Source organism: Gopherus evgoodei, chromosome 8 (genome assembly GCF_007399415.2).
Source record: "Gopherus evgoodei ecotype Sinaloan lineage chromosome 8, rGopEvg1_v1.p, whole genome shotgun sequence".
Classification (NCBI taxonomy): Eukaryota; Metazoa; Chordata; order Testudines; family Testudinidae; genus Gopherus; species Gopherus evgoodei.
In genome coordinates this window covers 5,889,584-5,961,672 of record NC_044329.1, presented here as the reverse complement: position 1 = coordinate 5,961,672, position 72,089 = coordinate 5,889,584, and positions in this window count along the sequence as shown.

Here is a 72,089-nt window from a genome sequence, read left to right as displayed (position 1 = left end):
TACTGAACTCTTTGTTCTTTTTGCCTGTTTTCCTACTGTTGTTCTCTCAAACCTGGTTTAATTGCAGATTTTCTTGCTTTTGTGGGTACAACCTTTCACCAGCATCACATGCTGCAAACAATAGACAAATACAGACCTCCGTGCTGTAAATACTTAAACTTTTATCAAGAAGGTTTAAAAAAAATCATGAAAATTGCAATGATATTCTCCTCTGTCCCCTGACTTCCCCTCACCCCTAAATTTAGAAATGTTAAAATCCAAAACATTCTGGCCAGCTTTCAAATTTGTCCACAAACAGGGAAAATACTGTGCAAATATTTCTTTTAAAACTATCCTGGTCTCCTCTCAAATTTCCATTTTCTGTTGGCCTAGCCGTCCACCCTTGTGCTTTAAGTTGCAGAGTCAGAATTAGTCCTCTCTTACTGAGCAGGCCATTGTACTTTACCAGATGCCCTCCCCACCTTAAATATTTTGCCAGTTCTTTCACTATTTGCTTCTGGATCCAGGGCTAGTAGGTTATCACATGAATATCCTGTCTCCTCTGAGTGAACTTCACCTCTGCATGGAGAACCAGCATAAATCTCATGTGTGAATCTGCATCCTGAAATTCCAGTTAAAGTCCTTTCAATGTCTGGTCCTTTTTCCACATAGTCACATCTTTTTTGCTTCTTCATCTTTCTACTCGCACAGAAAGCCTTGGAGTAACTTAATTCCCTTCCACATTTTCTTTACCTCCGCACATTTCCTTCTCATTCTCTGTTATTCTAAAAAAACACAGACATATCCCCTCTATCTTATGTGAGTAAAATTAGTTTCCCAAGTTCCTGGAATTCATAAATTCATTTTTTTTATAGTTGATTCCCAAATTCTCCTCACAATCTGGGAAGCCTCAAGACCCCCAGTGACACTCACTGGCTAAATGCAAGATCACCCCATGTAATTTTCAATCACAACTGTAGCTTAATTCCATTTTTAATGTATTTTTCATCTAGATTTTATACTCGATAGGGTCACTTCTAGATTCCACCCCCACAAATTAAAATCCTAAAATTAAATTAATGTAAAAAAGGAAACAATCCTCTGAGTTTAAAAAAAAACTGCACACACAGAGAACACCCCTCTCCCCAAAAAAATGATTGATAGGATTTTAAAAGGACAAGTGGTTGGTGGTAGCAGCAAAGCATATTCAATGTCCTGGGAATACTAAATCCATTATTGTTGTTTTGTTGTTTAGAGAACAGCTAATGAGGAAGTGGTGCTTGAAGAACTCTGATTTTGCTTCCCAAGGTAGAGATTCAAATTGCTAGCACAGCAATTCTCTCTTAGATAATATATAGACTAAATAAAGCTTTTATGTGAAGTTAACTTGGGAACCTTCCAATGGATTCTGTAAAGTAAATTTCTATCTAATTAATCTCTTTCTGTAATAAACTATTGCCATGTGAAGCAGTCATGAATTTCACGTAGTTGAATTCATTGAAACTCAGTTGCTTAATACCAGGATTTCCCCATATATGCTGATAAAGTAACTCCAGTAAATGTCTCCGTAATGCTGTCTTCAGTAAACCCTTGATAAAGAAATTTGTAGTTAAAGCCATGCAAATGAAAAACAATCCACTGCCACCAATATAAAAGTTGTGACTGCCCATATTCAAAAAAGGTGCTGAAAAATGGAGCCCTTAGTGAAATCTTTGAAATGTGCTGCTTCTGTAGCCAGTCCAGAGTTAAACAGAACCAGCCAGTAGATACATTACCTTAAGTAGGATTCAGAGGTCACCAACAAGAATGGAATTTTGACGTAGACAGTGGCTAAGGGGTATAGCATAGCAGATAACGGCACTGTCATATGGAAACCTGAGAGCTTATCAACACTTAAAAATTTACCATAATAGCTATTCTGGAATAATTCAACATGTGGCTAATAGCAGGGGCATATGGCAAAATTACTGGAATAGCTATTCTGGTGGCTTTTCAAATGTCGACAAGCCCTACCTCTTAGGAGCATCATTTCAGAAAAAAAAATCAGCTTTTGGGTGGGGGCAGGGCGAAAGTTGTGTCAACATAAAGAACATTATGTGTGATTATATCCTGCGAAGTTGGGGGAGGGGAAGTGGAGCTTATAGGCCTATGAAAAGTTGAGGAGGGGTAACATAGGGGCAACTGCCCCCATTGCTCCGTAGCAAATGACACCTCTGTGTAAGACCATGCCTTCATCTTACAGTCCTAGGCTTCTGTTCTCTGGCCCAATCACACACAAGATTTCTTTTCTGGCCAAGCTGTGATCCCTTCACTCACACCGATCAGTACCTCATGCCACAGAAAGTCCCATTGAGGCTGGTGGGATCACTTTTGTGGAGAAAGGTGGCACTCAGTGTGAATCTAGGCATTACAGTCTGGCCTCAGTGTGATTAAGGGTTAGCGTAGGTGGGCTCTGATTCCCAGATGCTTTCCCTACCACCAGATAGAAAGATGCGGCTTCAAAATGGGGTCTGGAGGACCTGGGTGTGAAGTGGGGAATACTATGTGCTCCAGAGGGGACATGGGAATTTGGAAGAGTATCTTCACCCTGAAGCAAAACAACTTGAGACTTTCTTCTAATAGCTTTTGCCATAAAAAGGTATAGCCTTTAAAAAAATACATTTCTCATAGTTTTTTTCTCATTTACTGATTGTAGCTTTATTAATTATAAAATGTTACATCTGCAATGCATATCTCTCTCTCCAAGTTTTGCAAGAAACTATATATAATTTTATATCCTTTATATTTGAACATATTAATATCTAAATATCCTTTGGATTTTGTTTTTCTCTCCTATATTTCTGTATGATAATGAAGCAGTTTTATAGGTCCCATATACATCTCATACCTGGGCATTATATTTCTTGACAAATAGAATAGGGGGCTATATAGATTTCTGTTAGACAGGTACACAGCCCCATTGACTGCAGTGGCAATAATCCCTTAGTAGTTAACCCTTTCAGACACGATGTGAAACCTGGTGTGCTGGTGAAGTTCAGGACTGAGTATCTGTTTTGCTGAAGGCAAGGTGAATGGTTCAATGCAGATTTCTGTTTGGGTTCTTGCTGCACTGAATACATAGAATCAGGTCAGTGCACTAATCCCCAAAGAAACAAGGGGATGGATGCTAATTCTTTCCCTGCAGTGTTGATTTATTAATATTTTTTCCATAAATTGTATTTCATGTCATGCCTCTTGGCTTATGCTGTTAATAGTCCCATTGATTATGTACTTGTCATTGTTATAATGTATGTAGTGATGGAAGGGTAACTAGCAAAAAACCCACGCCACAGACCATGTAACTACAGAGAAAGTACAACATTATTTCTGTTAGAAACCAGAGGTGCAGGTCACAAGTTAATTACTTTCAAACCTGCAAGTGTAATTACTCAACAATCTGCAGGATCCTAGAATTACTGTCTATTTCCATGGTCTTGGCCAAATAAAACTTCTTTACATCCAATACCACATGTATAGTTATCTATCTGTATCTATCTATCTTACCCAGTTAGTTTAGTTCGTAGCACTCTTGCATCTGGACCAGGATGGTAGGTTCAAACACCGTCATTAGTCTAGGACTTACACAAAATACTAGAGCTGGGCAGGAACTGGATTTTCTGTGTCACGGGGAATGCTGTGATTTCAAACATTTTTCTGCTCTGAAATGGAACAAAAGCAAAACATTTTGGCTGTGAAACAAAGCGCCTGTGAAACGAAATTCTGAAAAAAAAATCCACCTTGGGACAATCAAAACTTTCCATTTTGATAAAACATTTCCGTCAGATTTTGACCTTTTAAGCTTTTCAGAAATGGTATTTATATATTTTAAAAAGAAAAACCAAAACATTCCATTCTGAGAACATCAAAGTGAGATGTTTTGACATTATAAAAATGCCTCATTTGATTTTCATCTAGACTAAAATTTGTCAAAACCAACACATTATAAAATATGTTGATTTTGACAAAAATGGCATTTTTTAACAAAAAGTCATTTAAGACCAAAATGATGATGATGATAAAAAGCCTGACTTGCTCTACCAACTGCTGCTAGAGCAACACTAAAGGGGCATAGGAACATAGGCCCACATTAGATTTGGGAGAACTATGGTATTAAATTGAGTTGGGACATTAGCATGAGCAATAGGCCCAACACACGTGACCAAAAAGGATAAGATCATGAGAAAGAAGGGTTGTGTTAAACTTGTGGCAAGCCTTTGAAATTCCAGCAGTATCTTATTTAAGGAGTGAGCAAAAGTAATAGAAACAAAACATGGTTAATTGGATAACAGGTGCAGTTAATAATTAGCTAGATCAAAACCTGCTTTTTCTGGCCTTAGTTTAGGGCTGGTAATTGGCAATGACCTCAATTGATTGGTAAAAGGGTATGAAAAAGTAAAGTCTTAAGGGTTATTGCAACAGTTGCCTGACCACTTGGAAGCCAACCAATATGGGTGTAACCCATTTGTAATTATCTTGATCAAATGCTTATTAAAGTTTTGTTACTTTTTGGCTGTAGTAAATTGCTTATTATTTAGGCTTTTTAGGCATTGTCAGAGCAATTGTGTAAGTATCCTTTGGCCTTTGATTTAATAAATGACGCTATGGTTAAATTAGTGTCATGGTAATAGCCTGCATCAATAACAATAATCCCAGCAAGGGGGAATGGAGTGCTACACTGGTGGAAGTGCCAAGCCCAGTTCACTTCTTGTTTATACCAAGGTATTGGCACTTATGGCTACACTGAGATACTTTGCACACTGATTTCAAATGAAGGCATGCCGCACTAGCCCAGTGCATCTACGCTAAGGATTTGTAGTCACGCAGCACCAGGAGTAGAGAAGTAGACTTCAGAAGAGACAAGATCCATAGATAGCAGACTGACAAGTGCTTTAGAATGACCTAAAATTGACCAAGGCTTAAATTCAGCCAGTATGTAGCAGCAGGGTGAATTGACATGGCCTTCAAATTGCTGTCTTGTTCTCCAGAATTTCAGCTTTTGTTGAGATATCTAGATATTAAGTCTTTAGCCGTTAAGATTATGAAAAATCTCTGGAAAATGTCGCTGATGCAGAGAGGTTTAAGTCTACAGATAACCTGAAATGATTGCTCAGAGAGCAATGAACAGCCCTATCTCAGCAAGGCGTTAATACAGGAGGCTCACATATCTGCACAAGTTATAGTGAGTGAGGTCTCACTTTGGTGCCACAAATAGATGACATTTTGGAGGTACCACCAGTTAGTCCCCCTAACTAACAAGGAACTGAGCCCAATGAGCCTGGCAGAGCCTGAGGGTATATCCAAGTCCCGCTGAGAGGTCGGGAAGCTCAAGGATCCCAGGGGAGCTGCATCATCATTTCTTGAAAATCTACACAATTCATAGCGAGTGGCCTCTCATTTTGGTGACTCACGCGGCCAGAAATGATTTTGTGGGTGGAGCTTGGAGGACTAACATCTGTTTTTTTTCCTCCCCCCCAATTTAAACCCTAGACAGATAGTATCCAGTGGGCTTAATCCAGATCTTTTCTGGTGTATTGATATCAGAATTTGGCCTGCTATCATGGCTAGTGAACCAAAACATGAGTTATTCCCACAGCTCTCTGAGAGGTTATAGAAAATCTAGCTCTTTTGTGGTGTCTGTGACTGGTGAAGGAAAGACCTTGCCTATTTATTTAAACATCACTGGAGTGACTAGGTCTTCTGCAGGGGCAGAGGGAAAGGAATGGCTGGAGCCATCCAAATAAGGACCATTCTTCCCCATGTGCCTTACCACGGTCCCTCCGCAGCAGCCTGTATTGTAAAAATATAGCACAGAGCTTATTAAATGAGAGAAGAAAGCACACACCAGTCACTTCAGGCTTAAGGCTAATTTGCATGCAGAACACCTAACAGGAAACTCTTTGTTGAGGAAATTTGACTGCAAAAAGCAGACTATTAAGGTGAGTTGGGAGACCTCAGCATTGCAGTGACCTCCCTTGCATTGAATGTTCTCTTATGGAGCAATATCTGATCTCACAGGCCCCAATTCTCTCACAGGATAAACTAGCATCAATTTATCATCAGGCGTGAAAGGAGCAAAGTGAAGCTTGTAGTGGCTTTTGGCAATGGAAATATCTTCTTCTCGGACACTTGAAGAAAAGCCTGCCCTTTAGGAACACCCTCATTTTAGCAAACAAAATTGGCCTGCACCACTGTCCACTCAAAGATCCTTCCTGAATCTTAAGAGCTATTTGGTTCTGCCCTCCCTAACAGGCCATGCATGGCTTTGAAATCACATTCATGCCCATTTCCTCCTGGTACAACAAGAACACTACTCGTGTTATAAACTGACACATTACTTTAGTGAAAGGGGCTGCGTTTTTCCAGATGAGCTACCTCAGGGTTGTGCTGGTGCAGTTAAGACTGAACTTATGTTTGTGGTGACCTCTGTAGTAGAAGGATTTAGTGAATGTGTTCTGTGTTATATCACTAGTACCGAGTGGGTGTTGTGGGAGCAGTGCTGCAATCTGTAGGTGACTGTTATCTGTGTAAAGTACTTGTATTACCTCTCTCATTACCCTAATGCCCCCGTGAAGTAGGGCAGTGTTATCTCCATTTTACAGATGGGGAAACTGAGGCATGGAGACCTACTGATGCAGGAAAGAGCCTAGTGGGGCTTTCTGAAGTTTCTAGGAGACTAATTCTATTAGAGATATTGTAGATAGCTTAAATTCTTCAAAACATCTGGCTCTAGGTGTCTTGTTCAAAGACATACAGGAAGCTGGTGGCACAGTAGGGACTGTACCTGGGTCTTCCAAATTCCAGACTAGCCTCCACAGCATCCCTTCTCTCAATTATAGCTACACTTTAATGGGTTAAATTCTATAAAAGAAATAAGCCTTCTTCTTTCTTGCTATAAACCAACTACTGTGTGCCTGGGGATGGGACAAACTTACTCTCTTGGAGATGTTGTAAAATTGTTCATTATTATTTTTTAACACCTTCCTGTGACTATCTGATGCGTCCGCTGGACACAGGATGTCAGGCTCTGTGCACACTATGAATGCTACAATGGCACAGCTACGCCGCTGTGGTGCCATAACATAGATGTTTCCTACATCAACAGAACGGTTTTTTCCATTGATGTAGGTAAGCCGCTTCGCTGAGTGGTGGTAGGTAGGTCGACAGAAGAATTCTTCCATTGACCTACGGTAGGTCAGCATAACTGCACTACTCAGGGGTGTGAATTTCTGATTCAGTATGGGCAGTTCCTGGGTGGGGATGTCTTTGCCCACTTGCTCCTATTACAGCCTGAAATGACAGGACGTGCTTCTTAAACCAAAAGCATACCCACTCCTGTGTGGCCAAAATATTGGAAAGCCTCATCATCACTGTAGTGAGTGCCTCACTTGTATTAAGGAGTGGAATCTCATGCCACCCCAATGATGAACCCTCCTAATCCTCCCTGCTAGATGAGGAAATGTGGACAAAGGAAAAGGAAGCCAGATCTTCCGAGTCTCAGACTTTGTCCTGCATCTTAGCCACAAGGTCACTCTTCCTCCCAGAAGCAATAATACCTCCTTACTCAACGACGACTGGTTCTAATGAATCCAGACTCAGGCAGGCTTCCACATCTACAGTTTTTGTAAGGCCAAGACCGCAATAAGGGTAGTTGGATACAAGTTTGCAGGACTGTTTTGTAGCGGTCTGTTCCTGCTCTACTCCTCATGAAGCACTGAGGTTGCAAAGCCCGTGAGAATTCCTAATAAGCATCAGTGGCCCACTTTTAGTGGAAAGGAAGGGTAGAAAATGGGATGAAAAAAGAGTATTTGTGCTGTGTATTCACAATACAATGAGCTGGTGGAAATAGACAAGCTATGAATTTCCAAGCACAAACATAACTTCTCTGGGTAAAAAGTGGAGCATTGTAGGGCATTTCCCTTAGGCAGAAAAGACAATGCAGCCTATTCTTGTCTGCGTGGTGCTAATTTTTTCTTCTACATAGTTTTCCCCAACCAAGGAAACAACGAATTACTGAACAGACTGAGTTAGGCAAAGGGATTTATTTCAGCTGTGTGTGGGCCAAAGGCTTTTGTTAGGTTCCGGGGAAGATTTGGGATCCTGGGGACTGGAACACAGCTTGGCTAAGATATGGAGAAATCACATTCAATCCTTTCATTAAATGTCCACGCTGTGACCAAGCATGGCCCCTCTTTGCATTTGCTGCTTGATTACTTAAGCCAGGAAGCTGCTGGGAGGGAGTAAAAGCCAGTGGGGTCTGTTTAGAATGGGATCCAAAGGAAGCTCCCCTTGGCCTTTGGATATTTGCCTGTATGTAATAGATGCTAAAGCTCTTATCTCGATGCCTGCAGATTATCCATACACATTGCTGCCTACACAATGAAGTGAGAATACAGCCCTAAGCCTCTTAACTTTTAATGCAACATGAAATGGGTTAAGGCTTATTTTCACTTAGAGAAACACAAAATAAACAAACCAACAAAAAAGCCCCCACCTCCCTATCTTTGAAAACAAATCCCCAAGGAAAATCATGACCAAGCTGGGGGGAGTTCTGGCTGGACAGTACTTAGAGCACCAATGCCTTTGTCTGAAGTCTAAGGGAGGCAGGGCTTGTCCACATGGGAAAGTTTTACCTGTTATGCAGTATAATTAGATAACTCCCCAGGTGGGGACAGATTAAGAGTGGCTGGTTTTGTTTGTTTGTTTAGCTTAAACCTCTTCCAAAATGACACAAACTAAAATGGAAAAAGGCTCTCTTGTTCCAGAATAAAAGGCTCCACATGGGGAGTTATACTGGTAAAATTATAGCAGTTTAAATACACCCCTTATCTTATACTGATATAACTTCCCCATGTAGACAAGGTATTGAATCCCAGTAGACTCCCCTTCACAGCTGTGCAAATACCCTTTAGTTTTATCAGTACGCCATCCTAAAGTCATAATTTGTCTTTCTCCTACTAGTTACGAAATTGTCCAAGTGGTGTCTTGATTCCCTGCTGCCCTGCATCATGAGTTGTCACGTGCACCTGTGCAGAGTGAGAAGAAAATGCTCCCAAATCAGGATTTGCTGCTCTTGTGCACTGGTGGCAGCATTTTATACTCACATGGTGTGAATTATGACACAAGGTGCTATGCAAAGGGATCCCCAGGTGAATATGTTGGGGCAGGAGCACTATTTACCTGCAAAGGCGCCTGGGCATTATATAAGCAGCAAAGAGTCCTGTGGTATCTTATAGACTAACAGACGTTTTGGAGCTTGAGCTTTCGTGGATGAATACCCACTTCATCAGATGCATCTGATGAAGTGGGTATTCACCCACGAAAGCTCATGCTCCAAAACGTCTGTTAGTCTATAAGGTACCACAGGACTCTTTGCTGCTTTTACAGATCCAGGCTAACACGGCTACCCCTCTGATACTGGGCATTATATGACTACCTAGAAACTGGACTAAAGCATTCTGTAGGAGAAAAGCCATTACTCTGCTATGGGTGAATTTACCAGGGATAATGCTTGTACCCCATCTAACTCCTATGACTTCAGTGAAGTTACTTCTAATATACAAGGGTATAAGTGAGAACAGAGTCAGACTCTCAAAATCTCCTCTTTCCCATTGCTGAGGAATAATCCATTTCATAGTGTTAGGGTGAAAGTAGGGTATTGAACTGGCAGTTTACTGAAGAGGGATTGCAGATGAACTCCAGAGGGGAAAAATTAATGAACATCCAGGAATGCATGGAGGTGATCTAGATAAGGAGATTGTAGCGCTGAGATAACATTCAGAAGAAGTATCAAAACCAGCCTACGCTTCATGGATTGGCAGCATCAGGCAAAACCCAGAGTTCACTCATCTTTCCAAGAGCCACTGACGAAGCTCTCAAACTTGCAGGTGTGTGTGATAAACTGCCCTTAAAAGAGTGCCTAAACTGGTGCATTTCTCCCAAGACAGAGCAAGTTCCCCTGGCTTCTTCTTTTATGCACCAAAGCCATGTAGACAGCCCTTTCCTTTCACAAACAAGACCGGTCTGTATTTTGGACCTGCCTCTGGTGCTCATTGCTATTGGAGGTGGTCGTTACGTTACTTGGCTAGATGTCTGGGTTGGAGTCTCTGACTGGGGAACTGCTTTCCGCTCTGTGCTAAGTGTCCCACCTCAAGGATGGGAGACAGCTGTATGCTGCTCCAGGGGCATTCAGGGAGCAGCTTCTGAGGAGGATTCCCCCAGCACGGGGGCAGCATAAGGGCCCACATTGTAACTGCTAGTGTAGGGGTGTGCTGGGGCAGAAGGGGCCACTTGGCTGGAGGGGTCTGCGCACAGAGCAGTCCCTAGACATTGGGTTTAAACTGCTGGACCTGTGGGCTCAGGAGAGATTCTCCCAAAGTGAGCTCCCCAGCACGGAACCCATCCCCAGGCAGCTGTGGGGGGTTCTGCCCTGGATGGCAAGAGTCCTGAAGCAGAGGTCTGCCCGGTCAGGGTACCCGCTCCCCATCTGGCTGTTCCGGCCATGATATGGAAGCCGCCCGTGTCATAAACAGATAGCTAAGGGTTAATGTTCTTTTACCTGTAAAGGGGTAACACCAGTAACCTGAAACACCTGACCAGAGGACCAATCAGGAAACAAGACTTTTTCAAATCTGGGTGGAGGGAAGTTTTGGGTGTGAGTTCTTTGTCTTGGTTCGGTGACCCTCTCGGCTCTGAGAGTGATTTTTTTATCTCCAGGCTTTCTAATCTTCTGTTTTCAAGTTGTAAGTACAAAGATAGTAAGACAATAGGTTTATATTTTTTTTTGTATTTACATGTGTGTAGTTGCTGGAATGTGTTAAATTGTATTCTTTTTGGATAAGGCTGTTTGTTCATTTTTTTTTCCTTTAAGCAATTGACCCTGTATATTGTCACCTTAAAACAGAGACTATATTTTATGTCCTTTTTCATTCTTTTTATATAAAGCTTTCTTTTTAAGACCTATTGGAGTTTTTCTTTAGTGGGGACTCCAGGGAATTGAGTCTGCAGCTCACCAGGGAATTGGTGGGAGGAAGAAGTCAGGGGGAAAATCTCTTTGTGTTAGATTTACTAAGCCTGACTTTGCATACCCTCTGGGTAAGGGGGAAGAGAGATTAGCTCTCTCGGCACTTGTGTTTCCAGGACTGGAAACAGGGAGGGTAGAATCCCTTTGTTTAGATTCACGGAGCTTGCTTCTGTATATCTCTCCAGGAACCCAGGGAGGGAACACCTGGAGGGGAGGAGGGGGAAGGGAAATGGTTTATTCCCCTTTGTTGTGAGACTCAAGGAATCTGAGTCTTGGGGTCCCCCAGGGAAGGTTTTGGGGAGACCACAGTGAGCTAGGCACTGTATAATTCCTGGCTGGTGGCAGCAAGTACCAGGTCCAAGCTGGTAACTAAGCTTGGAGGTTTTCATGCTAACACCCATATTTTGGACGCTAAGGTCCAGATCTGGGAAGAAATGTTATGACAGCCCGTCCCGTTCTCAGTTGCCAATGGTGCAGGAGAGAAGAACTGGCAAAGGATTGCACCAGTATACAGATCTCCCAGGAGTCCCTGCCCCCCTCTGGCAAAGGGTTCTGGGCGGGGTTGGTGCAAGGATGTTTCACGCCCTAGGTGAAACTTCCACCTTGTGCCCTCCCGCCCTGAGGCACCCTCTGCCCTGAGGCGCCCCCCTTGCGGCAGCTCCCCACCCCCCACCCTCCTCCCTGAGGCACCCCCCACCCAGCTCACCCCTGCCCCACCTCCTCCCTGAGCACGCCGTGGCTGCTTCACTTCTCCCGCCTCCCAGGCTTGCAGCACCAATCAGCCTAGGCCCAGAAAGCCTGGGAGGCAGGAGAAGTGAAGCAGCCACGACGTGCTGGGGGAGGAGGTTGGGCAGGGGTGAGCTGGGGTGGGGAGTTCCCCTGAGTGCCGCCCCCACCCCTCACTTGCTGCAGGCAGCCCTCCCCACGCTTCCCTGCCCCACCTCCCTCCGCCTAAATGCCGGTGGCTACTGAGGCGGCTGAAGATCCGGCCGCCGCAGTTGCTGCTGAAGAAAATGATGCCCCCCAAATCCTGGTGCCCTAGGTGACTGCCTGGGTCACCTAAATGGTTGCACTAGCCTTGGTTCTGGGTACTAAATGGTGATCACTTTCAATGAGCTAAAAATAGAACTGGGTCCAAAGCAAACTCATCTCTCCCCTCCCCCATCAACTTTCAGGGAAGTGCACTTCCCGAGGGCTTTTCTGGTTTGAAACAGCCTCAGTTCGAAAGGCCGTGGTCACTGCCAGCTAATGACGGAGCTGCTTGTTGATTTGCACTGATCATTGACACGAACGGGGCTAAGTGACTTACTGGGGGCACTGGCCAGTTCACAGTGCTTCACTTTTCTTCCATGTAGGGAGTTTCCAGATCTTGGGGGCAAGTAGCATCCCAGATAATTCAGCTGGGCAGGCCTGGAAGTGTCAGAGATAATTTCCCTTACTGGAATAACAACAGTTGCAGAGCAGCGTAGGTCTCTCCGAAAGGGCTCAGTAGAACAAGTCTTTAAGCTCATTTAGACTGTTCTAACCTAATTTACTGCTTTAAGCTGTTCTAACCTAATTTACTGATCCTGACGCTCAGCCAATCATAGGAGCTGCCAGGCTGGATCAGACCTGGGGCTCACCTAGGCAGGTTTCCTGTCTTTGACAATGGCCGGTATCAGATGCTACAGTGGAAGATGCAAGAAACCTCATCGTGGGCAAATGTAATCTGCCCCCCAAGAAGGTCTCATTCTAACCTAAAAGAGATTGCATGTCACTCAGCAACCAAAGTCCTATTCTTGATTAACCAATGACAGAGCAGAGAAAGCCAGTTTCTTTTCAGCCCTTCCTTTTTGGGCTAGGCAGGACCGTAGCAGAGGGAAATGCCATTCCCCAGGTCTGTGGGCTCTAGCAGGGATACAATTCATGTCAACAGCTCTGAATCCAAGTACACAGGTGGCAGCTGTTCTGGATCCTGCCCTTGCCGGCTCTAGAGCTGGGCTCCGAGAGGCAGATTAGAACCAGTGCAGGGACTGAGGCGGACAGTTGGCACCTGATTCCGGGGGTGCGTTCCCCACAGCCATAGATCCAATGAGGAATTCCAGGGCACAAGATCCCCCTCCTTTCTTCTGCCTCAGTCCACCACTTTCCTCTTCTGACGGGCATTGTCCTTGAATGCCCCCCACAGACAGCCTTAGCTGGGGCTATTGGAGAAAGGGCACTGCAGCCTCTGGGCCAGGGGAGGTTCTTGAGGAGACAGGGCAGCTTAGGTCTGTCCTGGGACTCTGTTGACTCAGACTAGCTGGCACAATGGGTCATAGGGTAGCTATGAGTCTGGCTCAAAGGGCCTAATCCTGAGAGGAAGCTTAACACCCATTGAATTCAGTGGTGCTTCCTCCATTTACACCAGCTCAGGATCTGGTCCATAGACTTCTCTGGGAGTCATGGATGCTCAGCAGCTCCCTCCAAGAGCCTGAAGCTCCCCATGTCTTGCCCCTTTTGCCAGTCCGGCAGAAATACCCCTGCTTTGCCAGGAGGTACTCATGAGGGGCTGTGATGGGGGGGACTCCATTCTGCTCCTGTCGCTGTGGTTCTTATGACTGCCTGGGACTCAGGGCTGGGAAAGCACAAACTGAGATTAGATTTAAGAAAAACAACATCCACCCCTCCCCACGCACGCACACACACACAAATCTGAAATGTCATTTCCCCCCCAGCCCTTCCCACTTGATTAATTACTTCACCTTCTGCAAAACTCTCCGTGGAAAATCCTTCTTTCCACTAATTACAAGTAATGCCTTTTACCTTTGTTAGCAATGGCATTCTTCAAATAGGCACTTTCAAAGGGGGAGGAGGTGTGTTAATTCTGACTGGCTGACTCTTCTTTGTTAATTATTCCCCGAGTCCCAAGGCAGCAGTGAGAGAAAACTCCATTGCTGGTGAGAAGATGTGTTTGGAGTTAGAACGCTGACTGGAATTTGTTTAGTTTATTTTAGAAGTGGCAAATTTGGGAATAGCAAGGCTCAATGCTTGTACAGTGCTTTCCATCTTCCAAGCACTGGATGGAGTACTAACTGACTAGTCATCACAAATCCCCTGGCAGGCTGATAAATAAATACCATTATCCCCATTTTGCAGGTGGGGAAACTGAGGCATGCAGGGCTGGGTTCCCTTTTCTGGCTCAGCTATGCAAGCTGTAAGCACTGGGGAGGGAAGAAGGTATTTTAAGCCATTATTGCATTTCCCTATTCTCCGAATGGCCTCTCACATAATTTAAAGCAGCCACAGAGCTATTCTAACTTAGGCTCAGCTGGAACAGTCCCTGAGAGGCATTTTGACAACTGAGAATGGAGACTATACAGCAATGCTTTGGCTATTACCCCTTCTCTTGCATACTCACTGAATGGACAGGCATATAGTTCTTATATTGGCTTTAGGCCACTGGGGCATCCCCTTACACCACTTGCAGTTCCTTCCCCTTTACGGAACGGTGCAAAGGGGCTGCTGTGTAACTGAAGTCAGGCCTGCATATTTAAATGTTCTCATCCTGAAAAGCTTTACTCATGCCAGCAGTCTTCTTTCACACAAACAATCCCATGAGACTTGGTGTGTGGGCTGGGTCGGTTCACAATAGTAAGGTTGTACACGATTGGGCCCTTCAAAGATTTGTCCAAGGCTAGTTTTATCAGACTGACATTTCCCCATTTGTGGGTCATCAGCAGGGTTGGGATCTTTAAGATGCACATTGCAGACCTCTACCACTTGAGCTAATGGAAAAAACGGTAGTGGTAGAAAGCTTTTATCTTCTATGTGGACCTGCCACTGGAGGGGAAAGGAGGGACACTTTGCTGATGGATTTCACAGCTGTTTGCTAGATAGCAGAGGAATGTTGGCACTCAGGACCCCCAAGTTCATTTCCAGGTTCTGCAGGGATGTGTTCCCTAGTGGTTACAGCCTCTCACTGTTTTCCTCCAAGTCTTTCCCATCCCTTTCTCTTTCTAGCCCATTCCCTCCAGCTCTATCCTCTGCGAGTGTCCCCCGTCTACCTCCCACTCCTGCTGCTCGTGACTTCCCTCCCTCCTGGCTCCTATCCAATCCTTCCTCCTGTCCTGTATTTCTTTACCCTCCTACCCCCCTGTCCCTCATCTCTCTGCATTTGAGTCAGGCAGCTTCCTCTTCCCTTCCTCACTGTCTAGGCACTGGGGGAGGAGGGGCACTGAGAACCCAGAAGAGGCAGGCTTCCTGCTCTCCTCTCCAGTACCCTGTGTCACAGCAGCCCCCTGGAAGGAACAATTGCAGAGAAAGTCCCTCTCAGCCCCTGCACTCGAAGGATGGAGCATATTCCTGTAGAGATAATGCATGCGCAGTCCAGTTGCATGTGGGAGCTGTGGGGGATGAAGCATGCTCAGTGTAGACAGAATCTTTGGAGAATTTAGCTGCCAAACTCTCACAGGTCTTTACTGAACCTGTGCAAACTCAGACGTTTCAGTCTTTTAAGATGGCTAACTTTGGTCATTTCCCCCTAAGGCCAGCAAAAGGCACCTCTCTGATACCAGGGTGTCCCCTCTGCCAAATTTCAAGCCCTTGCTCTGAAGCACAGAGAGACTCAAGCTTCAGTGATATAGTTGCAGTAATTTGTTTATTAACATGGGCAAAACAACAGATTTTTTTTCTTAAAAATCTGAATTACTATGGTTGAAATTAAAAACAAACCAAAACAAAAAACCCGCCACACACATACAGCAAATCAACCAACCAAGACCCCAGCGTGAGGCAGACATCAACATGGAAAATTTCAGGCCAAATGGCTGGCAAAATTACAAGCAATTGAAAACAGGGTCTTATATGGGAAATGTCAGGCACCCTTAACTATAGGTGTTGCTAGCTGTGCCAACTAATATGATATATTGTTTTTTAAATCCCAGTTAACAGCACGTGAGCTTTCTGTGCAGGGTATTGCTATGTTTCATGTAAAATTTGAGCTCTGCTAGATTTTGTCTGCTAAACCCTCTGGTGGGCCAGTAAAAATGATCACGTGGCCCAGCTGTATATTAGAAATCAATGCCCCCTCACTTTCTTTGTACTTGCGGAGGAAAATAAAGCCACTGGGGCTGATTTGTTTCACTTTGCTGAGGGATGCCACTGCATCAAGTGCTGGCTATCCCAAACCCTTTATAATAATTGCTAAGATATTAAGTGTTTTAACTTCAGAGAACTCTGCATTTAATAGGGTGTTTATTGTACACTAAATACATCTTGATTATGAAGATCCTATTCATTGTAGAGTAAGCACACTTCTTCCATAGATGATAAACCTCAACAAAATCAATTGGTATTTAATTAGCATGATGAGCTGTCATAGTACATTTTGATTGGCTGGCTGGGTCTTCTTGCTGTCATGCCAGTGTCTATAGCATAGGTATTAAAGCATAGGTATTATTTCATCATATTCTCATAACTTATATAAAGAGTATTGTAACAAACTGGCTAATGTAGGTGTCCCTCTGCTAGACAGAATCAGAGCTGCTCAACTTTGTTTCCTAAGCCCTATATTGCTGTAGCTAATGAGATTCTCCTTTAGGGAGAACTGGAATGCCTCTATGCTTTTGGAGAAGGATGATCTGAGTTCCATCCCAATTGTCTCTGTGAGGCTCTAAGTGGCCTCGGTATGCAGTATAGTCGACAACCATGAAGTTCCTGGATGGCCAAAAAATTCAGTGGCATTTGTGGCATGCTGTGGGGCCCAGGACTCCTAGGTTCTATTCTTGACTATCACTGACTCACTTTGAAGCACTTAGCTCCTTCTGAAGTGCTGATGAGCACAGCTTCTGGGCAGATGGATGCCAAAGGAGAAACACTGTGTTAGGGACAGACTTCCAGGGGACCTGTGTGGCTGTCACACTCACCAGTACACTACCTATCTTCTGAGGTTCTTAATATGGCCCCCATTATGACAGTGTCTGAGCACCTCACAACCTTTACTGTATTTATCCTCGCAACATCCTTGTAATGTAGTCAAGTGCTGTTATCCCCACTGAACAAAGGGGAAATGGAGGCGCAGAGAGACTTAGATTGGGATCCACAAAGTTATTTAGGCACCTACATCCCATTTTGAGGCATCACTGCACTCCACAAACCTCCTGCTTTCTTGTGGCTGGGGCTGAAGGCAGGGAAGAGAGAGAAAGAAGATACGTGAATGTGGTAACGTGGCTAGCTGGACAACTTGCTGTGGCTGACCACATAGGAAGCTGTGCATGATTCAGCGACAATACCTCTCACTTCCCTCCTCTGGACAGAAGGTGTTAACTCATTGACATGGACACCCTGGGCCCATCTCTTAGCAGCTGTAGGGCCCTGCATCACAAAGGGGCCATAAAAGAGTGGATCTCCTCTTCTCCCTACCCCAGGCTGTGTCCCTGGGGGAAGAAGCCTTGCCAGGAGGGGTGCTGGGTAGATATAGGGGTCGGTCTTCAGCATCACTGGAGAGTGGAGACCCAGGGAGAGCCTGAAAGTGAGTCATGGCAGCCTTAGGAATAATAGGTCTCTCTGTTCTCCCCTGCTTCCTTGGAAGCTTGAGAGTAGTTCTGATGTGGAAAAGGTAGTGCAGGCATGAGTGCACGGCAGGGGCAGCTCTAGGCATTTTTCCCTCCAAGCACGGCAGGCAGGCTGCCTTCGGCAGCTTGCCTGCAGCGGGTCCGCTTGGCCCACGGCTTCGGCAGACCCTCCGCAGGCATGCCACCAAAGGCAGCCTGCCTGCCGCCCTCGCAGTGCTGGCGGATCGCCTTCCGCAGCTTGCCACCCCAAGCACACGCTTGGCGCTCTGGGGCCTGGAGCCGCCCCTGGCGCACAGCAAACACACACACACACACTTCAGTGCCTAATTGCCACTTTACATGCCTTTATTTCTCATTCAGGATAAATAAATAAAGAAAAAATTAAGAGAAAGGGAGTCTGTGGGTTAAAGATGCTCCATAAATTACTTAGGTGGAACCTCATGCACAAGACTTGGGTAAGTGATTCCCATTTCCCATGGAAGGGGGAGGGGGAGGAAAAGGGGAATCACCAGTTTAATTCACAATCTCCTGGTCTTCAAAGAAGTTGCCAATAAGTGTTTGTCTTTTCTTTTCCTCCCACACCTTTCCTGGAGGAGCTAGAGAGAGACACACACAGCACTGAACACAGGAGCAAAATTGTAAAGGAAAGGAGTCCCCAGTGGGAACCCTTTAATCTGCCTCTGGAAAGGCCAATTTGTGTTAATAGGACAAAACTACAGTATTTAATGCTAATTGTAGGGATTATAGGAGGAGGCGGGGAAAGGGTAGAGGCAAAAAGAAGAGGATAGAAGGAGCCTGGGGATTTGACTGCAACACTCTCTTTTATTGCAATAGGAAATAAAGCAGCCCAGATGAGCTCTGGCTTTTGAGTCAGAGGAGGATCAGCTTTGGTTGTAATTTGCAGCTGAACACTGTGAGTAGGGAAGCTGAGGTTGCTCTGGATAACTCTGGATCATCTTGGCTCTGTTCCTGATGGGGGTGTTAAGAATTGCCAAGTTTTGGTAGCAGGAAAATACTGGGGGAGGAGAGTGGAGCATGGTGAAGCGAAAATTACAGGAGCACCATAGTAGAATCTAAGCCATGTAAGTGCCTGAGCATGTTTCAGGGAGCGAGAGAGGTGGATGGTTATAATAAATGAAAGCTGCATAGGTAAGAGCCCTGCTCCTACTCCCAGAGCCTTGAGCCTGTATGTTGCCCAGGAAGTATCATTGGGCTTTTACAGAATGTAAAGGGCTGGCCATGTGGATCCACATTGCAGAACTGGGACCTAGTTTAGGAAAGCTCAGTACCATCCTAACTGGAAGCCATCTGGGAAGGATGAGTAACTGGCCAAAAGACTGGAGGTCACAGGCAGCCATGCCATCATCTCCAGCAGTAATCACACGAGCACATTTTTAACCTTTCAGCAAAGGGACTCAAAGTGCTCCCCAAGCACTGCATCCTAGAGAGACCAGGACTATCTACCATCTCTGTTTTCCAAACTGAGGTGCAGACTTTCTGGAAGTGACCTACAACAGCATGGATAGCTGTGGGTCCCTGCGTGTCACTAGAGGGTATTTGAAGGGGCATGGTCTTCCCAGAGGAAACCTGTCAGGACAGTTAATTCTGTTTGTTGTATTTGGAACGAATTGGGGTAAGCAGCCATTGGCAAATGTCATTGATGCTATCCAAAGTGAGGATAGCGATGGCTTCTTCCTCACGCTCATGTAGTGGTCGCCATTTTGTCAGATGGGAAAGATTCGCCCAGGGCCCTTCAGAGCAGAAAGCTGGAGTGTCTACAGCTTAAGAGCTATAACAGACTCTCAGTCTCTGTGGAACAGGCAAAGAAAGGGAATGTGTAACACACACTGACCACTGGACTACACATTCTCCTGCAAGATCAATCTATCCAGTATTATTTTGGGTCCCAAACATCCATGATACCTGCAAAGTGGTTATACTGTAATGTTTCTAATGACATTGTAGTGATCCATACTTGGTTTGGATACACAGAGTATATATGTAGGAATCTGACAGAAAGAACTGATGTTTTGTTAGTATTTGTCATTTCAGTCAAAAAACCTCTATTAATGCCTTGTTGTTTACAAGTTATTTATTTTTCAAGGAGCTGGTTTAAGGAGAATTTGGAGTTTGCTTGAGTTTCTTCTTAGTATATACGCAACGTGCCTTAAGTGGCATGTGACCAGGATTCGTCACTGAATTTGATCCACTGGTTGGATCATGAGCTTTCTGTCCCAGGCTGGGGACTGATGGGAAGGCAACATGAATGCTGATCCATGCCCCCGTTGGTTGAGCTGAGAGTTTGGAGTTCAGCTTTGTGAAAATGCAGCTGTTTGTCAATGCCTGGGGTTAACTAGTCCCAGCACATCCCAATATCTCTTCAATCCCAGACTAGAACCTCCCGTCAGAGGTTTGAACAGCAGTCCTGGGTCATGGCCAGCACATGAGAATGTAGAGCTGTGCTGATACCAGTTTATAAGCAGTGAAGCATATGTGCATGTTTGGAGATTGAGGATGAGAGACAAGGTTTAGAAAAGAAATATTTACAGGGTCAGATTCTAGGCTGGTGTAAACCGGAGCAGCTCCACTGAAGTCAATGGGTCAGATCCAGAATTGGTGTTAATTGGAGTAGCTCCATTCAAGTGAGTTGGATTATGTGAGCTTACACCAGCTACACATCTAGTTTTAGGGGGATATTATGAAAAGGCTGCCTTAAATCAATGGTTTCTTAAGGCTATAAAAGATCACGAAAACTACTCTGGGTATCACTCAACTTCCAAACTGCTATTTGATAAGGGATTTACAATTATTCCCCACATACAAACCTTAAGTTCTGTTAAAACTTAGTCTAGCCGCAATATCCAGGGTTATTGTCTTAAAAAAAAAGAGACATCCCTGACGGCGAAGGCCAGATATTGCCCTGCTTGGTGATACATGAACTGTTGTGACTTCCCTGGGAGACATCCAGCTGTTGAACTCTGCTTTTTCTTTTCACCGGAGTGTTCTGAACTTAGAGGCGTTACACTGCTGCTGCTCCTTCTCTTCTTGGCCATGTTTATTCTCTACCCCAGGTGTGGCTGGCTGCAAGCATGAAAAGATCCTAATTACATGTAGGCGACATTCCCGCCCACGCAAACAGAGTGGATTTAATTATCATCAGCCACGCAGGCCTTAGCATGACAGCTAAGAATTTTCTCCGCTTATGCGCAACAGATGACATTCAATTACTGCACGCTGGGGTGGGGATGAGGGTAAGGGAACCTGACTGGGTTTCAGATGAGGATGGCAGAGGGACTGGCTTTCTGAAGGAAGGCAGGAGAAACACTGGCTTTAAGGCTCAAAGCATAAAGTCCGAGATCCTCCAAGGTGTTTAGGAACCCATCTCCATTGTTTGCAGTGGAAGTTAGGAGATTAAATACCTTTGAGGTACTGGCCAAAATGCCTTATATTTCTGTGTGCTTCCAAGTGAGCTATACGTTCTTCTTCAGCACTTCTTGTCCCAAAGTGCTGGCAACGAGCTGTTGCATAACATCAGCATTCTACCCCACAGGTGGCTGCCTTGAAATGAGAGATGAAGCAGACTCTCTTTCAGATGGGTCTGAACCAGGGGAAACAAACTCTCAGTGGCAGAATAGACACGCTGCTCTTGCATTTCCAACTTGGGTGACAGAGTTCAAATCCCTTCTTAGCTCACAAACGTCAGAGCTGGAAGTGGTGATTTCCATGTGCATCCACCAAGTCACCACTCAGGGCTAGTGTGTGCTGTGGATTTATGCACCAGTGCAAATCCCTGGTGTGGATTTGCTGCACTGATGTAAAAAGTGCCTTGCAGTGGTGTGGCTTATCATGGCATCAAACCAATGCAAGCCACCGATGCACTGCGTCTACACTAGAGCTTTGCACTGATCCAGCTGCATCAGTGCAAAAATCCCCAATGCAGAGAAGTCTTAAATTTGTCACAAAGGCTAAGACTCAAACAGTAGGGGGTGCTGTAGGTGAGGATGGGATCTGATGCGTGGAGGCCTAGCTCAGGATTGGAATACCAATGGGGTGGTGCAGGTGTAGACTTGAGGTGGATTACCATTGCGTTAGAGAAAGGGAAGCCCGTCTGTTTTGTCCCCTGATTGGCTTTGTCTCAAGAGCCCTGAATTTAATTCAAATTTATTTTTCCCTCCCAAGTGTGATCAAAAAGATGACAGGAGATTTCGTTTCTAAAACGGGACATGCTGGCCGCTAGCAAGATGCCAGCTGCTCGCTAGATGAATGCAGGAAGTTTCATATCAGACATTCGGTATCTCCTCTGCCGATAAGAAATTTCTCTTAAAAATATAATATATATATAAACTCCCCTTTGCAGACGAAGCATCTTGGCGACGTTACATTGTAAAATAAGACGGAGATGCACCGGGTTTCATTTGACCTTTAAATTACCTTGGTCTTATCGGCCTTGGTTTATCAGCAGCTCTTTAGAGAATGAGCCCTTCCTTGGAATTAATAGATCCCCTCCTTGCAGGCATGTGACACGGGCTTTTTGAATACCCTGACCAGAGTTTATGCCTCAAGCAGAGATAGCCTCTACCAAGAAGAACCATACAGATACACAGGAGGGTTAGTTGGGGTTTCTCTGGCCTCCTGCTCCTTCTCCTTCCTCGCTCACTGGATCAGAGGGCTCATTACCAGCAGACAAGTCGCAGAGATGCCAGAACCAAAATCTCACCTCCCCACTGGCTTGCCCCCAGTCTGGCAATGCTGAAAGGAAGTGAGTGAGCAGGACCCGTGGGGGAGGAGAGGGCAGGGCAGGGGATTCTCTGCTGAGCATCAAAGAGCAGAGAGAGCTTCTGAAGCGCCAGTGATGGAAATCAAGCAAAGAACAGGGAATGTGAAGAAGTGGTCGGGCTACAGGCATTGGTGGGAATGATACTGGAGTTTTCGTTTATTGTCGTGGCCCAGCACTGGCCTGTTTTTCCAGTGCCTGGGAAGAAATGCCAGATTGCAGTAGATTGCCTGGCCAAGAGAACTCACACACACCCCTGCTCAGCCCAACACAGTGACTTAGGGTTGCAGAAAGCAGTGACCCTCCCAAACTTTAGGGAAAGCTGTGCTCCATCAGGCCCCGACTCATCTCTCATTTACACCAGTTCTACAGCCATACAAATTGACCAACTGCAGTAGTTACTCCTGATTTACACCAGCATCAGTAAGAGAAGAAACAGGCCCCTAGTCTCTGTACCAGGTACAAGTTCCCTCTCCTAATCCCTCCACTGCGGTCTGACTCTGCCACCTGATGTCCCCTCTGTGGTTGTGAAAGGCAGGAAGCATAGTCCAGCAATTAGAGTGCTAGCCTGGGATCCAGGAGTCATAGGTTTAATTCTGGGCTCTGCCCCAACTTCCTCTGTGACCTTAGACAAGTCACTTAGTCTCTGTGTGCCTCAGTTTCCCCTCTCTATAATGGGGATAATTGCCCTGCCTCACCGGGGGTGTCATGAGAATAAATAAACTGTAGATTGTGAGGTGCTCAGATACCCCAATAAAATGGGCTGAGGCAGACAGAGTTCCAAAATGAAGCTTTTTCCTTAGATAGGCAGATTTCTTCCTTCCCCCAGCCCAGAAAGGTCCTCAAAGCCTCACTGAAGTGCTAGTGACTTTCTAGCAGGATTGGTTCAATAGAAGGAGGATAAGAGACTTGATCTGTTTAAAGAAGACATTACTAAAATGATTAGGGGTTTGGAGAGGGTCCCACATGAGGAAAGATTAAAGAGGCTAGGACTCTTCAGCTTGGAAAAGAGGAGACTAAGGGGGGATATGATAGAGGTATATAAAATCATGAGTGATGTGGAGAAAGTGGGTAAGGAAAAGTTATTTACTTATTCTCAAAAACAAGAACTAGGGGTCATCAAATAAAATTAATAGGCAGCAGGTTTAAAACAAATAAAAGGAAGTTCTTCTTCACACAGCGCACAGTCAACTTGTGGAACTCCTTGTCTGAGGAAGTTGTGAAGGCTAGGGCTATAACGGCATTTAAAAGGGAACTGGATAAATTCATGGTGGTTAAGTCCATAAATGGCTATTAGCCAGGATGGGTAAGGAATGGTGTCCCTAGACTCTGTTTGTCAGAGGGTGGAGATGGATGGCAGGAGAGTGATCACTTGATCATTTCCTGTTAGGTTCACTCCCTCTGGGGCACCTGGCATCAGCCACTGTTGGTAGACAGATACTGGGCTAGATGGACCTTTGGGTCTGACCCGGTACGGCTGTTCTTATGTTCTTATCTCAACCTCCAGATTTTGGATCTGGATATGCCTGGTGCATGGGGACAAGGAGCGGCATCGTGGTCTGGCTGCTGATGGTCCAGTCCAACGTCAGCAAAGGGCAGACACTTGGGGAAAAACCACGACTGTAGCAAAGAAGATACAGGACAAAACAGAAGCTGCTATATGGCTAAATATCATCCCCTTTTTACTGGTGGAGAAACTCTGGCACGGAGAAGAAGCAATGCAAACGCTGCTGGCATGGATGGGGATAGAGCTCAGGACTCCTGACTCAGCCTCATGTCTCGACCACAAGGCCATCTTTCCAACCCATAGTCATGCTGGCTTTTGCTTTGTGTGGCCTGGATTGGGAGACAACAATCATGTACCACATGGCAATGAAAGGATAATGCTCATTGCTGGCAAGAGATCTATGGGATTCCAGAAGAAATAGCTTTGTATCAGGTATCTGGATGCTGGTGCTGACTGACCCTTTGTTGTGTAGGTAGCACCTAGCCACCACAGAATTCATGCTAACGTGTGTGTGTGTGTGTGTGTGTGTGTGTGTGTGTGTGTGTCTATAAATCTAGAATCCATTGTTATTTTGTTGTATTTCTGAAGTAATAAATCACATTGCAGAACCTCTGTATAATTACAGGTTTATAGTGTTTTCTTCCACATTCATTTTAATATTTTTGGCCGATTTACATATTTATGTAGCAGAAGTTTGTTAATCCAACTCTCTCTCCTGCCCCAGTTCATCCCAGAGCCACGGTAAACAACAATACTCCTGCAAGGAGCTGGAAGATAGAGTTTTATAATGGAGAAATATTCCTTTCGATGGAAGTTAATCACCTTTCTATATTTTTTAAGACCCACTTCATCCCCTAATTTAATGACAAATTACAGTCATTCGTCTGGGAAGGAAGGTTTAATAACAGAGGGAGTAATAGATGGGCTGCAGGGAGGTATGAGAAAATAGGTCCATCAAATGGTAAAACTAGAGAGCGTGAAGGCAGAACCTGAGTCTGCAGAAGCCTTGTCATCTCCTCCTCCCCCCCACATCATCCTATTGATCTTCTTTCCTTGGTTAGTACTTATTGCTTGTGTTTTAAAATATACAAGAAATGATTGAAGGGAGAGATAGTTAAAGTCTCCAGGTATATTTGTACAGCACCTTGTACAATTGGCTCTGATCCTGAGTGGGGTCTCTAAACAAAGACCTTCTCACAAACCTTCATTCAAACTACTTTGAAATCCTGATCACAACCCCACTGCAGCTGAATGGATGGGGTCCTGCTCTAGTTAAGGGTCCTGGGACCAGTAGAGAATAGGGCAAGATTTTGTGCTTTTCCAGCCAGAAGCAAGAAAAAAATCTGAAACAGATGATACATCTCAACCCCAGTATGGATCTCAGTTACTCTGGTGTAAATCTAGATTAGCGCCATCAAAATCACTTGAGGTCACTAGAGTTACTCCAGATCTACACTGGTGTAACTGCCATCAGAGTCTGGTCCAAGAAGTTCAGCTAGATCAGATGAACATCCAAACATTTCACGTTTATCTGATCCAGATTTCTAATTCTTTTGTGGCTCACCCATCCCTTGGAATAACCCAGAACCCCTGCATGAAATCTGAGAAACTTTTCTCTTGATTAAACAGTCTTTTCACATTGTATCACTCTCTATTCCTTCCAAATGAAAACCAACCTGTGCCTGTCTCCACAGTGGATCTGCATGGTTCTGACATGAGATTTGTGGATTGTAACCTGTTGACACTGAGTGATGGATTGGCTTGTTTATTTCCTTGTGAAATCAGGATTCTGATGTGATTATTGCTGACCTCCAGGGATCCGATTTTCTTTCCTTTCTTCTCATTATGTACAGTAATGGCTGGTTAAGTCCTCTTTAAGCTTGCATGATGTTTTTTGTGTAAACTCCCTTCCCTCCACCGCCTTTCCTTTATTTCAAATTAAAGTTACAAAGTCCTAAAGCAGGCAGGACTGTTGTCCAAAATGTAAGCCTTAGCCCCCAAGCTCCCTTCTCAGAGAGCTGTTTAAGGTTTCTACCTGAAGGCCCTCCTGTCTCTAGCCTAGCTCCCTTGCCTCTCTCTTTATGTTTCTGAGTGGAGCTAATGAGCCCCACATGATCTGGCTGATAGGGTGAGTCAGCAGAATAGTTCCTTGCCACACTACAAGGTCTTACAGCAGACACCTAGTTACACAGCCCTACAGGGAGCATGTGGAAAATCCATATAGGAGATTTGGAAAGACAAGCGAATGGGTGGGATGCTGAGTTGGAGGACAATTTCAAGGAGAGGTGAGAATGGCAGTGCAGAGGTAGAGAGATGATACCAGAGAAGGACTAATGAAGGAAGAGATGTTTCCTGGACCTTTTCTAATGGTGCCTTTCAGGTCACCATGTTTCCTTCTTTCTTGTTCTCTGTATCATGAAGGTTTCCCCCACTTTATTTTCATTGCTCAGTTTTGTCAGATTTAAATATTAGTTTGAAAGGCTAAATGTTCACTCTCAAGGGCTGTAAATGCTCATCAGCACTGTCATCACTATTCCAATTTAGCATTTCTTCTATTTGATCCTGCAAGAGTTTTACATTTCAAAAGAACCTAAATAACTTTTTTTAAAAAAAATATCCCAGCTAAGAACCCTAGAGAATAGAGTGAATATAGGAGAACCTGTCTGCTTATCCATGGGCAGGTCTGTTATCAGGATTATCTCACCTAACATCCACTTAACAGCAGCCCAGCACCGTTTTCTATTCTTTGTCTCCTGAAATCTGCTTGCTCCATTGGTTGATGTAATATGGTTACTCCAGGATTCACCCCTTTCAATAACAGTTCTCCCAAAGGGTAGCGTTACAGCGAATGGTCGTTGTGGGGACCTGACATTCCCTTATGGCTGTTGGTATGAGGAGATGGAGGGTTGCATATTCCTCATATAGTCCATCCGTTCTGCACTTGTTCTAGACCTCGCACATAAGTAAATCAGAGTCCAAGTGCCACCATGTATGGTTGCCTTTATGAACTGCTTTGTGTATGGACAGTTCCTAGAGTCGGTGGCAGTTTTGTTTTTAAATTATTCAGCACTGCAACTATGTGGTGTGTCAAATGATGTGGTGCTATTGTGGTGGGGACAAATGGCATCACTGACGGAGCAGGATATCTCCCAACTTCAGGCCAGTTTGAACTCAGGTCACCTGACATGAAACTGCACGTTTACCCATTAACAAAGTCACATGGATTGTTCTAACCATGGCCAAGAAAATGCAGTCATGCTCTGGTTTAGAGTGCAAACTCCAGGTGGCTATTTCTGCTGACCAGGTGGTTATCAATGCAATAACCGAAGTAGTCTACCCAGATTAATACTTAGACTGGAAACTCTTTGGGCTAGGGAATGTCAATTTTTGTTCTGTGTTTGCACAGCACTTAGTACAAAGGGGTTTTGGCCCATGACTGGGGCACCTATGTGACATGATACCACAATCCTTAAAATGTGGATTTAGTGCTGCTGATCATTCAGGATTAACTTCCCTGGAGACTGAAGTCCTCTGTTTATCCTAAGAACTGCTATGGGCTTTCCTCTCAAGCCAGAGCAGAAAGTACAATTGCCAGTGGGAGAGGGTACGTTGGTCTCAATGCCTTTTCAGTCCTGGGTCTTTGGATCTGTTCTGAGACTGCCAGCTGTGATGATGGTTTTGTGTATGATGAGACAACTACCCTCTAAAGCAGTATTTCTCAACCTTTGTAGGTTGGCAACCCCTTATGTAAAGTCTGAAGTGTTGTGTTTTAAACTTATTGTAAAAGTAAGAGTAAAAATGCACCAGTCCAGCGAGAGGTTGACAGACAATACTTGACCCTGAATGGGAAGGATATGTGGGGCATGAGAGAGCAAAGTTTTCTTTGCTTTGGTTTGTAATAAAACATTCAATGCCTTGGGTCCCCCTCGATCACCTTTCGTGAGCCACCAGTTGAGAAACACTGCTGTGTGGCCGCTCACAGAACATGACACCAGCCATCAGTGACCGCTGGCTGCTGAAAACATGGGCTGTTTTAAACCAGTGACCTAAAGGGGAGAGTCTCTCACGTCTCACGATCAGGAGCCACCCAGCCCCCATTGCTCGGTTAGTACCCTTCAATGACCAGATGAATTTTGTTCTGTGGACTCAAATGCCAGGTTGTGGGGCTCCATTTCGATGGATTACCCTGCGGTCTGTGAAGTGTGGAATTGCTCCGCTGTGACAGGTTAAAGGTGCATCGTCACCACCGCCGTAACCGTGGCCTTGCAGGATATTGGTGTACTGGGAAATAAAGCAATAATGAGTCCTGCTTTTTCCTCTGCAGGGCACGCCGCGTTGGCGCTCGAATGACGTTCAGCCAAGTGACTTCCATTCAAACTGAGTAAGCTGAGAAGGAGATGACACTTTGGAGGCAACGTCTGGAGCTAGACACACCTGGGTGTGTTTCTCCCGTTTAGGCAGCCCGGGAGGTGGCTCTCTGAGAAGGTAAGGGATGTTTCTAACCACACACGCACAGATTGTGCTTGGCTGCTCTATGGGGTGTGTATGGAGATGACACAAGCAGGGCTTGCCTTAGGGAAAATGACGCCTGGATGAAGTTGTATTTTGTTTCCTTTCTTTGAGTTTGAGAATAGCAATGCGAGGTGCAGGGCATGATGACCAGCTCCTGGCCACAGGGCCTGGCTGGGCTGTGCAGGGGGAGGAGTTTCTGAGCTGAGAGCTCCCCCAGCCAGGCACTCTGACCACCTAGCAGGAGGAGAGTGGGTGCATGGCCACCCCATGTGTGCGTAGGAGAGGGGGACCAGGGGTTGGTTCGCTGGCTCTGCAGAGGTAAGCCTTGCTGCCTGTGCTTCCCTGCCAGGTTGGCAGCTCTGGGTGGCATTGCTTGCCCCCCGACCTGCTGGCCAGGGGCTCACCTGCACCCGTCTCCGCTCTGGCAGCCCAGGCCACTTGGATGGTGCCCCCTGACCACCTGGACGGTCACCTCATTGCCCACCTGTAAGGCTGGCTCTAGGCAAAAGAAGCATCTTTGCTCACTTCACACTCTGCTCAGCAGCTGGGCACAGTCACATTCCCAGAGCCCCAGAAGGTGCCTGGGCACTAGGCACCCCAAAAGGAAAGGAGTGGACTCCCTGCAGTTCTGCCCTGCCTCTTGCTTACAGCTGAGCCTATCCGTCATGGCAGCCTTATGTATGTCTATAGTGCAGGGAAACTATAATTGCCTATAAGTGCCACGCTGCTTCGTACTGTGGTGGGGGTGGGTGGGTTCTCCTGCCATGGGGTCCATATTCCCCATGGTGGCATGATAACAGCTCAGCACTCATGACATTTCCGTCTGCCACCATCTCGACTTGATGATCAATCTTCCCTGTGCTTTGCAGGCTAGTCACTCAGTGGTTATTAATCACACTTGCTTTCTGGCTCCGCTGATAGGAGGGGAAAGGTGGGGAGGGACTTCACAGTGCTTTTATCTCCTTGTGAAGTGAGGAAAGAGGCGTGGGGGAAGAGTTGGGAGTGGGGCAAAAGCATCTGCTGAGATCTGAGAGCAGAAGACAAGAAAATATGTGAAAAAACTAATGAATCAAACAAAGATCAAAGGAAACAGCCCTCTCTGAATGACCTAATTCATGCTGAGGAAAGCAGAACCAATGCGTGGGCCTCCACAGCCAGGGAAAGCTGTGCTTTGTCGGATGTGTTAGTCTCATAACTAGGGAATAAACACAAGTCATCAGATGAAATTAAGCAGAGGAAAAGTTAAGATGAATATAAGTGTGTGTGGGGCAGCGAGCCATAAGGATCGGATAGCTTAAGACTGGACTGCACATCTTCTTTATACTGGTATAATAACTATGTCAATTGCATGGATGATTTTTTACTGAATAGTCGTACCAGTCCAACCCTGGATGGATGCAGTTATCCCAGGATTAACATGTTTTATACAGTATGGCTTATTCCCTTCCTGCACGGGTCTGGGCACTTCTATGCTGATATGCATCCACGCTAGGGGAGCTGTTCTGCTTTAACTATACCGGTGTTGTTAAAGTGGTACAAGTCTTGTGTATCGATAAACCCTTAGGCTGCGTGCAAGAGAGTGGGGGTAGTCTCCTCACCTGAGCCTTTCTAACTGGGGATGGGGTTAGCAGTGGAATGCAAACCGGAGTGTCTCTGAATTCGAAATTCTCCAGTTTTTAAAATTTTTTGCTGAAATGTCCAATTTTGACAGGAAAAGAAGATGATATTTTTCATGAAGTTCCACTCCACTATTTCCCCACCAACTCCCATGTATAAAGAACAATAATAGATTATAAAGCCAGAGGGGACCATTGTGATCATCATCCATATTACACAGGCCATAGGACTTCCCTGAATGAATTCCTAAACAGGGCTGCTGAAAGCACATAGCATTCCCAGGTGTTCTTCAGTCCAAGTGCTAGCCAGGCCCATGACTGCTAAGCTTCCAGGATCAGATGAGCTAGGGCAGGGTTTCTCAAACTGGGATCGCCGCTTGTGTGGGGAAAGCCCCTGGTGGGCCAGGCTGGTGTGTTTACCTGCCCCGTCTGCAGGTCCGGCTAATTGAGGCTCCCACTGGCCATGGTTCACTGCTCCAGGCCAGTGGGAGCTGCTGGAAGTGGCAAGGGCTGAGGGACTTACTGGCTGCTGCTTCCAGCAGCTCCCATTGGCCTGGAGCAGAGATCCGTGGCCAGTGGGAGCCGCTATCAGCCGGACCTGCAGACGGGGCAGGTAAACACACCAGCCTGGCCCACCAGGGGCTTTCCTTGAACAAATTGCGACCCCTGTTTGAGAAACCCTGAGCTAGGATATACCCCATCTGGCATGGCTGTTGGCTGGCCCTTGCTGAGCCCTTGGGAAAGGACTGAATAAGGTAACCAGTCTCGTTTGTTGCTAATGCCTATGCTCCCAAAAGCAGGGACAGATGGAGAGGGTTTAACCACGAGTCAGATAGGCTAAGATGACAGCGCACTGTGAGTGTGCATGACCTGTGGGAGCTCCGGTTGACAGAGCTGCTGCACACCTTTTTTGCAGTGAAAACATTGCTGAGGAGGTAAAGTTTCTGGCCCAAATGGGCATGTTGACACAGACACGGTTGCTGATTAGCAGTGGCGTGGGGAGATACTGCAGCCCTTTTCCCAGCGACCAATCACACTCTAGGTATGCTGGTGCCTGTATCCTTCCTTCTAGTATCTGTGAAAATGGGCCATTCGTTTCAGCTGAAGGAAGGGAAAACATAACGGAAGGAAGAAAACTTACTAGCTAGAGGAGAGCGGGATAGGTCAGGCTGCTGGGGGTGGGACACAGCGTATCAGTCCATCTGATCCAGCAGACCACAGTCAGGCCCTGAAGTATGGATCACTCAAAGCCACAGAGGGATGGGTGAAGGGGGTGCCTGTGTTTATATATTGGCCAAAATCCCCAGACCTTGCCTCAGTGGGAGCAAAGGCGCCTGAGGACGGTCGTGCTGCCATTTCCCAAGGGAGAAGGCTGCATAGGCCTGTAAGGGGGGGAGACCTGGTGGAGGGGGTCTTGTGTGTGCTGCGTGCATGGAGCACAGCTTTGTGTGGTCCCTCTGTGCTATAGAGCGTGGGCCTCAGGGGCAGGGCTGTGAGGCTATGCCCATCTCTTGCCCTTTGGGGGCCACGTTAGGAGCTGAAGAGCCACTCAGCTGGAGTCAGGTCTTCAGGGATGATCTCTCCCCTTAGCGCGCCATTATCCCAGGGCTCAGGCCAGGTGCTGACCAGAGAATTTCAGCCGTTGCACACTCCCCTTAACTATGACCTAGTTATTCGGGAGATCTGTGCTGCCAGGCCACTTCCCGGGGACCCAGCCATGACTGCTGCGTAACTGGGGTACTGTGTGAAAAGCAGAGTCAGCATGCCATGGCACTGGGTTACAGAGGTAGCTTGTCACCAGCCTTCTTCTAGTGCTACTTCTAGGCAGGAGGAAGCATTGATTGTGGCCCTTGGTTAAATGACAGCGTCTCACCCCCCTCCAGGAACTCTTAGTTGATCGTTCCCTGTTGGTAATTGAAAATGACCGGCCATTTTATCATGGACACTCTCAGATCGGTTAGAGGCTTTTTCCTTTATACTTCACCACCTCTTCCTAGAGCTGGAGCTTCCACTGAGCAGGTCAGCACCCCCGAGAGGAAGGCAGCCTTCTCCCCAGAGGGAGGCCAGCGGAGAATCGGGGTCACTGGTGGTGGCTCAAAGCTAGGATTGTAGGTGGTGTGTTGTAACCCTCAAGTGAAGCCCCTAGTGGAAGTACAGCTCAGCCCTCCACTGTGGCAGCTAAGTGAACTGGTACTGTTTCTTTGGTACTGGCTGGGCTGTGTACTACACACCGTGGGGCACTAGATTAGCTGCCCTGGGGTAGACTGTGGAACAGCTGCTCTTGTTAAACTAACAGCTGTGAGCTCAGCATGGGCTGGGGTGGAGGTACATCCACCTTCTTTGTTGTTCCTGAGTAAAGCAGCCCCTTAGCTGGACTGCTTGCAGAACGATCACCAGTAGTAACTGGCGCAAAAGAGAGCGGGAGATGGATTTCCCTGGAGAATGTTAAAAGCAGCAAAGAGTCCTGTGGTGCCTTATAGACTAACAGACATTTTGGGGCATAAGCTTTCATGGGTGACATGCATCCGACGAAGTGGGTATTCACCCATGAAAGCTCTTGCTCCAATACATCTGTTAGTCTATAAGGTGCCACAGGATTCTTTGCTGCTTTTACAGATCCAGACTAACACGGCTACCCCTCTGATTCCTGGGGAATGTTGCTATTCAGTCACCTATAAAGAATGGACTGAGAGACAGGATCAGTTTCAAGAGCTTTCGTCTGTTACCTCAGATGCAGCCACCTGGAGGGCTTTTTCCACATTAGGCTTTTTGGTATTTTCTTTCAAGCAACAGGGATGTGTGTGTCAACAGCAGGTGACCAATGCTGGAGTCTGAGCTGAATCTGTTTGTTAGGATGGGGGCGCTGGATGCAGCAGATGAGGGATGTTTCAGAGGGGTCTTAATGGCTTGTCTATACCAGGAATTTGCAGTGGGGTATGCACCCTACGCTGTGAATTTAGACTGATATAGTGAAATCGCTGCATAGTCCTGTGTGGAGACTTATTTTGGTTTGAGAGGCTTTTTTGGTTTAACTCAAGTGGATAAATTAAATGGAAATCAGCATCTCTTAGACTGAAGTAAGAGTCCACCAAGTGTAACTACATTGTTTTAAAAACTGATATAAGTTAAACAGTTTAGGCTGGGCCTGAGCTGGTGTCATTTATCTCTTCTTCTGTCCCCCATAGCATATAAACTACACTAAGTCCCATTCCACACACAGATCACGTTGTCCTGTCCCACAATGGGAATTTCTATCCCAGTCCAATCTCAGTGAAAGGAACTTGCCTCATAAATGGGCCTAATACCTGTCAAAAGAGGAAGTGCTTCATGGATTGGTGAGAACAATCTATAGGTCCAACTCTTGATTAACCCCTTCCTTGATGACTGTGTGTGTACTTTTTAACCAAGTCTCAGGTTAATGTGAACGGCAAGTCATGGGTGCCATGCTGTGTGGGGGCTCGTCAACTTCTAACCTGAGTCATTTTACTGTAACTCTGCTTTTCAGTGACTGGGTTGGGATTTTTAGCCAGACCGTTAATGCCTTTGGTGCATTATCGGTGCTCCTAGGCCATCGTGACATTGGAGGTTGTTACTTCGGCACCACTCCTGTTTGAGTGAGGGAGAATTGCTGAAGGTTGACAGAAAATCACAGAGAGCATTATGGGAAATGCCATGTAAATGAGGGCTGCCACCTTGGCAATACCATCAGGGCCTAGCAGAGGCTCTTCACTGTTCTGCAATATGCAGTGCTCCCTCAGCCATGTGTTTCTTCTCTTCTTGGGTCTCTGCAGTAAGATCCAGCTACAGTCTCAGTCACAGGCAGACTGTCTCGGAGTAACAGGCACTGATGGAGTTGTCAGAAGGGATTGGAGTCATTTCCACACAGATGTCGCGTTGATCTTTATGTCGGGGAGGAAGGAAATGCCTTTTTACAGCAAGAAGAACAGACTTCTCCAAATTTATTAGAGCTCAGTTTTTCCCAGCAAGTGAAAGTCAGACAGACAGACACATGCACCTTACTTTTCTGTTATTTATCTAGGAGTGGGCAAAGTCTTGACGCCCCTCTCTCAATGCATCACACACATACGCACACAGGGTTACTGTCCCAAATTGCTCCCTTTGGCAGTTTGTTGCCCTTTATTGTGGCCTTTATTGTTCAGTTAAATAAGCATAAACCTACACAAACTATCTATGGTATTTCTACAGCTCCCATCGCTGCACTAGCTGAGCACTCCTCAGTCTTTAACAGATTTCACCTCAGAACCCCCTGGGAGGCAGAGCAGTGCTATTATCCCCATTTTACAGATAGGGAATTGAGCCACAGAGAGGCTAAGTGACTTGCCTAAGGTCACACCGTGAAGTGTGTGTGCTGGAGCAGAGACATGAACCCAGGTTTCCCAAATCCTTGGCTAATTCTTAACCACTGGACCATCCCTCCTCTCAGACTAAGGATCTCCACAGCTTGGCTCATTCCTAGGATTTCTCCCTTCATGGCCCTTGTCTCCGTGAAGTGAATTCCATCTTCCCACTTAGATTCACAAGGCTGAATGTGGCTGGGGAGGCAATGCTACAGAGTGCCACTTGATCTGGCTTCCAGCATGAGTCAGCAAAATAGCGCTGCTTCTCCCAGCTGGGGCCTAAACCTGAACACCCTGTTACAGTATCCAAGATGAGCTCAGATCCAAAAATAGGGGATGCCTTACATGTAGGAGAGTTGTAGGTGTATTTGTCATAGAATATTGAGCCAGGGCCAGAGAATAAAGCTGGAGTGAAGAAAGACACTGACTCTGCTCTTTGGTTTCCTCCAGTCTGTAATGTCCAGTGCTCCGTGTGACTGTCACACTACGCTCCCTGCATCCGCCTGCATGTGCTGAGCTTTGAGCTTTGCAATGGCTGCTACCAACTCCAGACTCATTCGTTATCCCTGTGGCTCTGCACCCCGCCTCCCCCGGGGTTATTGCTCAATCCCAGGTTTCTCCATGCATCTCACGGCATGACAAGATGCTCTGAGCTAGAATCCTTGTTGCCTCGGCTCAGCAGGATTTGCCTGACAAGGAGCAGCATTTCAGGTAAACCCATAAACGAGACTGTTCTTAACCAGGACCGATCAGTAACTGGAAAATTTGTCTCGCCAATCTTCTCGCCTCGTGCTGGCTGCCTGCTCTCACTCCCTTTCCTCTTACAGTGGGCAGTGGCTTATGCAGGACACTGCTTATTCTTTCAGCTGTTGTCCCACCAGAGATGAAGGAAGGGTTCACTAGTGTCAGCCACATCAACTGTAACCCTAACCTGTGGCACTGTCCTGACTCCCAGCACAGTAGAGCTCCCATGTAACTGGACTTTGAATCTCTAAGGGATTGATGGGCTGGGTGGGGAGGGGATATGTAGCAACCTCCTATCCCCAGTTGTGGATCTGGGTCTCTGAACTCCTGGTAGGTCTTGGGAAGAGGAGCTGAAGGTTCTGTGGATTAATACTTCTTTCCCTGGCCCCCCTGCTCAGTGCCAGAAGTTCTCCACCTCCTTTGGCCACAGCAGCGATGTGTATGATTCATTAAATCCCAGCCTGCCAGGTGTCCTGTTCGCCCATGTCCCAGGTCTACAAAGGAGTACGTGACTTCAAGAGCATAGTCATAGCAAGGGGAATCAAAGAGATTTCTGCATGGATTATACACACTGTTATCCCTTTGGGTATTTACTTTACCTTGGAACAATTCTGGCATCCATATGTGTGTGTTTAGGACAGAATCTGTTTTGAATGGAAGAGCTGCAGGACACTGGCCAGATGTCTGCACTGGGGCAGCAAATGCCCTCTTGCTAACTGGATTTCAGCTCACCAAGAGCAGAACTGATGCTGCCTCTGATGTGCCATCTGTCCAGAGTGGGTCCTTTTGCCAGCAGCTGTGTCACCGCTCAGCATAAATGAGCACGTGAAAGCCAGTGCTGACTGCAAAGCTCTCCCCTTAGTTCTCCCGTTCTGCTTGGAGCGGGGCTGTGTTTTAGCAAGGACCATCTGCTTGGCAGCCAGGGATCAATAAATGCACCATCAGACAGTAGATAAATCAGAAGCAGCATGGAGAATGCACCGTCTCACACTTTGCCGTCCTCCTTTCAGCTATTCAGTGTGTGTATGTGTGTGTCTATTGTGTCTTATAGGCAGAGTCCTGCATAACGGAGCCACTTTGCCCTAGGGCACAGGGTCAGAATGCCTGCTGTTACCCCTGTCAATATTGCAGTGTATTGTCCTCTCGCTCTGCGCCAACTCTTTTTGTTTGCTTGGCCAGCTCTGCTGGAGGATGCAGAGAGGGGACTTGGAGCTATGGTTCTTGTGATCTCCTCCCTTTGCGGTCTTGCATCCCTGGGGACACTGAGAAATCCCTCTGCTACCATTATGGCCAGTTGTGCTGGAGCAGTGGTGAAGGAGTCTCCTAATCGGACCTGGAATGTTCAGCTTTCCAGGCACTCTGGCGTTCTCTAAAATGGGCCCGAAGACTCTAGCGAACTGGGATGTTACTCCAGCTCCTTGAGCCGCTGCTGCACAACAGTGCAGTTATTTTTGTTTTTAATGAGGGCACCACTACCTCTCTGGGTAAGTGTCAGTGGGACAGGGCGTATGTGGTTATACAGGGGCATGTATGTGGTTATTCAGGGGGAATGGCCTCCTGAGGTCCCTTCCAACCCTGATATTCTGGGATTCTATGTGATGGGTACCAAGTTTTTCTGTATGTGTTGCCCTTCAGCCCCTTCCTTTAAGAGGACCCAGTGAGATTGACTTTGTGCCAGCCGCCACCAGGGTCCCGTATTTCAGTTTGGAGGAGCAGTGGTACTTCAAGCTGGAATGAGTTTTCCAGGCAGCAGCTTTGGCCAGGCCGGGTAGTGCTTTGTCAGACACATGTGGAGCTTGTCTAAAGCACTAGCACCAGCTGCAGAGTTTGGGTGCTGCAGAAAACCCCATATTATCCTCAACCCCCATCAATTAATCCCAATTCTATCAGATTGCAAACAAATTAAAATACTGCCGACTGTCCTCCAGCCTCTTCTTGCCCCTCCTTCCGTTTCCCTGGTTTAGTACAAAAGCTCTTATCTATCTAATCAATTTTCTGTCCTAACTTATGACTCTCTTTCAGCGCTGAGCGGTTTCCAGCAATGCTTTGAGAGTCCAGAAAAGGAGAGGGAGGAAAACCTCCCTCTGCTCACTGCTGTCTTTACACTCTGTATGTTCCCAGCTTTACGCAAAGCGTGGGTGTGTGTGTGATGGGGGAAGCAGTGTTTCACTGGCCCAGCTACTGCGCAACACCTGAAGATCGACAATGAAGTAACACAACAGCTGCTATTCCTGATGGAAACAGAGTGCATTTCACTTGGTGGTAAGAGAGGGGTTAAGAACCAGTTTTATGCCAAGAGGAAGAGGGAAGAGAAGAAAAGAGGCAGTACAGCCGAAGACAAAGTCCTCAGGCTATGAGGCTATTATACAAGCTCAAAAGCTGAGGACAAAATGAAGTGGGGTACTGACATTCAGCTCTATCAAAGGTCTAGAAGGCTACTGCAATTTTTGCTCTTGCATTGCTGGGCCTAGTGTTCAGAGTTATTGTCACAATAGCCAAGATGCTTACCCCTTGGAAGACTCAACTGTTAGGGATCAAGTCAGGAAGACAGCGAGCCAGACAGAAGGGTAGGTAAACCAGAACTGTGCTTGTGACCAGAGCCACCACAGAACATAGTAAACTCTAAGCAGGACACTCTTACTTCTGGACTTGCCAAGAGCTATCAGAGACCAGCTCTGGGCAGCATTAGAGTCTATAATTAATAGACGGGACATGGGGCCTGATCCAGCACCTCCTGAAATCAATCTGAGATTTGCCATTGACATCAAGGAGAGCAGGATCAGATCATTAAAGTAGGTTTATGTCATTGTAGGATGTTCTAGTATATTTACGGTTTATATAACATTAGTTATTTGGCACATACCTCCACTCCTCTCTGGAGCCAGGACTTTCATCCTAGCTACTTCCTCCAAGCCTGTGGAAGTGAAAAATAAGAGTCTTTGGTAAAGAGTGGGCTAGAGGAGCATTTGGTGTGGTCTTGTGAGCAAGTAGTTTTTAGAGGGGTGAACATAAGGTGGTAGCTGGGAACTCATGCATTCCAATCCCATCTCTGCCACTGACTTACTGGATGACCTTGGACAAACCATTTAGTGGCCACTGATTTGGGGTCACCACGGGGCGTAGTTTCTAGCGAGGTCCATTATAAAGTCAGTGGGAGCTGTGGGTGTTGATGCTCAACAGGCTCAGGCTTGGTGCCTGACTTAAAGCATGCAAATCATTGGCCCCTTTGAAAATTGTTAGTTATAACCTATCTGTGTCTGTCTGCTCATCTATGAGATGGAGAGACAGATACTGACTTGCCCACTTCATAGGGTGCTGTGTGCATTCATTAATCAACATGTGTACTTGTAAAAAGACCTAGGGGTGTTAATGTTATCATTAATAACTACAGCTCTCTACCCTGTGCAAAGAAATGTTAGTTAATAAGTGGAATTTTTCCCCAGTGCTCATCACCCCCACCTCAGTTGCTCAGTGTATCTGTAAATTAAACAGCCTGCTGCTTTTTGGGGAACATATATAATGAAACTGGTAATAAGGTGTGTTCTTGGAGCTAAGTCATGTGGAGTGAGTCCTGGCCTGGCCTATGATTTATGCAGTGAATTTAATCCTTTTTTGTATTCATAGTTAGAAATGAAATTTGATTTTTACCCTCTTGTAAAATGTTTGAAATACGCTAAACAAACAGATTTCATCCTAAAGGTTGTTTTGATCTATTCACTTTGATCATGTCTCCTGCTTGCCATTATTCCTGGAGTTTGATTGGTTGCCCAAGTGACATAATATTGGTTTTGAACCGTGTCTGAACCACTTAGAAATAGGAGACGGAAATAAAAGAGATTTTGCAATTGTTCCCCAACCACTTCTGATCTGAACCTTCACGTAAGTGCTTTTTGCACAAGTATTTGTGAGCTCCTCGCTCTCCATGAACATCACTGAGAACAAACTAACTTTCCTATGAAGGGTTGCAGGAAACAAATAGGACTGGGAATGCTGTTGAGACAAACCCCTATTTGTAGCTTTTGAAGTAAACCTTTAATAACAGGGTTTTTGCAACACAGGTGCTGATATCTCCCTCCCCAAACCATCATGAAGAGAGTCATTAATAATATCCACCCTGCTCATCTCCCAGGGAATCGGTATGCTCTGTGTTAACATGTCTGGGGCTGCTTCTGCCAAACGGGAATCTATTATCGTTTCTCCTCATCCATAGGAATGAGACCCTTGATGGAGGAACTTTGCTGTGCCACAATACCCAGAGAATGCTGAATATTCATTACATTTGACTTCTGCAAGTGCCTCTCCAGCATTTGGTCATGGAGCCAGCATGCTTTATTACAGCAATGACTTGTTCTTTCCTTGCGGAAGGTGATGTGGTTTTTACTGCCCGTTCAGTTTGCTCCTGCTTTAGGCTCCTTTCCCATTGTGCATAAGCTTTTCAAATTTATCTCTGAAAAGAGAGACGGGGGAAAAATTCCGATTAGCTTCAGTGCTTCAACTCCGTGAAAGGGAGATTTACTGTCCTGTTAGATGGATGAGGGTGCCCAGCCTCTGAACTTTCACTTTCAAACAGAAGGTTATTGCAGTAAATATAAAGCCAGATGACTGCACAGCTCCATTTATACCTCTGTCCTGGGGTGAGTGAGGCAACTTTCCTAAGGGGCCTCAAGCAGTCTGTGCTCAAAATGGTGGAAGCCATGGACACCCCTACAGTCCCTGCAGGTCTTAAAATTACTTAGCTTTTTTTTCTTGATTTGTGATTCCTTTTTAATAAACATATCTGAGCATAGTTGCTCTGCTGTGTATGCTGCTACCCTGGCCTATGGGCTGGTTGGTGGGGTGCACTAGAACTGGCCTAAACCCAGTCTGAGCACCCCAAACTGGGGATCCTAACTTTGGTGCTATTCCAACTCTAGTGACTATTAAGTGCCTTGTGTTTTCTCTCCAGGCATGCTTGCTGCCTTTCACTTGTGCAGTGAATGTCAGACCTCGTGTGAGTGCTCCCAGCTTCCCATGTGCTGTCACCATAGTGTACATGACTCCTTCTGTCTTATGGTGCAAATATTTCTGATGAGTGTGTATGCATGGAAGTGAGGGCAAGGGAAAGGATGGCAAAATCAATATGGAAGGGTCGTGAGTGCAAAGGATGGAATGCCTTCCTTTGCAGAGGTGCCAGTACAAAGCTTGTGCATTATTTAAATCTCACTTCAGTAGTGAATAGACCTTGAGCTGACCCTCTGCACTGGGGAAGGGAGGCAGAAGAATTTGCCATAACAGGTATTAGCAGGTAGCCAGCAGTGATTCCTCCAATCCATACTGTTCCTGTGTGTGTGTAGTTGTAAATGAACACAATTAAACATATGTCCTAATAGTCATATTGTTGTTTTTTAAAGAGCCCTCGTAAACTTAACAAAAATCAGTCTGGCAGAGACTTTTTTTTTACCCACTATTGTTATATGTAACCCCTGAGATTCTCTCTCTCTTCAAGTGACATCTCGGAAGATAGTGGTTGGCAAACTCCATCTTCCATCTTTCTCAATTGTGATCGAGTTATAAAATTTCCACTCTCCTTTAGATACCAGTCCCCTGGTTCTCTTTCTTCCTCTTTTTGGTTTGCCTGAGCTCTTGTCTGATAGCATGAGTGCTGGAATCAAGTTGCCCTGTGATGAGTGAGCTATGTGTCCACGGAAAGATGGTATTCTTTTACCTAGGGTCTCAAGGAGTTATGCTATTTTAAAATTCATCCTTCTCATCACCTCCTTGTTCATGGTTTTGGTTATCCAGCTCATTTTTATCATTCTTCTGTAACATCCAAATGCCAACACTTCAGCAGTCTAGTGCGGATGTACAGTTTTAACTTTCAACAATATAGAAGTCGTTAGCCGTCATTGAATACATTTTTGGCCAGCTGTATCCTTCTCTTTATTTCTTCACCACATCTTCCTTCTGATGTTGCTAAACTCCCTATGTAGGGGAAACTATTCACTTATTCCACTACTTGACCATCAAAGTATTGCCCATCATGTGCATTACTCTGTTCACTTATTATCACATTTTTTGTCTTCCTAACACCAATCATCATTCTGAATTTCTTGCTGGCATTGTTCACAGCAGTAGCGGAAGCAGTGCAAACACAGTCAGTGGTGTATCTTATGTTGTTGATGTATGCATCATGGACCTGTATGCACTAATTGGTGTCTTCTAAACTTTGCCTTATGCCTTCTCCGCAGACATTAAGTAGTTGTGAAGCAAGAATGCATCGGTGGTGCTTGATGCTGTAAGACTCTGACATTTCACAGTTAATTCAGATAGCTGGTTTATTTCTGTCTCCAGTACAGGCTTTTTTATTAATTGTAGATTTTGGGAATCAATATTACATTCCTCAAGAATGTTTAATCAATTGTTACGAGTAACCTGTAAAATTACCAGAATATAAAATCTCTTCTTAAAGTTTAGAATGTCTTTTGGGATCTATTTGAATGAAAGGTGCTGTATAAGACAAAAGCATTATTACATATACAATATATACATTTTATTAATAAATCATAGTCTGCCAAACAAGCGCATATATAGGTATAAAAAAACCTCTCTTCCCTTATGGTCCATTCCCCTGCCTGCAATGTTATGGTGGCCAGGGTAATAATATTTTATATTCATCAATGAGGAGACACATGCTGAATACTGGTATCATCTTGCTGTACTATGCATGCATTTTCTGTTCCTCCCTATCACATGGGTAGAGTAAGCTACATCCTATTCAGCTTCGTCTGCCAGTATGTTAATTCTTGGCGCTCTTTGTGCTCTCTCTCTAAACACCTATACACACCCAATGTATTTAACACTTACATTTTCCAAAACTCTGAAAATTCTTCCACTTATGCATTCATAAAGGCTCAATTGCACTGATCAAAGCATTTCTCACGGAGCCATCAGATAATTAGACTTGACAATTTGCTGTCCATGGTTCTGAAGTTGATTTTTTTTTTTTTTTGGTCTCAGTGATGAATTAGAGAAACAACAAAGAAAGAAACATGTCAACAAACGTGTTTTATGTCTTTGCAACTTGGCTGAGTTCTTGTTAAGAAGGTGTCCTGGGCGAGCAGAGATCCGATGCTGGCAGGAAAATAATGGGCAAGAAGGTGCCCACTAGGGAATATAAAGAGGTAAACTATGGAATTATGCCACGCTCAGAGGTTCATTGGGTTAGATCCTCTGCTGCTGTAAATCAGTATAGCTTCATCCAAGTCAAATGTTATTAGTGGAACTGCTCTGATTCATACCACACGTACCAGTGTGGCCCCACTACAATGGCAAACACTTGAATTGTCTTTGTAGGAGTTTCATAGCGGCAGCAAAAAATGACTTCTTGGTATCCCATATTTCCCTGCTTCTTGACTACAAAGTCAAATCTGTCCAATTTACAAGTCCAAACACATTTGCCTGGCCATCAGCACTGCAAGGTAGACCTGGTATTTGAAAACCAAGCTGCGTTTTTTTTGTTTGTCATTCTCATCAGCGCTGCAAATTCTGTAATCAGAATTTAGCTGGCAAATCGGTTGCTGTTGCCTGAAGCAGATAGTAATATGGTACCTGCTTGCCCAGCTACATCAGGACTAACAGTAAAATAATAATACCCCCACCCTTACTTATCCAACCCTTTGCTTTGATTTTTTTTGGCCTCGTATTTGACTTTGTGTAGTAATGGATTCATATATTCAGTCTAGTAATCGCTCAGGCAGAAAGGTTGCCCGTCTAAAATATGCTCCCTTGTTTATCTCCAGTACTATTTTTTTCATTCTCTGTCTTCAAGAAGGCCCTTAGAATGAGGCGCCCAAATCTCTTGGTTTTGTTTGATTCCAGTTTATTCCTCCATTGAAACGATCCCATGCAGGAGATTAATGATCTTGCTTCTGAATTGTGAAAACCCTGGTCCCATTCTGCCTCAGTTCATGAGTGAAATGAACTTGGTGGGTTCAAGAAGATTCAAGTGGACAATTATCCACACCACAGAACAGCCATGCAACTCATCATGGTTGGCTCATTTCGGTTTCCGACAGACCCAGTCCCGCAAGTCAGAACTGTGGTACTTCACTTTCTTTCTTTGTGCAGCCCCCTGCCCAGGCTTTGTCAGAGTGCAGCCAATTTGAATGCCATGAAAACTCAGATTCTTGATCTCTCTCTCACGCACAACTACAAAACCCACTGAAACCAGAATCTCTGCTTTGTCACCTCCTTTTTAGCTCTTATTTCCCCCTCCAGTGTGTAAACGAGGGGTGGGGGTGATGCCTGGGTTTGCTGAGTTGTTATTTTTACTGGCGTATGTTTCTCTTGCATCTTTCATACCAGGAAATTCCAAAGTTCCTCCCAAACCAATGCACATACATGCTAAATCCTAGACCCCTGCATGTAGCTGCGGGCAGATGGCAAGGTCAGGAAATGGAAAGCTCCTTGATCCCTCATGCTATGGAGCATTAGTACAGCTGCTGCTACTGCCCAGGAAGGATAGTAACCATTGTGGCCACCAATGGAGGGTTTATCTAATGGATCAATATTACTATGAATCCATGCGATGAATCCATTTGCCAGGCCTTCTCCCTTCCCTGTAACCCAGCCCCCCATTCCACATTACCACCTGTGGCAAAGTGCTGTTCTCAACCTGCTTTCCCTTAGCTAGTGAGAGTCAGCTTGGTCCTGCTATGTTTCCAGCCTTTTTTTTTTTTTTTTTTTGCCTGTGATGTGTTTGTGTGTCAGGATTTGGCCTTATGTTTAGACATTGCTGATCCCACCACTGAGATGCAGCCATGTGAAGCCTTGTAACTGCTTAAGAATGCACAGCAGCAGTGCACAGCAGTCTAGATAGGGAACAGAGAAGGATTAATGTAGACAGAATGTATCCAAATTAAATTCTGCTATCAACATCTGGAGCCAGCACAGAGAATAAATCTTGCATGGCTTCCTTCCGGGTGCAGTTCAAGGCATTTGTAATTTCAGTTGGGTGGCTGGTTTCACTCATTGTATTTTAGGAGGTGAGTATTGGGGACTCCTTTATCACCCACTCCAGAATTTGCTGGCCTATATTTTGCTGTGTCATTTCTTTGTGATTGAATTCCTTTTTAAAGGCAGAGTTCTTTAGATGCACAGACACCATCAGCCAAGAGCACTCTTGAAATAAAACAGTTAATACTATAGCCCAGACTATTCATTGGATTATTCTAACTGTCCTGCCCACCTTCCCATTGCAATATGCATAAATAAGGTACAGGACATGTATCCAGCACAAGGGAGAGAGAAGCAGTTGGTTTACTGTGCCAGAATTATACAGGCTTGGCTACCAGGATCACCAAATAGAACATTAAATGAAACACAAGGAAACAGAGCAACAGCTATTGAAATGCAGAAACTCATTCTCCGTTGCTGGAACTAGAGCTCATGTAAAACGGAGGTGATTGATAAAGCTAGATAATAAGCCACACTGTTAAAAAAAAAAAGACGGAAAAGATTCTGAGTATCTGGAGTCATGTGGTGGAGACTTTAGTCATATTTTACTATTTAATCTCAGATGGTCCCCAGGATAAATGGAAATTTACTGACATTATGTGACGTTAAGTGCAAAAGCACCCTTGGCTCAAGATTTGCTCAGATTTTTTTTTAAGACAAAAATATTTATTTTTTTGGGTGCAAGGATGCCCAGCCTCCAACTTGTATTATCTGATATATTTTTAACCCAAATCTCTAAATTGTGCTGCCTCTTTTAACAAATACAGGATCTTCCTTCAAAAGTGACTAACAAAACCATAGTCCTTTACCAGAAGGGAATTAAGCCCCTTATTGGATCCTCTGATTTCCTCAAACTGCTAAAGGTTAGAGCAACAGGGATTTTAAAATTTTGTGGTCTGGTTGATATGGCAGAGGCAGTTTGTCTTAGGGCAGGGTTTCTCAAACAGAGGTTGCTGCTTGTGTAGGGAAAGCCCCTGGCAGGCCAGGCCAGTGTGTTTACCTGCCCCGTCTGCAGGTCTGGCTGATTGCGGCTCCTATTGGCCGCGAATTGCTGCTACGGGCCAATGGGAGCTACTGAAAGTGGCACGGGCTGAGGAACGTACTCTCTGCTGCTTCCAGCAGCCCCCATTGGCCCAGAGCAGCGATCTGCGGCCAGACCTGCAGGCGGGGCAGGTAAACACCCCAGCCTGACAGGAGCTTTCCCTACACAAGCAGTGACCCCTGTTTGAGAAACCCTGCCCTAGTGGTTAGATTAGTTGGCTAGGCGACAGAGCACATGGGTTCTAATTCTCTCACTGTCACTTAATTTATAGTGTGACCTTTGGCAAGTCATCTAATCTGTCTGATCTCCATTTTACAAGTGGGGAAATGGTTGCAATTAGTACCTACCTCACATGGTTAATTCTTACTCTGGGTAAAATTCACCCTTGTGCAAAGACCCAACACAAAGTTGTGCACCATTTCTGTAAGTCATTGGTTCAAATCCAGCCCAAGAAGGATGTGACCAAAAACTCATGCTCTTTGTGACATGAGTTGATGGTCTCAATTCAGTCTTCAACCAGCAAGAGTCCAGAAACAACCTCTGCAGCCAGCCCCCTTGTTGGCAGCCTGTGTAGAAAATAACCGTTCAGGCGCTGAAAGGACATGGGCACTGATCTACCCCTCTCATTGGATGAATTGCTGTCTCCAGAGTCTAAAGTGGGGCCTACCTACAGAGGAATGATCTGGTGTCAACTTTGTGCTGCACTTGTCTGGGCTGTATCTGTTGTGGGGATAAACAGAAAAAGTCGGTACCAGCCTGGCCCTTTGCTCCAGTACCAAAAATTTCTTTAGAAAGACAAGGATGGCAAGACTGAAAAAAAATCTCCCACCTTCCTGTCTCTGTTCTCTCTCTCCGTGTGTGTGGTGAGTGAGTGGAATTGCTAAGGGAAGAAGGGATGAACTGATAAATTGGAGAGGGTTCAGAGAAGAACCATGAGAATGGTTAAGACAGTAAAACCTGCCTTATAATGAGAGACTCCAGGAGCTTAATCTGTTTAGTTTAACAAAGGTCAGGTTAAGTGGTGACTTGCTCACAGTCAGCAAGAACCTGCACTGGAAATAGACTAAGAGAGGGCTCTTCAGGCTATCCGACAAAGGTATGACAAGTTAGAATGGCTGGAAGTTGAAGCTAGATAAATTGAGACGAGCAATAAGGGGCTCATTTTTACAGTGAGGATAAATAACTATTGGAACAACTTACCAAGATCTGTGGTGGGTTTTCCATCGCTGATGATTTCTAAATCAAGATGGGATATTTTTCTGAAAGCTCTGCTCTAGTTCAAAGAGGAATTAATTCAGGGACGTTCTCTGGCTTGTGTTGTGCAGGAGGTCAGACTAGATGGTTGCAATGACCCTTTCTGGCTTTATAATTTATGTAACTATGAAAAAAAAGTGGCAAACTACTATCAGGCCTCCACATCCCTAATTCTACATGCATTCAGGATAACTCTGGGATTGCTCCTGATTTTCCTGACTGAAAAGCGTCACAGATCACTTGGCTTCTACGGGTATGTCTCCATAGCCTGGGGCAGCGAGCCTGCCAGCCTGGGTCGACAGACTTAGGGTAGTGCGAGGGCTCTAAAAGTAGCTGGGTAACCAGTGCTTTGAAGTTGTGGCTCAGGGTAGAACTAGGGTCCTGAAGCCCACCCTGCTCCCTAGGCTCCAGATCCTGAATTCCAGGCCATAGTGCTGTCTACACAGAGCCCACATCTGTCAAGCAGGGTGGGAAGGCCTGCTGCTGTGGCCTGTGCAGACAGACCCTATGACTCCATAGGCCAAGAAGCACCTGAGCTATTTTAGTACTTCCTCACTGACCAATGAGGTGATGCAGTGAAACCTCAGCAATTATGAAATGTAAAGGAATTCAGTCAGGTGTATTATTTTTTGCACTAGCAGTTAGCTACTATAGGCTGAACAGATTGGTGTGAGAGAATGTCGGATACTTCTGAGCACAGTGTCCCTGTTCTGCTGAGGACAGTGGCGGAGGGCAAAAGAGATTGAAAAACCATGAGAAGTGTCCTGTTCAGTCTCCACCGGATCTCTGCTGATTCTGCAATGCAGCCAGGTCAGTGCCATGTCTAGCAGTGGGGTTGGCCTTTGGACATAGTACTCTGTGGTCTGGTACAGTACGCCTCCCAAGACCGTGGGGGCATGAGTCAGAGAGCCAGTTACATCCCCTTCTCTGCCTGTCCGTTCTATGGATGGAAGGGGGCACCTGTCCCGTATGTCCCTGCTCCCTGAAAGCGCCAATAGGCAAGCACAAGTTGTAGGGAGATACAAGAGCAGCAGAGCTCGCGGGATGAAATTACACATCTGAACAAAAAATGGCATCTCTCACACCTTCCCTTCTAAACTGGTGATTTTCATATTCCCAACCCAACAAAACTGCTTCAAAGCTCATACTGCTGCTAGCAACACAGGCCAACTTGTAATAGGCCGGCTTCCCTGTAGGCTAGAGACAGGGCCGACTCTAACTTTTTTGCCACCCCAAGCAAAAAAGAAGAGTGCTGCGCCGCTTAAAACCCCACCCCCCCAAGCACCACACCACCTGAAGCCCTGCCCCAGAGCGCCGCGCAAGCCCCCACCCCTCGAGCGCCACGCAAGCCCCCGTCCCCCCAAGCGCCACCCAAAGCCCCCACCCCCTTGAGTGCTGTGCAAGCCCCTGCCCACCTCTGAGTGCTGTGCCACCTGAAGCCCTGCCCCTCCGAGGGCCCGCAAGCCCCTGCCTCCCCCCAGCGCTGCACTGTCGGGAACCCTGCCTCCTAGCACCGTGCCAAGACCTGCCCCCAGCGTGCCCTGCCACCCGAAGCCCCGCCCCTGAGCGCCGCACTGCCGAAACAAAAAAACCCCTCTAGTGCTGCCCCCGACGAACCAAAAAACCCCACAAAAACCAAGTGCCACCCCGCCCCAAGATGCCACCCTGAGCACGTGCTTGGTTGGCTGGTGCCTGGAGCCGGCCCTGGCTAGAGATCCTGGGGCTTAGCCAGCCCTGATTACAGGATGAGCCACTCCTGGGGTGACTCAGGTGATCCCCAGAGAAAAGGGGCAGGAAGCTGCAGCAAAGGGGGGAAGTCTAGAAGATTGCATCTAGGTCTGTAGCTACTGTAGGGAGCAAGAAGTTCTTCTGAGCCAGCTGGGACCTGGGGAGAGCAGGAGAGAGTGGAGATTTTAAGCTCTCCAGGTGGGGAGAGCCAGTACAGTACAAGCAGTGGAGAGGCTGTGAAGGCTGTCTGGGACGATAACTGTGTGAGTGTGTGTTTGTGTTATTTTGGGTTAACCAGGAAAGAGAGACTGAAGTGCTTGGAGCCTAGAGGGCCAAATGGCAAAACAAATAGGACCTTTGGACTGTGAGCACTTAAAGGGCCCTGGATGAAAGGGAAATAGAGGTGAGGGGGACCAAAGGGACAACCCTAGCCACAAGGGAGCGCTTGGGTGGTGGCTGTGTGATATTGCTCTGAGGAGAGGGTGGCGCACTGCTCCTTAGGCTGGATCGAGGTGCTCTTCTGGGTGTATGTGGCTACATTCCTTTCTGGGGCAGATTACCCTGCACTCAGATTTTATGGCCGTCCACATTTCCCATGGGCTCACCCTTGTTTTGGTTCCCAGCACTGGACAAGTGTCCTGCATTTGACCACCTCTGATTTTCATGCTGTACAAATAAATTTGATGGGATTGGCTATTTTATGAGGTTGCTAACTTGTTACATCAACAATGGAGGGGTGTGGGGTGCCATCTAGGGCATATCTGGGCAGCCTCATGCTTGCTTTCTCATTGGGCTTATTGTCTGTGCATTTGGAGCCAGCTGTAGGGCTTCTCTGCGAGGACAGCATGACATCACAAGGAATGTTCCTGCTGTCTGCAAGGGAAGGGAAGTTGTGCTGGGCTTTGCCACCTGTTGTGACTGCAGAATTGCCCCATGCTCATTTCCCCCTGACCACATCTGTTTATTGTGTCACTATCTCTGCTGGAGTCTCTCTTCTGCATCATCTGAGCTTTTCCATCCCATCCTTCTACAGAATCCATCACAGGGAGTCCGGATGCCTGTGGATGTGATCTTTTATGACCCAATGGCTCCAGCTGTTGCTGTCGCTCTAATAACCTTCCCAAGGAACATAGCATCTCAAATAGCATTGTCCTGGATGCCTAGGATTGATACTGAGTGGTAACTTCCTCCTCCTTCCCCCAGGTGATAGTGCAAACTCCACCTTGATGCTGCTCCATAGAGGGAGACTTCAGATGCTTAAAGCGGCCTGAAAAAAGGAGAAAATGATTCCATGAAACATTTCAGATCTGTTTTTGTTTTGCACAGTTCAAACCAGACCTATTTTCCATATTTTTGGTTTGTGTGAAATTTTCTGTGATATTTTCTGCAAAACTTTTATCAAAATTATTCTTGAAGTATTTTGTTTCCCGAAACCCTGATTTTCAGTAGGGGGATATGGTTTTCTATAGGTGAAAAAATTCAATACCAACTTTAAATGTGAAAAAGATTATTTTTATTGAAAGTTAGCAATCATCTAATTAATATAGAAGCTCTAATAATATGTATCTATTACACTATTTTAAATAATCACTTGCCGTTTAATTAACCTGTGATTAGTCTTAAATTTAACTCTTTGTATGAAATTAAAACTATTGAGTCAAATTCATCCCTGCTATAACTCCAGTGGTTTTTCATCTGTTCACTACAGGGCTGAATTGGACCCATTGTTTAGTAAAGAAAAACTGTAGTTATTAGCTGTAATATCTGAAATAGTGGAGCAAAGATTTGCTAAATATTTTAAACAGGGTTTAGAAGTTCCTGCCCCTTTTTCAATTGCTCTGTGATTATGAATGGTTCTGCAGCCACTCAACAAGAACTGCAATTTAGCTAAGAAAGGAAGTCCAATACAATGGTTAGTTTATGACCCAGAAGTCAATTGTCAACATAAGAAGCATTTAGAGCCAATTCTGCTTCTGATTTGTAGCCGCCAAGGATCTAGTTATCCATTTTCTCACTTTTTATGGGTACGGATCATTTGCATGAACAAATGAAAAGAATCCTTACTATTCTCCTGCTGATTCCTATCTTCATTCATAGGGCCTAGTTCTTGTCACACACTGATTTCACTTCATTGCCTTCAGTGGAGTCACTCCTGATTCCCACCAGTATACATGAGAGGAGAAACAGGCTCTCAGTCTTCTGGTTTATTTTTAATCTTCAAATCCTCTCCCCTCACTCCCTTCGGAGCCTGTGTTGTTGCAACCCTCTTTGACTAAGGAGAGCTGGCTGAGATGCTCTTTGGGTCTAGTCAATATTGTGCTTTGTTGCCAGTCGTGTTGTTATAGAGAACAGTGCAAGATGTTTCTTTAGCTCAGGGGTTTAGCATGCTGCTTCCAGAGGGCTACATATGCACCATGGTAAACGGTGTGTTTGGATCAGCCACTAGACTATTACTGCTGGAGTTATTCCAATGGCTCAGGTACTAAGAGTTCTGCGCTTTAGTGCTGACATACCAAGGTTCAAACCCCGCTGATGACTGTTGTGAAGGGAGGGGATTGTTGCTCAGATGGTTCCAGGCATCTCAGGACCTTGAACCCAGGTGTCCTGAACAGCAGGGCTCTAATGGGGTCAGCTTGTAATTCTCTGATTGGCAAATCACTAATAGAAGATTATGACCTCACTGGGGAATAAGCAGCAGGCATAGAGGAGTGTTTAAATAACAACAGGCCTCTTTTCATGCAAATGTCCCTTGCAATAAAGAACAAAGAGAGATGTTTTCAACCCCCTCCTGAGAATCTGGGATGTGTAGCAAATTGTTTCTAAATAGAATAGTTTTTCAAACAGGCATCATCTGCTCTTTAAGAAGGAAAGGGGAATAATGGATACTATGAACTCTCCTTGGAATCTGGTTGGGAAGAAGGAAAATCAAAGAGAGGGGACAAAGTTGGGGGGGAGGGGCTGCACAGTTCCCCCACCTCACCCCTTCTCCACCCCCTCACTGTTCTGGTTTTGTTTGAGCAGTGGTTTATTTATTTATTTACGTTCTGTTCCCGAAGCAGGCGTCGTTTCAGGGATTTAATCAGAAGATTGTGTGACTGCTGCGAGAAGCTGCCAAAATCCATAGCAATAATGAAAGAATAGCAGACAGGAGAATTGGATTAGGAGGCAGCTTTCATTGCAAGATAGTTGTATTTAAGCCCCTCCCTGCAATAATAATAACAACAGTAGCATTAGGGGATGGCAGAAAGCACAGGAACCTCAGAACACGGGAGTAAAAACTGCATCAACCTGGCTGCCTTTGACAAATGCAAGAGTGTGATTGGCTGTATTTAGGGAGCCCTTAGTGTTAATTATGCGTGATGTGGCATCTAGGGCATGTCACATCTTGAGTGGGAGGGTCAGTGACAGAAGAGCAATGAAAGCTGTCTGAAAACAAACCAGTTCATACACGCAGGGCACTGGACTGTTCTCCTCACATGGTGCTGCCTTCACCATTTCTTTCAGGCTGGGGGTAATTGGGTGTCTGAGCTTTGGCCAAACTCAGGGCCCAACGTACGGTTTGAGGCAGTATCCATGTGTGCAAAAAGGGGATCAGAGCGCTCCACCCGCTCCTGGACTCTGCCGCTGGCTTCCCCATCCCCCTGCCCTTCCTCCAGCTGTGACTCTGCAGCAGCCACTGTCACTATTGCAATGCAGCCCTGATGCAGGGGCTTAGGAAGGCAGAAGTATCCTCCTCTGCAGGTTTAACTAAAAGCATGATGCTAACAGCAAAATCTCTAGGCCCTTACCTGGAGTCCAGGCATCACAAGTTAGGCTTCCTTCCCTCCAAACTTCAACCTCCATTAGACCACGGCTGCAAAACCATTAGCCTAGCTTTTCCTCCATCATACTGTGTACTCCCAGGGAAAAAAAATCTGCATCACTGTTCTGTAGCAATGTTTACCTGACTTGGCAACTGCCAGTACATTTACTGGCTACAAAATAAATGTCAACAATTCTATTGAGTGGGAGGGGGAATAGTTTACACAGCAGCAAGGCAATACTCTAGACAGGTGTTTTCTGCACACTCGGAGTACTTACTTCTCCCCATGACTCGGAATCGGGGAGAGGAGAGGGGCAATTTCTCTGGCTCCAGTGGTTGAGTCAGTGAAAACGAACATTCATGATCAGAACCAGAATTTACATGACTCCAAAATTGCTTCAGCACAGTCATTTTTCTGCGCTCTGGGTAAAAATGCTGCCTGTGCGGAGGGCTCAGTTGAAACTGAAACAGCTTTGGGGGCAGGAACTTTCATTTACTACATGTTTGCAAACAGCCTGCCGCAATGGGGTCCTGGCCTGGTCAGCCTGAAGGCACTAGCATAATGTAAATGTTTAATAATAATTAATAAGAACAATAGGCTTTCTGCTGGCCCTTTTTTTGCACAGGTTGAATTTCACTCTATGATAGCTTTTAGCAAGCAGTCTGGAGTTCTTGCCTTTGTGGGCATGTGCTTGAACTGTTGCCAGTAAAATACAAAACAAAATAAAAAATTCAGTAAAATACATAGGCAGAGAGAGTCAACGGTGACAGTTCCCTTGAATATCCTAATTCCCTAGGCATCTTTGACAATTTCAGTCCTATTTATTGTCAGTAAACATTTTGCAGTTGGGAGCAGGTGAGTGCATGTGGAGGGAACTGGCATCTATCCAAGGTACTTACACGCTCCACCATTACCACAGTAATGAAACACCTCACAATCTTAATGTATCTAGCCTCACTATATTTCTCACTTTGGGACCAGAGGCACAGAGATACTTAGTGGCTTGGCCTAAGGTCACAGAGGAAATCTGTGGACAGCCACAAAATTGAACCCAGCTTTCATGAGTTTCAGGCCAATGCTCTAACCTCTAGGCCATGCTTCCTCTCTGTCAGTCAGCACAGAGTGAGTGACTTCTCTCCATAAGATCAGTTCAGGTTTTGACTTCCCTTGGGACAGCCAGGAAGAACAGCAGTAATACATTTGTGGTAATGGTGCCAGCAATTCTCATGCTAACTCTTTAGAACATAAGGTTATGTCTACGCTACAAAGAAAAGCCCAGGGTGCTGGGTCTCAGTGCCCAGGTCAGTTGACTGGGGCTCATGGGGCTGGGCTGCAGGGGTAACCATAGCGATGTAGATATTCAGGCTCAGGCCAGAGACTGGGCTCTGAAACCTGGGAAAGGGGGAAGGGTCTCAGAGTCCAGGTCCAGCCCAAGCGGGAACATCTATGCTGCTGTTTGTAACCCCACAGCCTGAGCCCTGCAAACCTGAGTCACCTGACCTGGGCTCTGAAACTCAGTGCTGTGTGTATTTCTCTTCAGTGTAGACAGATCCCCCCCCAAAGTCCTGGGCCAGTGCAAAGAATGAACTCAAATACAAACCAGTATACTTGTCTTCTCCTCCTCCCCATAGTCCTCTCTTCCTGAATCTTAACATGCAAAGCATTTCTATTGGAATTCATTCCCTGTGGTTCCTTTCTAAGAGGTGAGAAATTTCAGTCAACTGGTACCTGCCAATGGTATATGGGATCATTTCTTCCTCTTCTATATAGGCTCGTACACGATACTCATCACTGTAGTATCTGGGCACCTTCCAGCAGGGTGTTAGGCGACACAAGTAATGTCCATCACATGTCCTCTCTCCCTACCCCCGGGGGAGAAGCGCGTGCAGTGGAGTATTATGGTCTGGGTTTTTAGAACATGTATATGCACACATTTCTCTCTGTTCATGTCAGAGGAGGCAAGATTATAGACGTGTGCCTTGCACTGAGAATGGAAGATGCTGAGGTCTCTGATGGTCCTTAATTCCTGCAGGAGCTCGTTCCACAGTCTTGGGCAAGCCCTGGAGAAAGCTCTGTCTCCCACCCAGACAAGCTTTCCCCTTACTGTGGAGAGTTCCACTGTGCCTGAGGAGCAGAGTTGTTGGCCAGAATCTTCATCCTAGAGCTTTAGTTAGGTGCCCTGAGTCCAGGTCATGGAGTGCTAATTCACATATGAAGGATTTTACACGGAGCATGTAAATTCCTGCTATTTGCCATGTGTTTTGGCTAGCAGTATTGGAACAACACAATGTTGACTGTTCTCACGGAGTATTTGGTTGTTACACTGATACCAATTGATCCGAAATGATTCCGTGATCTGCATTCCGGTTTATGAGAGTAATAAATGTAATTGTTCTGCAATTACACAGTACTTTCCATCTACCTACCTGCCTTTTGACTAATGCTCACCATGTAAACAGTATCCTGCTTGTAACGAGTATCAGCCAGAGGCCTGATTCTGCCCCCATCGGGTTCAGTTCACTCCTATGCAAAAAGCCAGGACCAGAGTTATGCACCACTGGAGTCCTACTAAAGCCTGTCAAGCTTTGAAATTTTGATGACAGTTTTCATTGAAATTTCCATTTTCTTTTGATGAAAAAAACCCAAGATGTTTTCACTAAAATCACTGCAAAAATTCTCTCCTGGTTTTTGATCCTCTGGGCTTAAGGGCTGCATACATTTAGGGGTGAATTTCACTCATTCCTTTCAGAGGTGTGTGTGTGGGGGTCACGCTCCCTATGATTAAATGCTCATGTTTCCGTGTCAGCAAGCAGTACAAATCTGATGTGTGAAGGGGAAGCCGAGGATTTTCTCCTTCAGGTTCTCACCCTCAGATCTGTGGGTGTTCCAGTGTGTAATGATCTGGGCATGCTGATTGTCCTATGCAATTTCTTTGCTACCCTACGTACAGCTTCCTCCCTTGTCAGCTGTCTGTGGTAGTCTCTTTTTCATGAGAAATCCTCTGCGGTTTGCTCAGCGCATAATGTGTCTGCCTCAGTGATTCCATACTTATGCAGGAGCACAGAGGATTTTTGCAGCATTCTCTATAAACTCCACTGGAAAGGAAGGAAAGGTGAGGTCACAGTTAATGCACTGACTGGGGGAGAGGAGATCTGAATTTTATCCTATAGACTTCCTGTGTGATCTTAGGTGCGTCACTTTAGCTGTGCCTCAGTTTCCCCTCTGCAAAATGGGAATAGTAGTACATGCCTCCTTCAAAGAGCTTCCTTGAGGCTAAATAAATTAATGTTTGCAATGGTGGTGAGAATTTAATTCATATTCATTAAACACTTTGCTTGATTTTATCACTCTCCAGCCCACCTTATGACATCATTCACTTGATGGCCTTACGGGCATACTGCAAAAGCCATTTACTTGACAGAGCTCTGGTGAGGAAGGTTAGGGGTATGTTGCTGGAGGGGTTGTTCTGCTACATGGATTTATCTGCGGTCTGTGTGAATCACTTTGTATATGATTGCTGATTGCTGCTGAAGGGTGGTCACTTTGGATCACAACTCTGTTGTAATTATTAAGGCACCTATCGATATTTTTATGGGTGTTTTTTATTGCTTTATAAATCTAATTCCATAAAACAGACAGCCCGACGCTCCTATCTGAGCTACACAGAGCCAGCATGACACCGTCTCCAGAAAACTACGAAGTCATCCCCTCTGTAACATGACAAATAATTAGCCTCTGAATGTGTAGCTATAAAAAAGAAGGTGCGCTCTAGCTGACCCATATTCCAGTCCCACTAAGCCTTGGACTTATATCCGGCATTGAAACTGCTGTGCTGCTTGAGGTGCCATTTGTTTGCTGCTTTGCTAAAATGAGGTCTCGGGGGCTTTTTCAGAGGGCTATTAAAGGCCACATGGGGCTCTTTGAAAAGCAGAGTGGCAAAGGGGATAATTCCACAGTCCTGGCCTGATCCTGAGTCATGCCCGATATATTCAATTCCCACTGGATTCAGTGGGAATTGAGGGCATGCTTAACAGTGCCTTTTAGGAACATCCCCTAAAATCAGTTTGATTTCCTATGAGTGTGTTTAGTTGGTGAGTGATTTCTGTCTGCCTGAGAGCTGGCCCATTTCCTTACACAGCCGTTGTACAGTGTATATTGCTTTGTAAAGCCCTGTGTTCACTCATTCTATAAAAGGCATTCTACTTTGCCAGGCTGTAAAACACGCTCTTCTGCCTGTGATACAGCTTTCCCAGCCGATGGAAACGTGACAGAAGGGAAATTGATGTCTGGTGCTGGACCTCACGGCCCCAGAAAGATGTCACCCTTCCGAAAAAGAATGTAACAGAAAATGATCACCTTTCTACAGGATTTAAAAAAAAAACAAACTTCCTATAAAATGCAACAGAGAATTATATCCTTTCTATAGAATTCTATGGGAGAGTAAAAATATCCTATAGGAGGATCTCATTCTTTATTATAGTCAGTAGTTTTTTTAGATTAATTTCTATATCACCCTATTTAACTTCTATTGATTTCAGAGTTGTGACATTCTGTATGTTTTTTTTTCTGTACGGGAAAGGTGCTGACCAGTGAATAGCCTAGCAAGCTAGAAACATGCCAGGTTGTTTTTAAGTTGCAGATTAATGTAAAATGCTAATTTAAAGATTAATATTAATTAATTTCAAGTTGTGCATTTTGGGGAGGTGAAATACTTTCTGCATATGGGGTGCTTTGATACCTATGTCTCACCGCCTCCACATCCCCCTTATTGCCTTATGCAGTCCTAAATTCAATTTGGATGGGTAAGGTGGAACAATTACTGCTACCGTCATCCTGCTATCCAAACTGGCACAGAGTCACTGCTGATTTTAGGCCATGACACTTTCTCATGCTAAAGGTCACTTGCAGTGTTTGCAAGACCCAGCTATCCTGAATTTTTCCTGTTATGTTGCTTGGATTTTCCTTTCTTTGCTTGCAGTGTAGTTCATACCTCTGACCACCAAAAGGACAATAGCGTTTCTCAGAGATGCTGATTCAGTTATACTCTAGGAATCTCCATGTGTCTATCAAGTGTGGATAATGTGGTCAACAAAGTGCAAAGTCTGCGAGATCAAGGGATATTGTTTTCCTAGATGTGAGGCCTACCACCTCGTTTCTAGTAAGGTCCCAAGCTCACCAGTCATTGCCAACTTTTCCCAGATGTTTATTTCAAGCTATGTAATGGGAAAACAATCCCAGACCCTTTATTCATCTGTTTGTCCTTCATTCTGCTGCCCCTGGTCTGCAAACCTCTTGAAGGGAAGCAAGTGCCAGACATGAGACCAGTTAGGAAAAGAATAACTGAGTTAAACAAGAACTTAAATGAACTGAACTAGAGAGAGAAGGGGCTTCCACAGAACTTTTCCCCCAAACTTTTCAGCAAGATCCATGTGATGACAACACTTTTAACCAATGAGACACCAGGTTAGAAACATCTAGCTCATCTGAACCAAACTCTCATTGGATTGATCATAGTTTATGGGCAGGGCAGTGTTCCAGGTCTTGTTTTAACAAAGTACTTAAGCATATGCCTAACTTTAAACCTATAGGCATTGACCTCACTGAATCAGGATATTGGGCCATTCCAAAAGCTGCCTTTCCTCTAATTAAATCATTCACACACTGCACACCAATGCCCTTCACATTAGGTGGAGACATCCTGGCATACACCCCTGTTGTATATTGTTTGTGATTTACAAATCTTTACTGTGCCAAACTATGGAGGAGAACGGGGGAGCAATTAGACACCTCATGCAGATTTTTGACATTTATTCTCCACTAAATCTCCAGTGCATAGTGTAGCATTGTAGTTGTTGTTACTGCTGTTTAGTTGTACACTGCTGCCTCAATATAATGCGGCCCGATATAACATGAATTCGGATATAACTCCGTAAAGCAGTGCTCGGGGGGTGGGAGGTGGGGGGGTTGGCTGCACACTCCGGCGGATCAAAGGAAGTTCAATATAACATGGTTTCACCTATAACATGGTAAGACTTTTTGGCTCCCGCGGACAGCGTTATATCGGGGTAGATGTGTAGTATTATCAACGTGCTAAGAAATTCTTGTCATTGACCCTCACCCCCCAGTGCTAGCGTTGTCCAAACCCTGCACCACTATCTCAGTATAAGATGAGACAACAGGTGGGCACAGACAGACAGATGGATGAGTACAAGGAAGCATTGAGACAATGTTGGTCAGCATTGGCCTAAATCAACGACTTAGATGTTGGCATAGAAAGTATGCTTATTAAGTTTGCGGACGATACCAAACTGGGAGGGATTGCAACTGCTTTGGAGGACAGGGTCAAAATTCAAAATGATCTGGACAAATTGGAGAAATGGTCTGAGGTAAACAGGATGAAGTTCAATAAAGATAAATGCAAAGTGCTCCACCTACGAAGGAACAATCAGTTTCACACATACAGAATGGGAGGAGACTGTCTAGGAAGGAGTATGGCAGAAAGAGATCTAGAGGTCATAGTGGACCACAAGCTTAATATGAGTCAACAGTGTGATACTGTTGCAAAAAAAGCAAACATGATTCTGGGATGCATTAACAGGTGTGTTGTAAACAAGACACGAGAAGTCATTCTTCCGCTTTACTCTGCGCTGGTCAGGCCTCAGCTGGAGTATTGTGTCCAGTTCTGGGCACCGCATTTCAAGAAAGATGTGGAGAAATTGGAGAGGGTCCAGAGAAGAGCAACAAAAATGATTAAAGGTCTTGAGAACATGACCTATGAAGGAAGGCTGAAAGAATTGGGTTTGTTTAGTTTGGAAAAGAGAAGACTGAGAGGGGACATGATAGCAGTTTTCAGGTATCTAAAAGGGTGTCATCAGGAGGAGGGAGAAAACTTGTTCACCTTAGCCTCCAATGATAGAACAAGAAGCAATGGGCTTAAACTGCAGCAAGGGAGATTTAGGTTGGACATTAGGAAAAAGTTCCTAACTGTCAGGGTAGTTAAACACTGGAATAGATTGCCTAGGGAAGTTGTGGAATCTCCATCTCTGGAGATATTTAAGAGTAGGTTAGATAAATGTCTATTAGGGATGGTCTAGACAGTATTTGGTCCTGCCATGAGGGCACGGGACTGGACTCGATGACCTCTCGAGGTCCCTTCCAGTCCTAGAGTCTATGAGTCTATGAGCATGACAGCCAGTGGTCTCCGCCCATCAGCAACATAGCTGTTGTGAAGGACAATCACTTGGCTAAAATTCTGAACAGTGCTTTTGAAATACAGGAGGGATATTTCTGGTCTATATTTCTCTTCTGAGATTCTTTACTGGTGACAACATTCAACTAAAAATGGGGAGCGAAATCCTGGCCCTGTTAAAGTCAATGGCAAAACTTAATTGACTTCAGTGGGGCTAGGATTTCACCCAGGATCTTTGCTTCTTTGAAGGTTCTTTTGCTCCTGCTGCCACTTTTTCACTTGAATTCATAAGATGTTGCTTAGATTTTCACACTTCATTTGTGATATCACCACCTGGTGGCTGTGGAAATGAGTGTGGTGTCAGAGAGAGAAGTTTATGATTTCACATGGGAAATAAGAAACCTGGATTGGATTTTTATGCATGTGTCCTCACTCATATATGTGGGGAAGGATAGCTCAGTGGTTTGAGCATTGGCTTGCTAAACCCAGGGTTGTGAGTTCAATCATTGAGGGGGCCACTGCAGGATCTGGGGCAAAATCAGTACTTGGCCCTGCTAGTGAAGACAGGGGGCTGGACTCAATGACCTTTCAGGGTCCCTTCCAGTTCTGAGATAGGTATATCTCCATATTTATTATTGAACAAAGGAAATAGAAAAGATGTAACAATAGCTGCAGAATTGCCTCTCACCAGAATGTTTTGCAAAGGTTTCCATGAGATGCCAGCTGCTTGGGGTGGGGGGAAGCAGGCCATTTTCACATGAGCCTTGAGAAACAATTTGCAATAAAGCTGATTTCATTCTAACTGTGTGACACTCCTGTGATTAGACTTTAGCTCGTGTCTCTGCTCATGTGACTCTTTGGAATGCTACTATGCTAAATTACCACATACCGATCCTATGAGTGTCACTTACAAATGAGGTTGGCTAGATGGTGATGCTTTGTGTCTGTCCAGCATGTACTGGCTTTTTTTTCTCATTATCCTTCCTTTGGTTAGGTAGTTGATCAGCACCATCCTCGAGGCTTCCAGAAATGAACTGAGTTTGTTTTTAGGGGATTATCCCAGGTTTAGAGGATGAAGGGGAATGGAGAATATGAGCTGGGAACAAGACACACAACCCACCCCACCTGATTTGATTGGAATTGAAATGTATGATTGGTTTTCATTTTTAAATCCCATCCCCCTTTCTCTCTTCCATCCTGTTTTTTTTCCTCCTGAAAAGAGGGTGTGGGGGGGAAGGAGATCAAAATAGCAACCATCCTCCCAAAATACAAAAATTGAATACAATTTTTTTTATTCCAGTAAAAAAAAACCAATCAGAAAATGCTGAATGGTAGAACATTTCCCCCCACAAATATATTTATATTCAATATTCTACTTTTCTTTCCTATTATTAATAATAAGAACTTTCAACTAAATGGAAAAAAACAACCCTACCCGTCCAAATGTGTCCATATCTTATGAGTGATCATGTGATGTTCTTGTTGTTTGTCTTTACCTTCTCCTTTCCTCTCCACCTTATATTTATCGTCCTCCCTTGTTGAGCTAGACTGTGAGATACCATTCAGTGTAGAGACCATATCTTGGCTTGTTTTCTAAGGGGCCTAGCTCATTTCTGGCTGCTCATAAAGGGAATCTCTCTTAATTCAGACTTTCTTTCCAAGAGACTGATTTTCCCCCTTATCCCTAGAGGTCATCATTCCAGGTGCATTGGCAGACAGTGCAGGGAGCTTGTCTTGCTGCTGCTCATGTTTGTAGCCATCCTATGGATAATGAGGCCTTATGCCTTCACAGCCATCAGCATAGAGCCTTTCACAAGCACCAAGTTCAGCTGAGAAATGGTTATGTTTGGTCATAGTGGAGGTGGTGCAGAACCAGCCAGGGCCAGTGGGAGTGCTTGGAATGCCTCTCTGAGCTCCTCAGCAAGCTGGGACAGCACCTGGCTACTTTGGTGCTTCTTAAGAGCAAATGGAATGTTCTCTTCTCTGTGGCAGGCTAGATCTGCTTGCTGGTGTGCTAGGTAGTTTTTCTGTCTGATGCAGTCCTTGCTGTAAGATGAAGGACAGGAAATATGTTTGGCTTTCCAGCAATTTTATCTCGAGTCTCATAATATTTGGGGGTTTTTTGGTAAAGCTCCAGCTCTTGGAGTCCCGTGATTACCTAAGAGGAATCAACTCTCATTTTAAAAAAACTTTTTAGCTCTTCTGGTTGCAGAGCAAAGGTAGAAAATGTAACCCGTGTGACCCCTAAAGACTCTGAGAAGGTAAAGAAAAAGAACCCGCTATTGAATGTGTTTTAATATCTCATGATATTATATTATATTATGATAAAGGCATCATATAAAAAATGGAAACTAGGTCAGATCACGAAGGATGAATATAGGCAAATAACCCAGGAATGCAGAGGCAAGATTAGACAAGCAAAGGCACAAAATGAGCTCAAACTAGCTATGGGAATAAAGGGAAACAAGAAGACTTTTTATCAATACATTAGAAGCAAGAGGAAGACTAAGGACAGGGTAGGCCCACTGCTCAATGAGGAGGGGGGAACAGTAACGGGAGACTTGGAAATGGCAGAGATGCTTAATGACTTCTTTGTTTCGGTCTTCACTGAGAAGTCTGAAGGAATGTCTAGTATAGTGAATGCTTACGAGAAGAGGGTAGGTTTAGAAGAGAAAATAACGAAAGAGCAAGTAAAAAATCACTTAGAAAAGTTAGATGCCTGCAAGTCACCAGGGCCTGATGAAATGCATCCTAGAATACTCAAGGAGTTAATAGAAGAGGTATCTGAGCCTCTAGCTATTATCTTTGGGAAATCATGGGAGACGGGGGAGATTCCAGAAGACTGGAAGGGGGCAAATATAGTGCCCATCTATAAAAAGGGAAATAAAAACAACCCAGGAAATTACAGACCTGTTAGTTTAACTTCTGTGCCAGGGAAGATAATGGAGCAGGTAATCAAAGGCATCATCTGCAAACACTTGGAAGGTGGTAAGGTAATAGGGAATAGCCAGCATGGATTTGTAAAGAACAAATCGTGTCAAACCAATCTGATAGCGTTCTTTGATAGGATAACGAGCCTTGTGGATAAGGGAGAAGCGGTGGATGTGATATACCTAGACTTTAGTAAGGCATTTGATACGGTCTCGCATGATATTCTTATAGATAAGCTAGGAAAGTACAACTTAGATGGGGCTACTATAAGGTGGGTGCATAACTGGCTGGATAACCGTACTCAGAGAGTAGTTGTTAATGGCTCCCAATCCTGCTGGAAAGGTATAACAAGTGGGGTTCCGCAGGGGTCTGTTTTGGGGCCGGTTCTGTTCAATATCTTCATCAACGATTTAGATGTTGGCATAGAAAGTACGCTTATTAAGTTTGCGGATGATACCAAACTGGGAGGGATTGCAACTGCTTTGGAGGACAGGGTCAAAATTCAAAATGATCTGGACAAGTTGGAGAAATGGTCTGAGGTAAACAGGATGAAGTTCAATAAAGATAAATGCAAAGTGCTCCACTTAGGAAGGAACAATCAGTTTCACACATACAGAATGGGAAGAGACTGTCTAGGAAGAAGTATGGCAGAAAGAGATCTAGGGGTCATAGTGGACCACAAGCTTAATATGAGTCAACAGTGTGATACTGTTGCAAAAAAAGCAAACGTGATTCTGGGATGCATTAACAGGTGTGTTGTAAACAAGACACGAGAAGTCATTCTTCCGCTTTACTCTGCGCTGGTTAGGCCTCAACTGGAGTATTGTGTCCAGTTCTGGGCACCGCATTTCAAGAAAGATGTGGAGAAATTGGAGAGGGTCCAGAGAAGAGCAACAAGAATGATTAAAGGTCTTGAGAACATGACCTATGAAGGAAGGCTGAAGGAATTGGGTTTGTTTAGTTTGGAAAAGAGAAGACTGAGAGGGGACCTGATAGCAGTTTTCAGGTATCTAAAAGGGTGTCATCAGGAGGAGGGAGAAAACTTGTTCACGTTAGCCTCTAATGATAGAACAAGAAACAATGGGCTTAAACTGCAGCAAGGGAGATTTAGGTTGGACATTAGGAAAAAGTTCCTAACTGTCAGGGTAGTTAAACACTGGAATAGATTGCCTAGGGAAGTTGTGGAATCTCCATCGCTGGAGATATTTAAGAGTAGGTTAGATAAATGTCTATCAGGGATGGTATAGACAGTATTTGGTCCTGCCATGAGGGCAGGGGACTGGACTCGATGACCTCTCGAGGTCCCTTCCAGTCCTAGAGTCTATGAGTCTATGAGTCTATGAGTCTATGATTTTGGATGCTTAGGGCTGGCAATATTGCCAAAGAAAGGAGGGTTCCTGAACCCCGTCCCACCATTCGTGCATAGCGACAAAGAATCATCCAGGCCTTATGTTCTAAGATGCTCCTGCTGCCACTGAAATAAAAAGTCACCTTTATTAAAACCCAGAAAATGATTATAGAAAGATCCAAAGCAAACATACAAATGACTTGATCCTTTTGGAGTCCTGCCAAGCTGCCTGTGGAGATGCTCACTGTTGCAAAATTTGGATGAGCCTTGGTTTAATGTTTGTGACTAAAGCTGGTCTAAATGGGGGGGGGGAGAGGTTGAGAGAAAGTGACTTGTTAGTCAGACAGAAATGTTCATGGAAACCTTTCTATTTTTGTCACAGAACCCCAGACTCAAACTCCAAAATATCAATTTTTGATAAAATCCCCCCAAATTTCGATGCCAACTTTCAATGAAAATGAAAGCTCCCCTGCCCCCCTAATTTTTGTCAATTTTTCATGGAGGGAAAAAAATAATTTCCTGATCAGCTGCGGTTGTGATGCTGGCAATGGGGTCTATGAATCATGATGAGTGCAGAGGCTAGTCATGAGATTATTTCTTCATGTTGTATTGGGATTATGAATGCTAACCTACCAATGGGAGAGTTACCAGACTGTTATCTAAGGTCAGTGAATACATCTTACATATTGAAGGTAAAGCTAGAGAGGAGCTATTAATACAGATCAGCTGTTCTCTGTAGCTCATAAATGCATCATAGTGTTCCTCTGACGTCCATATCATGCTGCAAAACTGAAGAACTTTATGCTATTTGTGAGCCACCTCTCAATTGCTCTGAGAATTGCCCAAACTTATTTGAGTACTTCTGCATCAACTTGGTCTGACAATCTCAAGAGAAGGAGACTTTTTGTCATGAGATTTCCAGCTGTTTCAGATTTCTGTGGTCTGGGTATTAATGTTGAGAGAATAAACTTATTTCTTGAATGTAATGAATTCGTATACTTTGATTTAGGAAATCTACATTTCTTTGTTCCTGACCAAACCCCAGAACTCATGAGGAACGTGAAAATGCAAAGAGATAATTGATAAAAAGTCACTCAAACCTAAAGAAATATTAGGAATAGTGATGAATTTTGAGGAAAGATGCCCAGCCAGCTTGCCCATTCTTACCACAGGAGCTCTGGCTGCTCCTTGGAGACAAGACGGTTATAGCTGAATGAATAATTGCATGGCTAGTGTCACCTGTCCACCTTGCCCCTGTTTGTATCACCCTCCTGGGGAGCCAAGACTCTTTGGAGTATAGTAAAGACTACAGTCTGCCTGTTAAAAACTTACATTTGTTATTCAATTATGGCTGTGAAACATGGGCATTCAGATAATTGGTAATAAAAAAATGGCAATCTTTCAAATTTTGGTGTTATAGAAGAATTCTGAAAATATCACGAATACATCATGTAGCCAAAGGAAAAAGTATTGGATATAATTGGAAATCAGCACACATTAGTTAGAGATCTTATGAAAAGAATAATTTGAATGGCAGGGCATGTTTTAAGAGGTTCAGCAGACAATGCATGTTTACAGGCACTGGAAGGGAACGATGTGGGCAGAAGAACACAAAGCAGAAAGAAGATCTTGGATGGGTGACATGCTGTCTTATGTGGATCAAAAGTAGTATTCACCCATAAAGAGATTAGCAGAGGACCATACAAAATGGGCTACTGTGGTTGGAAACCTCCGGTAATGGAGATGCTGCATCAGAAGAAAGGCGCACTAGTCTAGTGAGGTTGGCTGGAATAATAAGACTTTGAAATCTTTGCTGAAAACGTACTAAGTGCTTTCCAAAAGGTGGCTGGGTATCATTAGCTGCAGTTCTACAGAGTGGGAAGCAGAAGTGCCACGAGATGAATTTGAACATGAGCTGGGTGTCACTTAGCATTTGGGGGAGAGTGTTATAACTGAGAGAACTTTATAATGAGAGGGAAGACCTTGAAATTGGTATGAGGTGATAGCACATCCCCATCCTACTGAGATAAAGGCAAGTTTGCAATACAGAGGCTGATGAGAACATTCAGATGAACAGCATTTGTCCTTGCACAGCAATGGGAGAGGTCTGGCTGGTGGCCAAGAGGCCATCTGTAAGTGTCCAACAAAAGACCCAAACACTTCGTTGAACTGAAACTGGCACCTCAAGGCTGCAAAAGTTCCAGCCAAGTTAGAATGCAGGATTTTTACAAGATTAGCAGGGGTCGGGGTACTAGAGCTGGGCTAACCTTGTCTGTTCTCACAGCCAAGGATCTGATCTCTAAATTAAATTTCCATGATTTATCACATCTATTAAGGTTAGAGGAGGCAAATAAACCAAAAAGGAAAAGTGGGGGAAGAAAGAAAGGCGATGGGGCTGTAGGGGATTTTCTCCTCTCAATGGCATGATGCCCAAATCGTACCAGAGAAATTGGATTAACTACTGGGTCCCAAACCTAATCTTTATGAGCCAGAAAAGGGCTTTAATACATTAAAGTATTACCATTGACAAGCAATATCTCAACACAGCAACTCATCTATTTTCATGGAGGAATCGGATGCAGAGTGCATTTGGAGTCTGAATTTGTCCCTGCCAGGGGAGCTGTAGTGAGTCATGGTGATATATGGGAACTCAATGCAGAGAAAAGAGAACACATTCCTCGTTTGATTTATCTGTTGCATAATCCTGGGCGCTTTCAGTGGCTTTTGTATTCTGCAGGCAGCAAACAGCAAGGAGAGGCTCCAATGGGCTCCTGCGTTGATTCTGAACTGCACTGGGGAATCAGCCCAACTTCCAGATATTGTTTGGATGGAGATGGGGTTTGGTTAGGAACACTGAGATGTTTGACAGAGGGAATGCAAGGACTGGGGCCAGTCAAAGACGGATGGCTCACAGACTTGATCCAGGGGGTCCGCCTTCATTTCAGGTCAAGACAAAAGAATCTGCTCGGAATAAATATCAAGTGTGTTCCTCTTCTCCCCTGCCACTCCTAAACAAGGACATGCTGAGCTCTGCAGCACTGGCTGAATGAGCTGCTCCTTGTTTTTATGCTATTCCTGACTCAGAGGGTCGTCAAAGTGACCCTTACTTCCCGGAAGGGCCCCACACAAATGCAGCAGAGTGCTGTATTCACAGACAATGAGCAGGGAACTGGGGGAACACAGGGCCAGATTCTAATCTGAGTTACCCAGGTCTGAGTCCACTGGTTTCAATGAAGTTACTCTGGATTTACATCCCTATAACTCAGATCAGAATTTGACCCATAGCATGTGCCATTTGGGCCCAGACCCATGTGATCCCATAAACCCAGCCTTGAGTATGAGCCTGGCGATTCATAGGATGATGGGAAAAAAATGAAGAGCATCACACACCTTGCTAGCAGTGCAGCGCCGTCTAGTGGAGAGGGCAGAGAGGTAGGAGGAGTGCTCTATCCTGACCCACTGCGGGCCAGGTCACACCCTGGCGCATGGCACTGTGATCCATCCCCCTTGTGTGGCTTCAGATTTTGTTAATGGTCATAAAACTAACTAACCCTTAAAAAAAATCTAGCCCTAGTTATTACCTCTATGATTTCCCATGTCATCTCACTTCTGCTGGTACATAGCTCTCTGTGTAGGCACTCACTTCTTTTAGCATACTTAAACATCTTTAGAGAAGAATAACTGGAGGTGGATAAGTGTCCTCTACAGCTGAGAAAGGAATTTAACTATGTTTACTTGGCTCCCCAAATCTTTCATTGCGCAATTTGAAAGGCGGGTGGGGGTAATGTCCTTAAAAAAAATTGAGAACCTCCCAAGGAAGAGCTATGAAGCTTTCCCCTTTTCTAACTGTGTAGACTATCTTAGGACTTCTATTATATTTCATTTTTATTGTCTACTCAAGTGGCATATTGAGTAGTAGCTTGTCAAAGCTGTACCATTGTTCTTTTATCAGAAATAAATGAAATTTATCATGTAACCTAATCATTTCTTTCTGAAATAGCTATAGATCCAAGCAAGGAGAAATCGAAGGTAATATATTTTCTTTGGTTATTGCGTTAACTTTCATCATCTTTCCTTGATTTTTTTTAATTAAAAACCCAAAGATTTAAAGGTTAGTAAAGTCCATCTTGTTTTTGTTTTTAGTCAAAGTTTTTAATGGTTAGCTAAAGTTGGCCTGAGGGAGCACATATGTATTCTGATTGCCTGTTTATGACGTACCATTCCAAGGAGATCTGTTGCTCACTGAACCTCCCCTTAGCAAATGTCAGGCAACTTTCTCTCTAGGGCTCCAGTGACATCTGGTCAATATTCATCAACACCACCAGGATGCTAATGATCTTCTCCAGAAACCAGGTGGTGGTGGTGCATGTGCTAACTGGTGGCTAGGGAAGTCCTAAGAGGAGCTCTTGTACCTGTTGCTTCCGATTTGCCTTTCAGTTCAGTATTGAAAGCTACAGAGTATGTGAGCTGAGAGAAAAAGAAGGAAATTGCAGGTTCTCAGAGAGCCCCTCTAAGCTCTTCCCTACACACTAGACCAGCTTTATACCCAACACCATTATCCTATCTCCCAGCTTTTTCACAGCTATTTGCACAAGTTTCTCCCATTGCTGCCTCTGGTAAGAGGCTGTTTCAGATATTAACTCCTTTCTGCATGAAGAGATTCTGACTCAGTTCCTCCAGGGCTTGACCTTTACTGAGCTTTTAGTTCATACCACCTGGTTCCTGCATTTGACGCAGGCTTAAAAGTCTTGTAGCATCTCTCTGTTCGCTTCAGAATTGTGCTATATTTCAGTCACCTCTGAGTCTCCTCTCTCCTAAAGAATATAGGTCATGTTTCCTTAGCCGTTCAGTATAAGGAGCTGAGTTGCTGACTCGGTCCGGGTGTGTCTAAACTTATACCTTGACTGTCACATCTTCAGGGCCAGATGACTGCTGACGCTCTGTATCTGAGCTAGAGAGGGAAATGACGCAGCCTCCCCCTTCATCTTGCTACTGCAGCCACACAGGAAGAGCCAGGATGTAGCTGGGTGCATTGAGGAGAGCCAGGAGGCTGCAGGTTTTAAGTCTGAGGCAGCACTTTGGTCTCCAGAGAAGGCATGTATCCAGAGAATGGGGAGTGCATGGCACCATTTGGCTTTGAAGGCTCCTTTTGGAGAAGTAGTAAACTCTATGACAACAGAGGATCAAAATCAGCCTAAACTGCAAAGAGATTAAGGCCAGAACGGACCACCAGATAATCTAACCTGACCTCCTGTATAGCACAGGCCACCAATCAACACCATCCAGCACCTGCATGCTAAACCCAGCAACCAAAATAAGACCTGCAGGAGATGAGGCTATTATGTGGCACAGGCAGAGAACAGGAGGCACTAAGGCCCACCAGTGCTGACGGCCCCTGCAATGGCAGGGAAATGATTGAGATATACCCAGATAACTCTGGCAAGTGACAGACTCTGCAGAGGAAGGGAAACCCCTTGAAGGTCACTGACAATCTGACCTGGGGAAAAATTCTTTCCTGTCTCCACATGGGGCGATTGGTTAGACACTAGGCATGTGAGCAAGAACCAGCCAGCCAAGCACTTGAGAGAGAGAATTCCTGGTACCACCTCAGATCCTTGGCCCACCCCACCCAGTGTCCCATCTCCAGCCATGGCCATCCCTGATGCTTCAGAGGAAGGAGATAAAAATGCTTCCTAGAATACACTGAGGGGCAAAAATCCCTTCCTGACCCCTGCCATTGGCCAGAGAAATGGGACCTCAGGACGTGTGACATCCGCTCACCTTCCCAGGTGGGTAATAATGGATTAGTAATGAGGTCATGTGATTACTCAGGCTGGGATTATAAAGGAGGAAGGCTAGTCCTATGGGTAGTCCTTGGGGAAGGGAGCTTGAATGGGAGCTATTACCCCAGCTGAGAGGGCTGGGCATGCCAGGAGCCAGGGGAACTGCAGTTGGCTGGAGAAAAGCAGCTGCAGGTGAATGATTCAGAGAGCAAAGAGACTATGAATTGAACTCAGCTCTGGAGGGAGGGAGAGTGAGTGAGGAGATTCAGTGGGAGCCAGAGGCTGGAGCAGAGAGAAGGGAGCAGGCAAAGGCACCAGGCCAGGCCTTGCATCTTCCCCAGCTGCTCAGAGAGCACAAAGGACAGTCCCTCAGGGAGGAGGGGCTGGACCCAGCTGGAGTCTGGGCAGAGAGATTTTATTTTTGAGTTTATTTGGACTCAAATAAAGTAGAACCCTGGAGGGGACTTTTGTCTCACAGCTTTTGGACTATGGAGAGTTTTTAAGTGGCCCTGAGCAAAAAGGGAAACTGAGGCAGGGCACCGTAGAGCCACCCCTTCAGCAGGTGGTTGACCCTGTTACAGCCTCATTATAGGTAAAGAAAAGATCCTTGTGACTTTTACATTTTTAGGGCTAATTCTCACAGATAAAGAGCAAGCATTGTAAAAACATTGAGAGATTTGATTAAAATGCCATTAAGAGACTTTAAAATGGTTCCATTGTGCTAGCCTCAAATACAAGTGCACATGTGTACCATTACTGGCGCAGATTTACTAAACTACATGTGAAACGTTATTCTCAGTAAGCAGCAATATAGAAGTACTTTGCTAAAATATTCTACTGTCATTTGACAAAAGCATAACAGTTTCCAATAAATAAAATCCTTCAAGACTATATTTGGAAATGGACATCAAGATAAAAAGAATACAGTTAGGAAAGCAATCCAAGGCTCAGCATCAGGGGGGTTTCACTGAGGTGAAATATACATTACCTGATATAGTTTGGTTTGTGGGGCTGGTATTATTTTGAATAATTTATTCAGTGCCGTAGATTTTCACTGAACTTTGCAAACTGAGTGAGTTCCCAATTCAGCATAGCATTAAAACTCATGCTTAACTTTAAAGTAAAATCTGTGCCTTAATTGCTTCCCTGGGTTGGGGCTTCAGACATGTTAGCTCCCTGAAGACTTTATAGTGTATGAGCCAAGATGACAATGAAAGTCAGGCTGGGATCAGAGAAATTAGCGGTGAGGAGAGCAAAGTGGGAAAGGTTTTTTGAAAGATATGGGGTTCAGGGAAGGACTGGAATGAGGAGAGAAAAATTTAGAACTAAAGGTTTCCCCACACTCCAGTTAAGCACCTACTTGCTACAAAAGTGTTTGGAAATCTCCAGCAGAGCAAGGTGATCTCATGCCGAGAGAAGAACAAATCCATCCAGAATTTCACTGGCCTGGAAGAGCAGTTTTCGGGAAGCAGAATGATTAATCAGGAGACAGCCGGGACCCTTTCTAGGATCCTATAAAACAAATTTTTTCCTTGTGGCTGATTATGCGTAACATTAAGAGACTGGTGACACAGCAGTGATATATATTTTCAGGTCTCGTTCTGCACTGGCTGCTCTTCAGTGAGGCAGATAGGTCTTTGAAAACGTGGAGCGGGAGGAGAGACTGGAAAGTCAAACACTGCTACAAAGAAAGGGATATTGCTTGAGTCTGAAGGGGAGGTCGGCCTTGGGCCTTGTGCATTTCTGGGGTAGCATGGAATAACTCCATTGAAATTAACGGAATTGTAACCAACTATGGCAGCACCAAATTTGTTTTTATTATGCTGTAATAATATTTTTTTATTGCTTCTTGCATTTGTTAGCCCTGGAGAGTCTGCACAGTGATGGGAGAGGTAGCTAGATTCTGTTCCTCCTTGTACATTATCAACCAAATATTGTAGTTTACCCAGTTAAAATCAGTTGCACAGGAGATTGTAATGCACAAGGCTTTAACAGTGAGTAACCCTTGGAACAGCTTTCCCAGGAATGGGATAGATTCCCCATCACGTGGAGTCTGTAAATCAAGACTCATTGTCTTATTAAAAGAGATGCTGTAGTTAGCCACAAGCTCCATGCAGGAATTACTGGGTGAATTTCTATAGCCTCTGTTATGTGGGAGATCAAATTAGTTGATCATAGTGATCCTTTGTGGGGAAGTTTATGACAAACCTACTGAAGATCACAGAGATGCACACATGTAGGTGAGGACAAAATTTGACCATTAAAACCATAAGCTAAATAATTAAGGGAAAAAAATCAAGACCAGAAAGTATTAGTGCATTTATACTTCTGAATTAATGTTGCTCCTCGGATTTAGATGATTCTATTTCCTGTCTTTGTGTAATTTTAATTCCACAACATTAAAGTTACACTAACATAATTTTAAAAAATATATTTCATTAGAGAGTGAGAAAGCTAGAATGATGGAAAAGACCAGAACTGTCCTGTGCTTAATCATGCAATTCCAGGGTAAGTGCACCTGTATAGTGCTAATCAGATCTCAGGCTTCCAGCCATCACCTGTCTCTGGGCAAGGATCCATGTCCTTCTCCGTTCTGATTAGAGGTGTTAAGGCTGCATAGACCCTTGCTATACACTAATATCCCGCTGAGATTAGTGTATGCCACCAATTACAGGTTCAAAGCTTCGTAGATTCCAAGGCCAGAAGGAACCATTGTGGTCATCTAGTCTGACCTCCTGTAGAACAGAGACCAGATAACCCCTCCAAAATAATTCTTAGAGCAGATCTTTTAGAAAAACACCCAATCCTCGTTTAAAAATTATGGAAAATCCATTACAACCCTTGATAAAATGTTCCAGTTGTTAATTGCATTCACTGTTAAAAATGTATGCCTTATTTCCAGACTGAATTTGTCTAAATAGACACACAGCTCTTT